Source organism: Pteronotus mesoamericanus, unplaced genomic scaffold, assembly GCF_021234165.1.
Source record: "Pteronotus mesoamericanus isolate MK-2021 breed Mesoamerican mustached bat unplaced genomic scaffold, CSHL_Meso_final contig_263, whole genome shotgun sequence".
Classification (NCBI taxonomy): Eukaryota; Metazoa; Chordata; class Mammalia; order Chiroptera; family Mormoopidae; genus Pteronotus; species Pteronotus mesoamericanus.
The window spans coordinates 508998-576583 of record NW_026555112.1 but is presented as its reverse complement, the minus strand read 5'-3'; the positions used below and the strand labels follow the sequence as shown (position 1 = coordinate 576583).

The 67586-nt window shown below is 57.9% G+C and overlaps 2 protein-coding genes across 5 annotated transcripts; one reads left to right on the top strand and one right to left on the bottom strand.

Annotated features, from left to right (window-relative positions):
- Nucleotides 1-9282: 9282 nt before the first annotated feature.
- Nucleotides 9283-18768, top strand: KCTD17 (potassium channel tetramerization domain containing 17). Of its 3 annotated transcripts, XM_054574426.1 has the most exons (7): nucleotides 9283-9492; nucleotides 10643-10751; nucleotides 13017-13108; nucleotides 14031-14126; nucleotides 15209-15334; nucleotides 16601-16697; nucleotides 16885-18132. In XM_054574426.1, the coding sequence occupies exons 1-7, from the start codon at nucleotides 9283-9285 to the stop codon at nucleotides 17226-17228; spliced, it is 1074 nt and encodes a 357-aa protein (XP_054430401.1). In that variant the 3' UTR covers nucleotides 17229-18132. The 3 variants fall into 3 exon arrangements, with proteins under 3 accessions (XP_054430401.1, XP_054430403.1, XP_054430402.1); XM_054574428.1 differs by lacking the exons at nucleotides 16601-16697; nucleotides 16885-18132 and adding an exon at nucleotides 18239-18768 and having other exon boundaries at nucleotides 9304-9492; XM_054574427.1 differs by lacking the exons at nucleotides 16601-16697; nucleotides 16885-18132 and adding an exon at nucleotides 18230-18768 and having other exon boundaries at nucleotides 9304-9492.
- A 1642-nt stretch (nucleotides 18769-20410) lies between these two features.
- On the bottom strand, nucleotides 20411-57667 carry TMPRSS6 (transmembrane serine protease 6). 2 transcript variants are annotated; one of them, XM_054574514.1, is made up of 18 exons: nucleotides 57491-57667; nucleotides 51837-52039; nucleotides 48044-48177; nucleotides 46758-46825; nucleotides 46009-46193; nucleotides 45723-45764; nucleotides 41858-42062; nucleotides 39036-39172; nucleotides 37508-37620; nucleotides 37138-37247; nucleotides 28460-28605; nucleotides 27995-28093; nucleotides 26986-27099; nucleotides 25555-25671; nucleotides 25061-25229; nucleotides 23536-23807; nucleotides 21717-21853; nucleotides 20901-21204 (listed from the first exon to the last, which is right to left on the bottom strand). In XM_054574514.1, exons 2-18 carry the CDS (start codon nucleotides 52036-52038, stop codon nucleotides 21046-21048), a joined length of 2409 nt encoding a protein of 802 aa, XP_054430489.1. In that variant the 5' UTR covers nucleotide 52039; nucleotides 57491-57667; the 3' UTR covers nucleotides 20901-21045. The 2 variants fall into 2 exon arrangements, with proteins under 2 accessions (XP_054430487.1, XP_054430489.1); XM_054574512.1 differs by lacking the exon at nucleotides 23536-23807 and having other exon boundaries at nucleotides 20411-21204.
- Nucleotides 57668-67586: the final 9919 nt, after the last annotated feature.

The following is a 67586-nucleotide window of genomic DNA, read 5'->3' as shown; positions in this document are numbered from 1 at the left end:
AGGATGTTTAGCAGCATTTCTGCCCTCTACCCACTAGATGTCAGTGGACCCCCTCAGTTGCAACAACCAACACCGTCTGTAGATGTGACTAAATATCCCTGGGTGGGTGGGGGGCAGGGCAAAAATCACTGGCAGCTGAGAACCACTGCTGTAGGACCACAGCAGTCGGGAGCAGCCTAGACGGGGATCTCAGCATGGAGAGAGCCCTTCCCCTGGAGGCTGTGGGAAGCAGCCAAGAACCTTCCTTTTGTGCTGGTTTCAGACAAGCCCCGTTGTCTCTCCCAGGAAGGTCCCTGCCTCTCCAAGGAGCAAGGTTTTTCTGCGAACACATGGGAGCCTCGGATCTGGCTTCTGTCTCCACTGTCCCATGCAAGGCTGCCTGATCTTAGACACATTTCTGGTTTTATTTATTTATTTATTTTAGAGAGAGGGGAAGGGAGGGAGAAAGAGGAAAAGAAACATCTATTGGTTGCCTCTCGCATGCCTCCAGCTGGGGATCTAGCCCACAACCCAGGCATGTGCCTTCACTGGGAATTGAACCAGCGACCTCTCAGTTTGCTGGCCAGCGTTCAATCCATGGAGCCACACCAGCCAGGGCTGTATCTCTGAGCCTTGGTTTCTTCATCTTTAAAATGGGAGTTAAATAGTACCTTCCCTGAGCAATATGGGAACTGAATGGGAGGATCCACAGAAACTTTTTAGCTTCTTGCAGGGCACAGAGTAAACACCAACAGTTTCTGTTACTTTTTAAAAGACTTACTTATTCAGCATGTTGAGTGCCTCCTATACTCTCAGAATTGGGGGAGAGGGAGCAAGGAAATTGAGAAGACGAGCTCAGAGAGGTTGAGTGATTTGCGTAAGGGCACACAGCTAGTTCAAGAGAGGAATTTAACTGGAGTTAAAATCCTCAGGGTAGGAGCTTCTCCAGTGAGCCTTGCCTGCCTGTGGTGGTTTTCCAGATCTCAAGATCAAGGGAAGACGGAAGTGTAACTCAGGGTTGGGAACACATGTGACAAACTCATGTAAGGTGGCCAAGAGTCTCCCCAGCTCCATGAGGAGACACCTTGAGCTGTGGGATATAAGCAAGGGTGCTCTCTGTTACGCTCCCTTTGCTCACCCCAGTCCACCCGCCCAGCCAGGTGCCGAGGCTGGTCTGAGCGAGGGCCGGTCCTCCTCCACAGGTCTGGACGCGTTCAGAGGAGCCCTGCCCAGAGACAGGAGAAAGGAGTGGAGCCGTGCCTTCTAGTATTCTCAGAACTTCCCTTTAGCTTTATGGGTGAGCCCTGAGCTCCTCCCTGCCTCCTAGAAGCCTGATTTCCCAGAATAATTAACCATGCACATCCACTGCGCCAGCGCCGTTGCAGGCGGGAGCTTGCAACAGCGGCCGGGCTGGGATGACGAAATTGTTGTCTACTCGGTAAATACTTGCTGAGCACCCCCTCTGTGTCAGGGACAGTTGGAAGTTCCCCAGCCTGTCTAACCAGGTGTAGTGGAACAAGGCCATTCTCTGGGTCGCTCCCTTAAAGGATCATGGCCCAAAGAAGCCCTGCCCCTCACTGGGATCACTTCTGCGCAAGGCCCCAGAAGGCCTGCCTTCTAGACCCTTCCGGTTGGGGCCTCAGTCGTCACCTCTGAAAAATGGGAGGAAACTCGGCCCTGCCAAGCACCCACACACAGGGTGGGTGTGATGTCAAATAAGGTAAAGCTAAAAACAATAAGATGTCACTCCTGGAATAACCGCAGCTGTGTAAGCAGAACGGCACTTTATTACCCTTCACTCACGGCAAATGAGTCACTCTGGAGGAGATGAAGTTTTCAGGTTAACTGACACTTTAGAATTTTAAGCACCAAACTCTTTAACATGTTGAACTATGAGGGGGTGGAACATCGCGTGCTGAGGCCACCTGAACTCCCAGGGGCTTTGTTTCACCACTTCATCGCACAGCGATACCTTCAGGGACTGTTTGCCTCGGCCCTAAATGGCCCCAACGGCTGTACCTTGCGAGGGCTCCGGTCCTTGCCACTCGCTCTCGCGTCCAGCTCCAGCGTCCCCACCCGCTTCGAAGTGGGCGCGCTCGCTCTGGGGGATGCCTCCCATCGAGTGGCTTAACCCACTGAGTTGAGCTGGTGGGGACTCTCAGATCTGGGCCAGCAGCAGCGGGCCGCACTCAGACCCCCGTGCCCACTGCCTGCTCTTCTGTCCGCATCCGCTGACTCAGAGCGCATGGCCACCACGCAGGGGTCACCCATGCCCAGACCTGGCGGTTCTCTGGCAGATCCCAGGTTAGGGCTGGGATGGGAATCCTGGATGGAATCCTGGAGTGGCATTCAGCTACTGCAAGACAGAACTGGGGAGAGGGTTATAGGAGAGAAGTGGGGGTTCTCTCTGGGTAGGGGGGTTCATAAACCCCCCGCAGAGGTACTCTCACGCACGCGTGCTCACACCTGTGTTCACAGGTGAGGACGAAGGGAACCAGAGGTAAACTGATTTATGGGCTAGATGTGCACTCGGGTCCACTTCCTAGGACTCTTGTGTGAGACATGCACTCCCTCTCTTTAAAGCATGTAGTAGCAATCAGCAGAGAAGAAAAGCACAACTGGCTGCAAGCATGTGCCACACTGCAGAATTGCGGGGCTCGGGATGAGGTAGGGGGCCTCCAGGAATGCCCGGGTGAGCTGGGTACCAGGGAGGCTTCCCCGAGCCGGTGCGGTGGGGAGAGCTGTTAACCCAGGGACAGCAGTTTGTGTATACTTTCTTCTCGCCTGTCTCCTGCCGGCCTTTGCTCCCTCTCACCCCTGCCTCCCATAGCCTTTCCCCATTTCTGAACCACGAAAGGCTTAAGCAATCACTTAGACATCTAGTGAAACAACATACACACTTCCTCATGATCCAGCAATCCCGCTTCCGGGAGTTCGCCTTGAAGACACCTTTCCAACAATATGAAAATACTGATGCATAACTGAGTTGCTTATTACGGCATTGTCTGTAATTGTAAAACATTGGGGAGCACCTCAAGGTAAACATACGGAAGAACGTTTGAATGAGCTATGGTCGGATCACACAACGGAGCCCCACGTGGATGTGACCAGAATGAGGGAGGGCTCTGCGAAATGTGCAGGCTGACTTCTAGGATGTATTGCTAAGTGCAAAAAAAGCAAAGGTCAAGAGGGCGTCCACAGTGTGCTGCCTTTTGTGTACAAAAGAAGGGACAATAAGAAAATAGCCGTGTATCTGCTCATTCCCGCAAAAAGAAACACAGGAAGGATCAACCAGAAACTCATGGGACTGGCTGTCCGTGGGGACGGGTGGGGGCAGGATGAGGCACTTGAGGTGGCACTTGTCTACTTTTCTGAATGTGACTTCTTCCATCCTCTGACTTTTAGAACTGTGCTGGTTCATGTAGCCTAGAAAATAAACTAACAAGGAAGGAGAGAATGAAATGGTAATACCCATAGGAACAAGTGAACCTAATGGTGCTTCAAATAAGTAACAAACAGAACTGGGGAAAACTCACCCCATGACCTCCCCCACCCACCCGAGTGATCCCCGACTGTGGTATTCGGGCTATTTTTATTATATATCCTCAGTAAACAGACAAAACAAAACAACAAACACCCTGGAAATAACTACTGAACTCTTTTTATAGGTTTGTTTTTCACAGAACTATGGGTTACCAATTATGAGACAGACCAGGACTGAGCAGTAGCGCGGGTCCGGGACAGTGGCCCTACCGGAGAGAGGAAAAACAAACCGGGGTGGGATCCGCGGAGCAGGGCTGCAATTGGAGGTACCAGCGTGAAGTCAGGGTTTCTAAGGCAGCTGTAGAAATAGATCGAGTACACACGTGCGTGTGTGCAAAGGCATGTCCCGCAGCTCCAGCTCTGCCTGCTGAGGGGGCCTGGGAGCAATGCCACCCTCGCACAAGGAGCCTCCCTCACCCGCAGATCTTGGTTCTACACACCAGCTCCCATCAAAAGGAGCTGGAGCGGCTGAGGCAAGGCTCACGTACAGAGTGAGCCTGGGTTACTTAGCCAGATAACCCAGGAAGTGCTCTGAGAGTGGCCCGGACGTACATGTCACAAGGGTACAGAGCTGGGGTGGGGCCGGGAGGGGACTGGGGGATGGAGGAAGGAGGAATCGGAAGCTGTTATTTGACGGACACAGATTTCAGTAAATGCAAGATGAAAAGGGGGAATGGCAATGATCTCACAACATTGCGAGTGTACTTAAAGCCACTGACCTTACACACTTTAAAGAGTGAAGACGATGTCGGAGAAACTTGTCCTCTGCCCTCTCAGGTTTACGCTAAGGGGCCTGCGGACTAAACTGACAAGAAGCAGTTTTCATGCGCAGGGAAACTCGCATGCCTATGGGAGTCTGCAAACAAATGTGGCTCAAGGCGGGGAGCCTGGGGCTACACGCCCTGTTAGCATAGCAAAGGGATGGAGCAAGGGCACTTACGGAAAAGCCGATTACTTTTAGGAAAGAGGATTGGTCTTTAGGAGACTAGATGGGATAGACGACAGTTTTCTGACAATACCAGTTTAGGAGTGGTTCGAGCTCGCCCAGTCTCCAACAGTAAGAATCCATCTCCTGGTGGCTCCTGGAAAGGGAACATGTGAAAGCGAAGTTCTTGTGAATTCTTTTGGGTCTGCAACTTTAGGCTGATAAAGGAGTTCGGGGGGAAGAACTTTATTCCCAAATGCCTTCAGCTCAAAATAACTTTTATGTCACAGTGCTGTAGTCTGGACAACTTCAATGGTAAAGTTTATGTTAGATCTGTTTCACTACCATTTAAAAATAGATGAAGTGTTTTATTTAAGGATCTATATATTTTTAAAAGGATATAAGAGCCAGTTTGGAGAGGTTCCCATTGACCAAATCTTGAACAATTTGGGCACATACTAATAGTAACAGATTATAAGCCATAGAACACAATAAAAATCCAATAGTCCATTCTGATATAAATGAATGAATTAATTAATGAATGAGAAGGGAATTATCTCCCTTACAACAGAATGCCACCTAATAAAAGAAGGAATGTTGGAATTAGAAAAATTGCAATTTGGCAATCATTATAGTCACAATTTTTACAGCCCAAATCATCAATGAATACTAAAATTAATGAGGAGATAAATACATTTGATGGAAAACAGGATGTTTTTGCAACTTTTCTCTAAGCCTAAAATTACTTCAAAACACAACGCTATTTTTAAACACAGGTTTCTCTGATTCAGTTTCAGCCAGGGCTGCTAACTACACCCACATTCTAAAACAAGGCACTAGACCATCTAAAGTGGTTCTTTCAGCCAACGTGGTGAAGAACTAGTTTAGATGCCTTAGGAGAACACACACCTGCCTACAGCAGAGACGTGAGAGATGCTGGCGAGAACAGCGGGAAGCCAGAGGAGGCCTTCTCTAGAAGCAGTGTTGGGGCGCTATGGCACTTCGCTTCCCCTGCCCAATGTGGGGAGGTGCCTTCCCCCTCTGCGGGCTGAGGGACAGGGGTTTCAAGGAGGCCGTTTGTGGAGCTTGACCTATGTGTCCTGCATTCTGGGGAGGCTCATAAGCCGGGTGGGACCCAGGCCTGGGGAGGCCGGCCTGGCCGGCGGCTCAGCAGTGGAATGAGGAGACACGGCTGTGCAGGGCGCACCCATCAGCCAGCCAGGAGCACGGGTGGCTTCCAAGGGACCAGCTGAGGACCTGGGCGAAGAGAGATGGCTTGAAGCGGTACAGAAGGGGCTTTCTGCTGCTGGCTATGGGGTGGGGCTGGAGCGAGGAGTGGAGCGTCTCAGGCCCCTAACAGGGAGGAAAGCACGGTGTCCGCTGCTCCCAGCAATGGGGGCTCCAAAGAACTCTCAAAACAATCCTCCAGGAAAAACAAAACAAAACAAAACAAAACGAGCCAGTGTGAATCGCTGCTCTGGCCAGAGTGAAGCCACTCCAGAGGACAGGGCAGGGCATCCAGATACGGAAAAGCTTTCCGTTCTTTTCCCTCCCCCATCCCACGCTGGCCACGGCGCGGCAGAGGCGGTGGGGCATGGAGGAGCAGGAGAAGAATCTGGGGGCCGGGAAAGCCCACTGAACTCCCCAGTGTAAAATGGGGGTTACAGTCCCATCTCCCTGTTGGGTTAGGATTAAAAGAGAAGCGACTCAAGTGCTTGGTGCAGACCCTCTGGCAGCAGGGCGGGGCTTCAAGGGCCCAGGGGGCTGGGTAGCAGAGTCCTGGTTCAGTGTGATTCCTGGTTCAAGCTGTGGAATGGGGGCCTCGGGAGCCAGAGGGACCAGAGGGACCAGAGGGACGTTTGCATGGAGGAGTGAGGTCCCTGGAGGAGGATGGTTAGAGCTATTATTATTATTTCCAATTTAGAAATTGGCAGCTGAGGTTCAGAGAGGTTAAGTAACATTCCCAAGCCACCCAGCTAGCAAGCCACAAAGCCTGGGCTGGCATCCTTGTCTGGGAGCCTTTGTCTCTCAACACCTCTGTCTTGGCTCACTTTCAAGTTGAATTCAGACCCATATTAAAAAGCCCCTGCTCCAAGTGTGGCTCAGTGTGTTCGACTCCCGGTCAGGTGGGTTGCGGGCCAGCTTCCTGGTAGGGAGCATTCGAGAGGCAACTAGTAAATGTTTCTCTCCCCCTCTTTCTCTCTCCCTTCCTTTCTCTAAAAATAAAGAAATAGCCCTGGCTGGTGTGGCTCAGTGGATTGAGACTGGCCTGTGAACTGAAAGGCCCCCAATTGAGGGCATGCAAAGAGGTAACCAGTTGATGTTTCTCTCTCACATCTGTTTCTCTCCCACTCTTCTTGCCTCCCTTCCCTCTCTCTAAAATAAATACAATCTTTAAAAAAGAAAGAAAATCTTAAATTAAAAAAAAAATAATAAAGCACCTGAAGCTGCTCTTTCCAGGAGGGGACAGCAGGGGGCAGTGTAACCAGCAGGCATTTATAGTTTGGCCCTCCTCCAGGGTAACCATCCCCGCAGAAAGGATGCAAGGAATGTTTGGCTTTGTCCTCTAAATGAGGAAGAGAGCAAACAACCATGAAGAGTGCCAGTCTGTGGTTACAAGCAGCCTGACTGGGATTCTAAGTTTTGTCAAATCCTCTTGTACCCACCTTCTCAAACAGAAGCCCCCTCTAGACCAGGGACCACCCCTGACATTTTCTTCATCTCTTTCAATAACTGGCACATAGTTGTCATTCAACAAACAATCATGGCACTGAATGATGGCCTGGGGGGCGGGGATTAGGGGGTTCAGGAGTCTTTTTACAGCAGTGGATACACCCTGTCTCCCACAGCCTCTGCCACCCAAACACGGCTTCCTCCTCACAAAACCCAGCCACAGGCAAGGATGTGGTGGCATCTGTCAGCTGCATTTAAGGGCCTTGGGTCCTGCCACCTGGCTCTTAGCTGTGTCCCTCATCAGTGGGGTTGTTGCTTCAGGTGGAAACATTGCTGAGGGGGCTGGTGTCCAGGGATTGGTGGGGTTCTCTGAGGAAGGAGGGGGTAAGACTGGCTTAAAGTGTTACCATTGGTATTTAGCTAGAAAAGGGGAACAAAGGGATTTTGACATTGAGTTTAGTAAACTGGAAGCAAAGCCTGCTTGCTAGCCAGGAGGCTACAGCTTCACACCCCAGGGGATCACAGCATGGCTCGGACAGGGGATTCACACTCCTCTTTCCCTCTGGTACTGGATTTTTGGGGGTGCAGGGGGAGGGTCTGGACCATAGAGGCCTGTCATCTAACTAGGGGGTGTAAATTCATCCAAAGATTGCAAAAGCTTGGGAAGTTGATTCGTTCTTTTGAAAAGGCACCTGGTCCCTCCCAAGCCCAAACTAATATAATCCCAGGGGAACGAAGAATAGCGTTGAGCTCTCGCATGCGCGCTCTCGCATGCGCTCTCTCTCTCTCTCTCCCTCTCCCCCTCCCTCCTCTCCATCTCCCCGCCTTTCCTCTCTCTCCCTCCGGACTGCACGTGCCCCCTGCACTCAGTCCTCTCTCTCCATAGCCTTGTGGCCTTAGCAGCCATGTGGCGCAGAACAGCGTGGACTCCACACACAGACTCCACAAGGCAGCCTGAATCCCACAGCACAGCACTGCACTGCAGCTGGAAACACGCTAAGCCAGCGGGATACGGGGCTGGAATGGACTTTAACATGGAGCAGGAACCCTGGGCATCGGCCTTCATCCTGGCCCTACTGAAGACAAGATTAGAATTCTTCCACTGACGGAGACGGGACCTAGGGAAGTCAGGAGGAAAACCCCCTTAATTGTACATCATCGATAGACCATACCACAGAATGCCCTCCTTCCAGGTGACAAGGGGGGCTGCCCCTCTTCGCCCATCCTGCAGTGCCCACGATGTCAGCCCCACCTCCTAGTAATCTGGCTCAGATGGGGACCCACACAACCAGTCCCTCCACCCATCCCAAAGTACAGGTGGCAAAGTTGAGGCCTCTGGCCATACCTCATCCCATAGAAGTCGGGATGAAAACGCAGTTCTCCAGACTTCGATCCAGTGCTCTACCCACTTTTCCTTTCCCAAGGGAAATCTTTCCCAAGGAGCGCTGACAAGCCGCAGCCAGGAAGCGGGAGACAGGCCTTGGTGGGGGAAATGCACTTGGGAGTCCCGTGGGCTGGTGCCAGCCTGCCATTCACCAGCCGGCAGTCAGAGAAGTCACCTCACTTGAGTCCTCATCTGTTCAATGGGTACAGGGCTGCTGAGAGCATCGGTGGATCTAACGGATACACGAAGCATCTGGAATGCAGTGGGTGCTTGGTCAACTTTAAGCCCAACTATGTTGCCTGCAAAGAACTGATATGGGTAAAGAACCAGCTCCCATTCCTCCAATCCTTCCCCACACAAAGGGCGGAATGAAAGAATATTAGAAAACAGATACAGGCAAGTGCTATGGAATTCTGGGGAAGAAACGTTTCTTCCCATATTTATCAGCTGTTGGATGAGCGAGCCTGGGCAAGGGGAAATCAGTAATATGGAGAGCAAATGGGAGGATCGCTGATTTGGAGTCTCACTCGCTATTTTCCCAGCGACCTCGAACTCGACCTTCCCCAAATACGCAGTTGTTTAGCCCCCGGGCTTCTTCAAGAGACCCTGGTTTGAGGGCTTCCCAAGAAGGGCAAAGTAGGGCGGGGCGGGGGAGGAAGGTTGCTGGCATCCGGGGACCCTCACCCCGGCCTCCCCTGCTCCGGGCGGCGCGGACTACAGTTCCCGGCATGCCTCGCACGCAGTACCTGCCCGCCTCCAGCTCCCGGGAGCCGGGAGGATGCAGGATCCGGGGCCAGACATGAGGATGGAGGCCGGGGAGGCAGCGCCGCCGGCGGGCGCGGGCGGCCGCGCTGCGGGCGGCTGGGGCAAGTGGGTGCGGCTCAACGTCGGGGGCACGGTGTTCCTGACCACCCGGCAGACCCTGTGCCGGGAGCAGAAGTCCTTCCTCAGCCGCCTGTGCCAGGGGGAAGAGCTGCAGTCGGACCGGGTGAGGCCCTCGGGGTGGGTGGTGCGGGGCCGGGGGTCTCCGGCTCGCTGGAATCGGGGCTGTCGGGCCTGGCACGCCCGCTGGGCTGGGGACGCCGGCAGGTTTTATTTACAAAGAGCCGGAGGCGGGAACAACTGACTGGAGGAGGGGAGAAGGAAGTGGATCCGAGAGTGAGGAATGTGCCTATTGCCTTGGCAACGAGACAACGCCAGGCAACGGCCATTTGGAGCTTAGGAGAGCTGCCCTGGGCTCCCCCGCAGGAGGCTGGTGGATCGGATCCGACTCTCGGCCCTCCTCTGGGACTGTGGGTTCAGACACACACGTAGGGCCTTCAATCCCTCCCAAGTAGGACCTTTCCAAATGGGAGTGGCCGAGGCCGCTTCTCCCTGCCTTGGGGTGTGGGTGGCCTAGGTGTGCAGGGAGTTGGGTGGAGAAGGCCCAGGGTGCCCTCTGAGCTGGGCTTTACTTGGGAGCCGAGCTGGCCTGGCGGGCCCCAGGTCTGGGTGCCATGGGGCCCTGCTGCACATTGCTTGCAGGACCTGCGTTCTGGCATTTCCTGCTCCAGCCTCTACCTCCTGTCTGCAACCAGAGGCGGCTGGGCTGGAGATGACCGCTAAGGCCCCCTCCTCCCCCATTCCCTGCCTGTCTGATGCTGTGACCTTGGGCAAGTCCCCTGACCTCCTGATGCTCTTTCCGCTCTGGAGAGTCGTGCTGCTGCCTGCCCTGCCTCCCCTCAGGCTAAGGGTGTCTGATGAGATAGCGGCTCCTGGGGAAGCCTGCAAACACCCCAGAATGATGGGGGATCTGGTGGAGACAGTGTAGGACTGGCTGCAGGGGACAGTCACTGAGCCCTACTTTGGGTCAGGTGCCCCTGGGCCCCCACTGGATGCTTACAGTGACCCCTAGTTATGGGGAGAGGAGTGAGGCTCAGTGAGGCCAAATCCCTGGCCTAAGGTCACACAGTCAGGAAGAGGCAGGAGCAGGATTTGAACCTTTTTGCTCCATCGTGCTACTTCATTCCAGGGAATGACAGACTCTATGCTCTCGTTCCTTTCCTCCCTCCAACGCTTTGCTGGGCCCGAAGCGAGGGGCGGGCAGGGCGAGGCCTGACTCTTCTCTCACAGCCTCTGCCCCTCGCCTCCCTCCGTAGGACGAGACCGGGGCATACCTCATTGACCGCGACCCCACCTACTTCGGGCCCATCCTGAACTTCCTCCGGCATGGCAAGCTGGTGCTGGACAAGGACATGGCTGAGGAGGGTGAGTCGGTTAAGGGAGCTGGCTGGGTCCACATTGTATCCCTGTCCTCTGCAGCCTGCCAGGCCTTCTGTGGAGGCCCAAAGCCATTTCTTCCAGCCAGAAGGGACACCGGCTCTCCTCTATGTTCCCTGCCTCTTCCCCTCCCTGACAGAGCTGAATCCCAAACCTTCTGCCTGGGCTGAGCCCAGAGGCTCTGCCAAGCCGACCAGCCTGAGCTTTCACTGGGCGCTGTCGGGGAGGTGACAGAAATACACAGGCAGAGCTTAGAGGGAGCCAGCGGGGCTGGCAGCCTGCATTGTGGGCAGGGATGCCCTTTCTCCTGGTCTCCTGGGAAGCCAGGTATGAAGGGGGTGGAGCCGGGCGGGGTGATCAGTATTTCAGATGCCTTGTGAGGGGCTTGAGTCAGCAGGTGGGTGGACCGGGTAACTCTTCCCAAATTCAGCAACCTCGGCAGCACAGTGCTGGCTGTGGGTGGAGGCAGGGAAGGAGGAAGCCTGCTCTCTAGCAAGGGTTTGGACCCTCCCATGCCTGGGGGGCTGAGACCCTGTCGATGCCCACTCCTGGGCCCAGCGGTTGGTAGGGAAGCCGTGCCTGGGGGATGGCTTCTTGACAGAGAGCCCCAGCCAGGGGCAGGGACCACAGCCTGTGCCAAGTCAACTCTTCCTTGGGCCGCAGGATGTGGCTGCGGGTCAGCTGACCCAGCCAGGCCAGCTTGGACATGTCGCTTCTCCTTTTTAAGCCTCCATGCGTGTATTAAGTGTAGGTGGTGATCTACCCTGGGAAGAGCACACTTTGCAGCGACTAATGGTATGAATCCCGGCACGTGGACCCTGTGGGTGTCTAACACAGCCCATCCCTCCTCCCTAGTGGGTCCCCAGGGGGCCAGGACTTCAAAATTGGAACCCGCCATAGGCACCGGCTCAGCAGGGCCCGCAGCTTCCCGGGCGCTGCCCTCTGGAAGCACAGGTACCGTGGGCATGGCCCGGGCCCAGGAGCAGGCCCCTCCGGGAGGGGCGTGAACGCTCAACTGCGTCACAGCCAACACTTGTTTACAGGTTCGGGCTTTCTCCACTTTTGCCACTCCCTGCACCTTCAGACAAAGGCTAGGGCCCCAAGCAGCGGCCCAGGGGATCTGGGAGGAGACTTACCAGCAGTGTGACAACAGGGAAGTCATTTATCCCTTTGTGCCACATCTGGGAAGTGGGGTGACACAGCGGAGCTGCTGTGAGGATAACACCAGCGGGTCACTTCAAGCAGCGCCGGGCACCGAGGACCAGGGTGGCAGTGTTAGTTGTCTGTCGTCTGCAGGGCTCCACGAGGGCTGCTCCTGCAGCACCCCTCACTGACCTCCTACATGTCAGGCTCAGTGTGGGCACCGGGGGCAGCCGCGTAGAGCAGACATGGGCCCTAGGCCCTGGGCCCAGGAAGCTCAGACGCCAGTCATGGGAACAGTCAGACGGGTCCCTGCCCTGAAGGAACTTTGAGGCGTCCAAAGGCCAGGGGCCGTTCCACTTCCCTGGAGAGGCCACTCGCTTAGTCTTATAGGCACAGTTCCCTTAACGGTATGGGGACAATAAAGCCCGCTCCCCCCGTGTCCCCAGGGCTCGCGAAGAGCACAGGCGGGGCTTTGCAAACTGCTGAGTGTGGGAGTCGGCGATATGCACGCGCGCAAAGACCATGCATTTGCAGTGGGCTCTGAGGTCAAGGGAACTTGAGCTTGGATCTCAGCTCTGCCGCTTCGTGTCTGTGGGGTGTCAGACAAGATGTTTCTCTTTCTGGCCCTCAGTGTCCCCATTTCTTCTGTGGGACAATGAAAGCACCTACTTCTAGTTCTGAAAATTAACTGCAAGAAAGAATGGAAAATGCCTAACACAGCGCCTGGTACTTGGCATATTATTCACAAAGGGGAGCATGTACTAGGGGTCCGCCCAGGCCCTTCTCACTGTGGCATTGTAGGGTCCAGTCCCAATGAGCCTGCTGCTTCTTGAGGGCCCCAGAGTAGCCCCCAGATTAGGGGACCGGTAGGCACCCCTTAGTCACCATGCTTGCACAGCAGAGATGCTGGACCGCTGCCTGGCGGTTTTTGGTCCCTTCCACAAAGACCATGGGATCCAAGGAATCAAATGTTCCCTTTTGCTTGACCCCTGAACTCAGAGATGCTTGTCACCCTCATGTACTGGAGTTGGAGGTAGGTTTGGTGAGGACAAGGGAAGACTAGGGCAGAGAGGCAGTGGGAGTGACCCAGGGTGGCTTTGTCTGTGCCAGGGGTCCTGGAGGAAGCCGAGTTCTACAACATTGGCCCGCTGATTCGCATCATCAAAGACCGGATGGAGGAGAAGGACTACACTGTCACGCAGGTCCGGGGGCAGCAGGGCAGCGTCCATAGCCAGAGCGGTTGGTGACCGAGAGGGGGTAGCAGTCAGAAGAGGGGAGGCGACACAGCTGTCCTTGGGGAGTCCCAGCCAGCCTGCAAGGGGCGGGGCAGTTGTCCAGCTCCCAGACCGTCCAGCAGAGCCCCGGAGTGGGAGACAGACACTGGTTCTTTCTGCCTGGGGTCTGTTCGCTCTGCGACCCTCGCTGGACCTTGGTTTCCTCCGGTGGAATGCAGCGGTCCTCAGCACTGCCCACCCTTCCCCTTCTCACAGGCCAAGTGGGGTCAGTAGGAGGCGTACAGGGGGCTCTTTGGGGCACAATGTAGGATTAGCAAATTGTCTATTTTGTGGGATCAGGTGGTTCCCTTCGGGGGCCCAGCAGAGGAGCTGCTGGCGCTGGCGTTTCTGAGCCTGGCCCCCGGCCCTCAGTGACCAGTCCGTAGGAGGAATGGGGAAGGTCCCCAGCCCATCCAGGGAGATCGGGGGTGGGGAACACGTAGCAAGGCACCTTCTGGCCCCGGGTTCCCGGGTTGGAGCAGGGAGGCTCTGTCTCCCGGAGGGCCTGCCTCAGTGAGTGACCCAGCCTGTCTCCCAAGCCCTTCCCTTCCCTCTTGTATCACCTGTGTTTCAGTTCTGCCACCCTTTAGCTGGGTGACCTTGGGCAAGTAGTTGACCCCGTCAGCCTCCACCTAAATCCCGTAACTCATGGAGTGTTTGGGGGGATTGAGATCACGAACGTCGAGTGCCCGGCAGGCAATAGGCCCTCAGAACATGCCCCCATCTTCCCGCCCTGCAGTCCCCTCCTCTCCGTCTAGGGGCATGTGGTTGGGAGGCGAGAAGACACTGGGGGAAGGCAGGCGCTCGTCCCCCTCCCGGGGGGCCCTCCACATCGCCCTTCTGCCTGCAGGTCCCGCCCAAGCACGTGTACCGCGTGCTGCAGTGCCAGGAGGAGGAGCTCACGCAGATGGTCTCCACCATGTCTGATGGCTGGCGCTTTGAGCAGGTGGGCTGGGCTCAGGGGGACCATGCCCAGGGCTTCCCAGTCTCCAGGCGAAGCAGGCCCCTCCCTTCCTGCAGCCCCAGCCTTGGGTTTCCCACTGCTGCCCCCGCCCGGGGGGTCTTCTTACATTCAAGTAAACCGGGATAGTTAGGAAAGGCCACACCCAGGAGCAGATTGACCGAGAGGAGAGCCTAGAAGCCCCACACGTTGCATGGCAACTCCAGGCGTTATCCTCGGTGGGAACGCTCACAGTGACTGGGTAATTGTCTCCATGGCAGTGTGAGCGAGGCTCTGGCCTCCGAGTCCACCTTGCAGGGAGCTGAGATCCACATAGGTGAGCGGAGTCCCCCTGGGTTAGCACCTCCTGGAACAATTCCGTAGGCACAGCCCCCAGGGTCCCTGCAAGGGACATGCCCAGTTACAGGCATTGCCACGTTCAAGGAAGCCCAAAGCCGTGACTTCTCCTGAGGATTTCATAGTGACCTCTACTTCCTCCCAGTCCAGATGCACTTTTCCCATTTTTATCAGAAGCGGTGTTGCACTAGTAATATAGCAGACGTCTCACCTGTCTCTGGTTTCCAGAAGGATGGATTAGAAGGGCCACTGATAAAGTCCCTAGCTTGGGGCAGCACTCTAGAATATTCCCAGAGTGAACAGAATGTTCTGTGGGGCTCCACCATGCCAACCTGGTTCTGGGGCTGCTTCCGCCACCTCTGGCACAGCAGGTGGCAGCCTGCCAGTTACAGGCCTCCCCCTACTTTTAGGAAGTGGCCTGCTGGACCCAGCCAGGCCCTGGGCATTGGGGAGGAGCAGCGATGAGACTGCTGCCGTCCCCCAGCGACCAGGCCCCGCCAGCCAGGTGGGGAGGCTGGTCTGGAAGCACGTGAGGGGTGTAGATCGGGGAGCAGGGAGAACTCTCGGCTTCTAGCCCAGGGGTGTTTTCTGGAAACCCAGAGATGTGCCTGAGCAGGACAGCCAGGTCAGGACACAAGCTGGTATCTTGACAAGTGCCGATGTCCACCTCCTGCCTCCTCACTGCCCCTGGCTGGACCTACCACCTTTCTCCCCGTGCGCCATCCCTCTAGCTGGTGAACATCGGCTCCTCCTACAACTACGGCAGCGAGGACCAGGCGGAATTCCTGTGTGTGGTGTCCAAGGAGCTCCACAGCTCCCCGCACGGGCTGAGCTCCGAGTCCAGCCGCAAAACCAAGGTGAGACCCCAGCCTCGACCCCCCGCTTCCCTCCCCCACCTCCCCTCCACGTGGCCATCCCTGCTGCTTCTTTCTCCCTCCTGCTGCACACGCATAACCCCCGGTCACAGCCAATGCCATCCATCCCATGCCACCCACAGTCCTGTCTGCTCACGCTGGTCACCCAGGCCCAGGCTGGGAGAGCAGTGAGATGGGACGACCCCGAGGGCACGGCAAGTGTGACTTAGATGCCACTCGAATGGTGGCCACGGGGCAACGTAGCATGAGGGGGAGTGCACCAGACTAGGGGTCTCTGGGCATGCGGTGCCTCGCTCTGTGTGACCCTGGAGGAGCCCCGTCCCCTCCACACCTCATCGTATGCTCTGAGAACCAAGGGAGATAGACCACGTCCTGCCTGTGCGCCCTCAAGCGTGGGCCTCCTGGGACCCTGATGGCTGGTTTATTCCCAGGGGCGGGTCCATGTCCCCGCTGGCCTTGGCCCCGAGCGGGGAAGCCCAATCTGTCAGTGCTGCCCCTTTCCCAGGCCCCCCACCCCCTCGGGCGCTCTGTGGGAGGGGAGTCAGGAGCCCTGTGGGTCCGGGCCTTTGAGGCAGCCTCCGCTGGCGGTGAGGGGCAGAGGTCCTGCCGCCCTGGACCCCCAGCTGGTCGGAAGCCTCGAGGGCCTGCCACAGGCTGGGAGGGAAGGCAACGGTTCCTTCTGGGGCCTGTCCCCTGTGGAGACTTAAGAGCTCTGGCTTCTTGTCTGTCTGCCTGCCTTCCCTGTCCTGTGTCTCCCCTTGCCCACCCCGGCCCCACCCCAGTCAGGGCCAGCGGCAGGCCCTGCAGCCTTGCAGGGCTGCAGAGAGCCTTCTGCTTCTGCCTTTGGCCCAAAGCCTTGGGACCTGGGCTGCCAGCAACTGTTGCTGGCAGCCCAGGTCTGGGTGGCTGTCTGCCCTGGGCCCTCCCTGGCCTCATTTCACCTCTGGGGCAGCCCTACCAAAATGAGGCCTTCCCAGGTGCCCAGCTACACACTCCCACTCGAGCCACATGCCCATCCCAGTCCCCTTCCTCCTCGACCCAGCCTGCTCCACAGGCTGACCTGTGACAGCTTCCCAGGGGACTGGACAAGAAGCTCCAGCTTCTTTGGCTGTAGCCACCCCCTCCTGGAGGCCCCCCTTCACCTAGCCCGCCCGCCCGCCCTGAGCTGGGGCCCATGGGGACAGCGCCCACAGGCCCCCTCGTTAGTTCTCCGCTCTTTCTTCCCTGGGTCCGCCGGCTGGTGCACAGAGCACGGAGGAGCAGCTGGAGGAGGAGCGGCAGCAGGAGGAGGAGGAGGAGGTGGAGGTGGAACAGGTGCAGGTGGAGGCAGATACACAGGAGAAAGGTGCAGCCAACCCCCGAGGAGAATGATTGCTAATCCAAGCCGGAGCCTCCCGCCCGCTCCCTGCCGGAGTCAGCCGCAGAACCTGGGGGGCCGGGGGCTGCTGGGGGGCGGGCCACCAGGGTTAGCTCAGCCGCCTGCCTGGCGCCTCACCTGCATAACCATCCCTTCTCTCACTTTCTCTTTGCAGCCCAGTCATCTCAGGATCCCGCTAACCTTTTCTCCCTCCCACCACCGCCTCCTCCTCCTCCGCTTCCCGCTGGAGGTCCTGCCTCATCTTCATCCACCTCTTCTTCCTCCTGGATCTCATCTGCACCCTGCCTCTTCCCTCTCTGCCCCTGTCCGGGTTTTCTCTCTGCCTGCTCACGCCTCCATCCCGGGGCCACCCTGGTCCCAGGCGCCCCGGCCTTGCATCTCAGGGCACCCTGCCTGCCGCCTCCTGCACCCCTCCTGGCAGCTCCTGCCTCCTGGCCTGGGGCGCAGGCATGCAGCTGCACCACCTCTGCGCCTGCCCCGCCCACCGGGCACCTCTGAGGCTGGGCCGCCTGCCCCAGCGCCTCGCCTCCTCGCCTCCTCGCCTCCTCGCCTCCTGCTCACGTTTCCTCCTTGCAGGTTCCCGTCTGCACCCCTCAGACCTGAGGCTGCGCTGGCAGTGAGGGCCTTGCCCGCCCCCAGAGCTGCCGCCCCTGGTTTGTAGCTTGGCGGAGCTGCAGGGAGGGGCGGAGGCCAGGAGGGTGCTCATCTCTTGTTCCTTGGACTCAGGCTGAACTTTTGGCTGATTTTCTCCCCTCACCAAAGTTTCTCGGCCTGTCTTGGCCCTGGGTATGAGGCTCTGAGAGGAGGAGAGAGTTAGGGGTGGGCACAGTGCTGTCTGCCCTTTGGCGCCAGAGGAGTCCGGGACGGAGGGAGGGGAGACAAGCTGGGTGCCCCGGCCTCCGCCTGCACACGGGAGCTCCTGCTGTGCAGTGCGAGGCACCGGGCTCCCTGCCTCCGCGGGGGTGGGAAGGACAGGAGTCAGCCGGAGCCGGCTATGGAGGCTGTGGATCGGGGTGTGGCAGAAAGAAGTCCTGCTTAGGTGCCCAGAAGCCCAGAGGGGGAAGTCACTGTCCCTCTACAATGTTAGTTGCCTCTAAAGTGGGGACAGCAGCTGCCCTCTGTGACCTGTCTCTTGGCCTTGACCCCCTGGCCGAGAGTCTTGGCAGAATCTGGCCTCCCAGGCAGCCACCACCAGCCCAGGATGGGGACTGGGGATCCCAGACAGGCGAGCTTGGTCCCTTTCCTGCTCACCCTCCTTCTGGGCTCTGAATCCACCTTCTCTGGGCCTCAGCCCCCCTCTCTCCTCCCACAAGGGACCTGTGACTCACCTACCTCTTTCTCTCTCCCTCTCTCCCCCCCCCCCTCCCTCCATTTCAACCTCCTCTCTGTCCTGGCCCCTCATCACCCCTCCTCCCCCACCGGCCCCACCCCTCACCCCCTTCCCGGTGTTTGGACCACCCCCCACCTGCCCCCCTGCCCCTTTCCCTCTTATTTTCTAGCTGTTACAGGCCAGAGGCACTCGGATGTGAGGTCCCAGATCACCTCCAGGGACTTGGGGTTCCGATCTGAAGTCCTTTATTTTTGTACCGTGGGGTGGGCCCCCAGCTCCAGGTGGAGGAAGCGTTCTTCCTGCCGCCACCTCTGTCTGCACCTGCGGGGCTGTGACCTACCCCTGCCCCCCTGGTGGGCCCTGGCCTGCCGGTGGCCAAAGTGTGGCCCTATCCAGCTGTGTCTCCCAGGCCCCTATGTCCCGTCCCCTGAAGTCCCCAGCTGCATGGCGGATACAGCCCCTGCTGGCCCAGTCACATCGCCTCCTTGAGGCTTAGTCTCCCTGTCAGATGGGCTCGCTCTTCCCCCGCCTACCTCACAGGGCTGTTGTGAGGTCACACCCAAGGGGAGCAGGGTCCCCGGAAGCCCTCCCCCAGGGAGTACGTCCTCCCCAGCGCGGGCCTTCTTCACCCAGCCTCCAGGGGAAGGGCCAGTTTAGCCCCAGATGATGTTCGGGTATTCATGGGGGGTGAAGGGGGCGGGTTGGCCCGGTCTGCGGGGTGGGGTGACGCAGCCTGGACTGCTCCCACCCCCACTCTCGTCTGTACTGCCGGGAACAGAGGGCCCTGGCCAGGAGCGAACGGACCGAGGCTCAGCAGGGGCCGTGGGGCCACTCAGGAACTGGTGATAAGGGAGTGGGGACACTCCCTCTTCCGTTCAGGGGCCCTCCTGCGTTGATGACTTCCGAGCTGGGCACCTCTCCACTGTGTCCGGCCCCCCCATGTAATAAAAGCTGAAGAAACAGCTGGCCTGGCTGCCTCCCTCTCTCTGGCTCCCTCTTGGGGACGGGTTAAATGGAAAGTTGGGTAGATGACCCAAAGGTAAAGGGGCTTTTTCCCAAGGCCCAGGGACCCTGCCCTGCCGTCACTCTGCTGTGTGTGCAGGCGTGGGGGCTCAAGGCTGAGTCCCCTGCTCAGACACCGAGAGCTGGCACCCATTGGGGGCTGCCCTCTCTGGGCCTCAAGTTTCCTCATCTATAAATCAAAACGTTGGACTGGATGATTTCCCAGGCCCAGTCCCTAGAGTCCTGAGGGTCTCCCTGCCTCCAGGCAGCCCTGGGCCAGCCGGGGTTCCCGCAGGGGCGGCGGGGGGAGCAGGCTCCAGGACACCAGGTCCTCCCAAGCCTGGTGCCCTGTCCCCCCACTTCCCAGCCTCACCCCACTGTCCAGAAGGCCCTCTGCTGCCTTCAGTCTGGGCTGCCTGAGGCCACCTCTGCTGGTCCTAACACCCAAGACACCCCCGCTTCCTGCTGGGACAGCTCTGGGTCACCACCCCTCCCTATGTTTCTACCCTCTGCCCCAAGTCCCAGGAAACAAACAACCAGGCACTGGCCCCACCTTGTCTTAGAGCCCCCCCAGACCCTGACTGCTCCTTCCTGCCCTGCCAGGACCCCGCCCACCCACCCTGGCCGGTGCTGCCTCCTCCCCGGCCCTGCAGAGTCTGCCATGCTCAGCTCAGCCCTGCAAAGCGGCGCCCCCAGGCGGAGGCCCTCCTCCAGCCAGGTCCTGTCCACAGCCTGGGGCCCACGCCACTTCCCCTCAGGGCGCTCTGCTTGTCGAAGCTGGCCTCCCTTTTTATGTCCAGCTTTGCTGCAAAACAGTCACCAGGAGCTTGTTAAAAACAGAGTGCCCACCTGCACCCCTCCTCCAATTCTTACTAAGACTGAGGTAGGCCCAAGGTTGGCATTTTAGCAAAGCACCCAACAGTGTTTGCCCTGTGAGCTTGGAGCGGGCGGTGGGGGGGTGGGGGGGCGGCATCTGAGAAACAGGCGACAGGGCTTTTGCACCCAACCCCTGGCGTGATCACGAGGGCATCTCTGCCCCTCTCTGAGCCTCAGTGTACCCCCAAGGATTCAGGAATCCATCGCTTGTCCTATCCCTCACTCTGACCTCAGGGTCACCAACCACTGCTTTCCTGGGGCTGCTCCTGGGACCTGGGAAGCCGTCCTGGAGGCCACCCCCGCCTCCGCTGACCCCACCTCGGCCTCTGGACAGCAGGCAAACTGGCTGAGCAGGAAGCAGAGTCTGCTCAGTCAAGGGTGTGAGGTTGGCGCTAGGGCCCCATTCAATCTCCAAAAACGGCCTCGGATCAGATGGCTTTATTCCGGGGCACCTGAGCTCACCTCCGGGTGAGTGGGCCACGGAGGCCCAGGGGCAGGTGGGGGTGTGGCGAGAACCCTGGGCCCAGGGCTCCCCATCCCTTTGGCTCACAGGGGCAGCTGGCCCACTTGGCTGTCTCCAGGGCTCTGAGGGCCACTCCTGGGGGGCCCCCTCCACCCCACCCCTCCTTCCACCCCTGCCTCTCAAGTGAGGCCAGGGGCTTCAAAGGCTGGAACGCGCCCTCTGGAGCGGGTGCTGCCCAAGCAGCCTCTGCATTGGGGGCGGGGCGGGGGTGGGGGCTTCAGACATTCCTACTGGGATCTGGAAGCCACATCCTCGCTGCTGAACCTCGCTGATTCCCCCAAAGTCAGCAGGGGAGGATGGGACCGGAAGAGAGAATCGGGAGGCGACAGGCTGGATGTGACCCCACCAGCCAGGCCTGGTGACCATCCCGGCCACTCCAGGGAAGTCTTGACCACCAGCTGAGGGCCCTCCTCCTTCCTCGTGCCCTCTGTGGGTTGGTGTTGGGGGGCAGGCTTGAGGACAGGATGCCGCTGGCTGCTCCCACAGGGCCCTGCCGCCCCCGGAATACTTGTTTCCCAGCTCAGGGGGCGCCATGGGCTCTCTGAGTCCGGGAGGCAGGCCCCAGCTCTGCAGGGGGCAGCTCCTCATGTCAGCACCTGCTGGATCCAGCCAATCACACCTGTGATGCGGGTGTAGACGCCAAAGTAGTTGGGCCGGCCGCAGCCCAGGCCCCAGCTGACCAGCCCGGCCAGGAACCAGCGGCCACTGGGCTCCCTGCACACCAGCGGGCCACCCGAGTCGCCCTGAAAGGGGGAGAGGAGGGGCAGGGCTGCATCAGGGTAAGGGCGCCCCTACTTCCGGGGGAGGGTCCTGAGTGCTGGGGGCGTCTGAGAGACAGCAGGTACGGAGGCACAGTGCCTCTCGCAGCCTCGGCTTCCCTCATCCCTTGGCCTGGCCTCCAGCATGTCCTGACTGTCCTGGGACTGGGGGGGGGGGTGTCCACACGCCCCGCCCCCTCTGCCTCCCCCTGTGGGCTCCTACTCCTCCTCTCCTGCGGCACCTCGGGCAAACAGCCTCACGGTGGGCGAGGAACAGAATTGGTTCTGAGCCTCAGACCTCCCTGCCCACCACCGGTCTCTCCTGTGGCCTGCAACCTGGGGCAAGTCCCCCAACGTCCTGTAAAGCAGGGACAGCCATGCCCTGCCTGCTGGGAGCCCACGAAGCTTCAGCGAGCTGATGTGGGCAAGATGGCCAGGCCCGGGTTGAGGTGAGCGTCACCCTCTCCCCGCTCTGGCCCAGCCCCGGGGGGAGTCACCTGGCAGGCGTCCTTCTTGCCCTTGTGGTAGCCGGCACACAGCATGCGGGGTGTCACCTGGTAGTGATAGGCCTCGCTGCACAGGTCCTGCGGGATCAGCTGCACATCCACCTTCTGGAGACCGTTGCTGGTAGGACCTGTCCGGTGGGGTCGGGGCCAGAGGGCAGAGGTGAGAAGATCCAGGAGTCCCTGCCCCCTCCCCCACTGTTTCCTTTGCATCCCAGGAGCCCCCACTGGCCCCGCCCACTCCTCCCCCCTGGCCACTCTGCTCTGGCTCCTGCTCTGAGTGGCACATGGGCACAGAGCCCCCACCCAAAGCCTGTCTGCGCGAGTGTCTTCTCCAGCTTTTCCTCCCCTTCCTCCTCCTGCTTGAGGCCCCTGGCCACCTCTCCTCTGCTCTGTGACAGCCCCAGGGGATGTTTCCAGAGCACACGCCTGACCCTCTCACCCCTAAAATGCCTCAGCACCCCCCCGCCCGCCACAGTCCAGCCCAGTGCTCCTCCACGAGGGCCGCGTGCAGAACCCCAGGGGCTCCGCTATGCCCTGAGCCTGTCTCACCCAGAGACGTGCTCGCCTGGGTGCACCAGCCTCAGCGTTCTTCCCGGCGGCCCCAGGGCCTTCTCTAAAGCACAGGTCAAGGGCGCCCCACACATCGGCCCCCAGCTCCACCTGCCCCGCTTCCCTCTGGCGCTGGCTGTCCTCAGAGCTCCCTGGGTGCCATCTGTCCCTTGCTGGGATGCCTTCCCCCTCCGCCAGGACACTGCCAACTCGTCTGCCAAGCCTCAGCGTAGCCCACCCGCCCCCTGGAAGCCTCCCTGCCCCTGCCCGTGTAGGTCAGCTCTTAGCACTGTCTGTATCCCGCGCGAATGCTCTCTTTTCCTCTGTATGTCCCGTTAACCCTCCTCAGGGTCTCCCATGGAGTGTGTGCTCATCAGCGTGTCGCAGAGCGACCCATGGCTTTACCGCTGCCCCCCGTCAACCACTTGGACAAGTCGCCTTCCAGCTGGGCCTCTTCCCTCATCTATAAGTGATTTCTACAGTCCTGCCTCCACACTGTAAATCCCTGGACACATTTTTAAAGCCACCACCATGACGGGCACGGGGCATGGCTGTAGGCAGCCAGCCCAGGCCGGCATTCAGAGCACTGCGAGGTGGCCTCTGGGGACAGCGGGCTCCTGTCAGTTTAGGCAGGACGGGGAGAAACCCCTGCTTCTGAAGGGCCGTGGCAGGAGCAGCAGGGGCTCTGGGCTCAGGCAGCCCTGAGCTCCAGTCTCTGCTCCAACCCGCTCTGGCTGTGCATCTTTGAGCAACTGCTAAATGTCTCGGAGCCTCGGTTTCCCCATCCATAAAATGGGGTCATAAAACCCACCCTAGGGTTACTGGGTGGATTATATGAAATCACGATCCCCTAAAATCCAACCTTAGCTGAGAGCCTCTCCCGCCGCTGGCCCGACACACACACACATTACCTTCCACGCCCCCCTGTCTGAGTAGCAGAGGGTGGAGGCTTGCCTGTGGGGCGGTGGGGTCCCTGGCCTGCCCCTTTACCCCATGCGTATCCCCCAAGATAATCTCCCGTGACGTCCGTTCTCCCTAAAGGCCCTTCCGGGAGGAAGGGTGGGGCCAGGAGGGTAGGGGCCCACAGTCAGTAAAAGAGTGTTTATTTTTTCTGTGAAATCCAACCCTTAATCCCAGGATCTGCAAGCCTGGGGGTGGAGCCCTGGCCCCCTGGCCCCACTCTCTCCAGGCCAAACATTGGGGGAGGCCCACCGCACCCCCACCCCCACCTCCCCACCCTCCGTCCTGTAGGCCTGCTCACCACCCTCCCGCAGGGCGCCCCAGCCCGTGATCCAGCAGTGCAGGCCCGGCTCGAAGAAGTGGGAGCGCGCAGGCAGGCAGACGGGGCGCACGGCGGCCGAGCGCACCACGGGGTGGTCCAGCTGCAGCAGGGCCACGTCGTAGTCGTGGCTGTCCTCCTCGTGGTACGGGTGCAGGAACAGGCGGCTCACCTTGAAGGATACCTCGCCTGGCCAGCGCGAGCTCTGCCACACCTTGCCCAGGAACACCGTCCACAGCAAGGGGGAGGCCATGCTGGGGGCGGGGATGCGCCCAGCTCAGCGGCTGCCCTGCCCACCCCAGACCCTCAGGACAGATGGCTTCCCCAGCTGGGACGCATCCCTGCACCCATCCCCGCCTGCTCTGCTCTGGAAGGCTGGGCGGCTGGCGCAGTGTTCACTGTCCTCCCCAGGGCCCACCCGCCTGGGTTCCGGCCCCAGCTCCGTCCTATTCCTAGGTATGCGTGTGCCTCGGTAAGACTCAGCCTCCTCATCTGTAAAATGGGAATAGCATCTTCTACTCGTGTTACTGGGGGCAATACAGTAAGAGTGTATGTAAAAAATTAGCACGGTGCCAGGCACGTGACAAGTATCCCTCCCTTTTTATCTGTGTGCTTCATAGGCGGGGCTGCTGTGAACTCGCGGAGACCTGTCTGTCCGTCCTCACTGGGACGGGGCAGCGGAGTGCGGGGGAATCGGCAGATTGTCTGGGCAGGTCAGCGTCTAGGTCACCCTTGACCCTGAGGGCAGAGGGGAGCCAGGGATGGAGTGAAAGGGACTGAGGCGGTCAGACCGCACTCAGAAAGAGTCCCCGGCACCCAGCCGCTGGGGTGACCGGGGCGATGGTGCCAGTGTGGACGGGCAGCGGCTGAGGGTTCGTCCGGAGCACCGAGAAGGCTTGCTGTCTGGCTCTGGATGTCAGGAGGAGGGGGCACCCCGGTGGTGCCAAGCCTTTGACAGGGGACCGTGCAGACCCAGGACGGAAGAGGAGGTGCGGGGAGAGGAGTCCAGCGCTGGCTGTGCTGGGGGCTAGGCCTGACGGCCCAGAAGGTAGTGCTGGGCTGGGAAGGGGCCCTGTAAGCCCACCACCATGCAGGCAGTGATGATGTCTGTGAGGTGTCCCCGCCGGGAGGAGGGGGGCCATGGCCCGTGACCAGATCAGGCTGTTCTGGTCTGTGCTGCGCCCCGAGTGCTAGGCTCAGCCCTTGGCACATAGCGGGAGCCCCGCCAGTGTTGCTGCGCGGATGCAGGCATGAATGAACACGTGAGTTACTGACCCAGCCCCAACCAGGTGCCGAAAGGAGAGCCCAGAGAGGCGGCGCAACCCGTCCAGGGCCACGGAGCATGCTGTGGTGGAGCCAGGACTGAGCCCAAGTGCGGGGCCAGCCATTTTCGGGGTGGGGGTCCTCAGCAGCCTTCCCTCTGTCTGCTCAGAGCTTAGGGCCCTCCCTGCCACGGCCTTCCCTACCCCAGTGCTTATGGTCTCGGTCCCCACGCCCTCCCCCTCACCTGTCCTCCTGGAAGCAGTGGGCAGCGGTTATCACCCAGCGGTCGGCGATGAGGGCCCCCCCACAGATGTGTCGACCCCGAACCTGGAGGCTGGCCTGCCAGGGCCACTCACCCTCCGAGGACACGGCCCCGCCCACAATGCGGCCGGAGGGGCCCTGGAGGCCACAGTCTGGGTGGGGGAGAGGGCAGGGAGAGGCAGATGTGGAGGGGCAGGAGGGAAGCCAGCGAGACAGAAAGAGACAGAGAACGGGGAGAAGGAGAGAAGGAGAGCGAAGGAAGACATGGAGGGAAAGAAAGAAGGGAGGACAGAAGGAGGGGCAGAGGCAGGACCAAGGGACACAGAGACAGATGGACATGTGGTGAGCTTCCCCTCCAGATTCCCGGTGTGGGCACCTCCCTCTCTCCCTCCCACACTCCGGGCGCCCTTTGCGGGGCAGGACAGCGGGTCTCCTGCCCCGCCCACCCCGTCGAGCCTGTGGGGGTGGCGGCCTCACCGCAGTGCTGCTCGTCGGAGCCGTCTCTGCAGTCGAGCTGCCCGTCACACCGCGGGTTGGGCTTCTTCACGCAGCTCCGATCCTCACACTGGAAGGTGAAGGTCCCGCAGGGCACCCCTGGGAGAGAGGGGGTGGGGGCAGGGCAGAGGGTGGGTCCCTGAGCTTAAGGAAGCTTCCAAATCAAGGCCCAGGGAAGGCGAAGCCTGGAAGAGGCCAGGAGGTGACTGGTGGAGGGTCTCCGGATCACAACGAAGGTTCCCTGAGGCTCCTTCAGTGTCTCCTAAGCTATGTCCCTTCTCCCTCAACCCTGAGTGTTCTGTTGAGAGCAAGGCTATGTCTTGCCTCTCAGCCAGGGCCCCTGAGCATAGGGTCATGCCTCTTCCTTTGGTGCAGTACCCGAAGGCAGAAATGTGCCTCCATTTTCAGACTAGGCACAAAAGAGCAAGGCTGTGCCTCTCCCGTCAGACTAAGGCTCCACACTTAGCCTGGCAGTCCTCCAGGCCCCGGCCCCGGCTCGCTGCCCAACCGCCGCTCACTGCCTTCTCCACGAAGGACTTTCTGCTCTACCGTCTGGTTTTCACCGGGTCTCCCTTCCCCCCGCCTATTCGAATATTACCTCTCTTCAAGGTCCAGTGCAAAGCCCACCCCCTCTAGGAAGCTCCCCTGTCTGATCTCTCCCCACCCTCCAATCTCCCCAGGCTACTGGACCTCACATCCAGAAGGCTTTGGGCAGCGAGAGTTGCCCACCATGTGTTCCTCCTAACTGATAATCCCCAGAGAGCAGGGGTCACATGTCTGGTATCTTTTACTCCCATTCTGCCCCTTGCTTCTCCTATCACTGGGTAGTCTGCAAGAGTTGGTTGGTTGGTCAGTTGGCTGGCTGGCTGGCTGGCTGGCTGGATGGATGAATAAACCAATGGACACACATTGGAACTTGGGCAGACCAACAAATGGGTGGATCGATGGTCCAGTAGGGAGACTGACAAGCAGTTAGAAGGGTGGATAACTGAGCAGATGTAAAAACCCATAGACAGACAGGTAGTTGGAGAGATCAGTGGATGCATGCACACATATTCGTGGATGCATGGATGGAGGATGGAACAACGGACGCACAGACAGGTAGTGGGGCAAACCAATAAATGCTTAGGTTAATGGTTCAGTGAATAGTTGGTTGGAGAGGCCAATGGATGGATAAATGAGTGGGTATACATTCAAGCTCTGGTTGGAGAGACTAGAAGATGGGTGGATGGGTGGATGGATGGATGGATGGATGGACAGATGGATATGTAGGCATACACACAGAAGGGTTGGTAAGTATCTGGACACAAGCGCAGAGACCTTTGCCACAGAAGCATGCAGAAGGGCTGGGCTCGTCTGGCCGAGACCCATTTGTTGCTGGCCCTCTAGACACCGGGCCATACCCCGCCCTACCTTCCTGGCACTGCTCCTCATCACTTGCGTTGACACAGTCAGGCTGCCCATCACAGACCCTGGACAGTGAGATACACGTGCTGTCCTCTTGGCACTGGAACATGGCTCTGCAAACTGTGGGGATACAGAGAAGGGAGGAGGGAGCCTTCATGACGCCTGTAGAACATGCACGTCGCCTCACAGGTCTCTTTTCAGCTGCTTTGCCCTCGAGTTTCCCAGCAGCCTGGGGAGGTGCCCTAGTTCCTTGAGGGAAACAGAAATGAAGTGGCTTGTCCAAGGTCGCCTGGCTCAGTGGGAACTTGAAGCCAGGTGTGCTGGGGCACCCTCCGCAGCACCCGGGCAGAATCGTCCCAGAGGAAGGCGTGTCTCCCTTCCCCCCAGCTTCTCTCCGCACACACTGAAGACTTTGATGGGATAGGGGAGGCGGTAGGTCTGGGGACATAACACCCGATCAGGCCGCCCTGGCGGTGACTCTGGGAATCAGAAGCCAGGATTCAGCAGAACAGACATTGTTCCAAGAAAGCTCAGGCTTGGAGACCACCAGGCCCTGGAGCCTCTTTGCAGGGCTGGGCAGCAATGAGCCCAACTCCAGTAAGAGCTGGCAACTCCAGTCTGAGCCCCAGAAGTGGAGGAGTGAGGACCCCTTCAAGGGACGGAGATGGTGGCTTCCCTCCTTGGATGCCCAGGGCCGGCCTTCCCCTGCTTAACAGCCTCTCCTTCCTGGTCCTGCCCTCGGCCGCTCTTTTCCTCCTTGGATGGATGCCAGGGACAGAGGCTGGGGCGGTGGCCTTGTGGGGAGTAGCCCTGAGAGGGGAGTCAGGAGACCTGGTCCCAGCTCGTCCCTATCACTGCTCCATGGGACGGTCTTGGGATTCCCACCTGGTGCCTCCATCTTGCAATCTGAGCACAGAGAGAGATCCCCACTTCCTGGGTGCTGCTAGTAGGGTCTCTGCTCACAAGGGTGGGCTCAGCTGAGGGCAGAGAAGGTGAGGGGAGGGGGACTGCTCACCGCAATTTCGCTCATCCAGGCCATTGGGGCAGTCCTTGACCCCGTCACAGGCGGGCACACAGAGTCCATTCACAGAGCAGAGGAACTCCCCGGGGCAAGCTGGGGTGGCGGGAGGGTACCATTAGGACATGTCATCATGAAAACACACGTAGATGCAGCATCTGTGTGCTACCCATGCACCCACATGTACACATGCTATGCACACAGTCCCTGTGCACATCCACGCCCAGGCACATGCACACAGCACACATGGGTATGCATGAGTGTGTATCCCGGGCAAACACAAGTGACTGCTCTGCACACACACAAAGCTGCATGTTTGTGTGCACACGCATATGTGTTCACACGTGCACACACTCACTCCCTTCGTCTAGCCTCTTGGTGTCTCCAGGGATGGCAAAGGGGCTGGAAGAAGCTGCGGGGCCGTGGGGGCGCCTTCCTTGTCCCCCGCCAGCTCGTACTCACGGTCCGACTGGTTGTACAGGCTGTAGTGCACCTGCACGCCGGGCCCCGTGAGGGAGATCTGGGAGGTGAAGTTGATGGTGATGCCGGCGCTGGCCACCACGGGGATCCTCTCGACATAGGGCTGCAGGGTGCGCAGGCCACACAGCCTGGGGTTGACAAGAGAGAGACTCAGGGCCACTTGCATCTGTGCAAGGGAAGGGACAGCCTGGGCCCTGGTGCAGTCAGGGCCAGGATGGGGCAGCCGGCGGCGGGGAGCTGCACCTCCGCCCCCGCTGCCTCTGCCCTGCTTTTTCCCGTGGGTGACCGCGCACCCCCACAGTTGTCTCTCCTCTGGAAAGCAGCCTGGCTATATCACTCCTCTGCTCAAAACCCTTCAATGGCCACCCCCCCTTGCTTGCAGGATAAACTTCAAAGTCTGGATTCATGTCCCCATTACCTACCAAGTCAAGGTCCTTCTCTGAGCCTCCCTTCCCTCCCTGATAAAAGAAGGGATATTTGGTCTCTGTTGGCCTGAAATCTGGCAAAAAGGCTTCAATGTGAGCGCAGAGGCAGAAGTCCTGGCTGCTGTGTTCTCTGTGGACAGGACAGGGTGTCCCCTCGTGCTCCGTGTGGGGTCAGGAGGCAGCGTGCTCCTGCTCAGGCACTGGCCCTCCCACAGAGACACCCCCATAGCCTGGTGGCCTCCCTGGGACCCTCTGGGCCTGAGGGAGGCACTGGCCCTGCTCAGGGACGGCCATCACAGTGCTGATGGAAGCGCCTTCTCTGAGTGTGGCCACGCCTGGCGGGACCATCCCCCAGCCGTGGGAGCACCCCCTATCCCTGCTGTGTCCCCTCCCTCCCAAGAACATGCCCTTATTTCCCAGAGCAGGTAGGAGACCTCTACAGAGAGGGCGAGTTCTCCCCAGAGAGCAGGTAGGAGTCCTTCCACCTCCACGGTAGGGCCACAGCGAGCTCATCCCGCCCGGAATCCAGGTGGACCCCACCTCACCATGCAAGTGGGTGTCCCTTCATGGAGTGGTGAAACCAGACCCCCAGAGCAGCGGGACCACCCCAGGGAGCAGTGTGGAGTTTCCTGCCTTCCCAGGCGGACCCCCTCCCGGAACAGATGGGATGCTCCTAGGAATGCCCCCCTCGCCCAGCAAACAGGAACGCCTCCACTGAGCAGGGAAGCAGCCCCTGAACTCTGGTGCAAAGATCTCGAGAGAGAGGTAAAAAGGCCGGAGCCGGTAAGTCGACGGAAGTGAAGGGAGCAAGTGGGAATGCCCATCGCATGCTGCGAACACCCGCTCCTACACACACACGCGCGCGCACGCGTCAGCCATGGGCCAGGTACCTCCTTAGAACTTCTAGAACGCGCTAAGCACTTCAGCGAATTAACCGGTGAGTTAATCAACGAACCGCTGAGGATGAGCTTTGGGGCTCTGTTAGCCTCTCAAGGCGTGGGGTGGAGCCTGGGCACAGCGGGACCTCCCCTGCTCCTCCCCCTCGCCTGCAGCTTGCAAGGCCTCCTTGTTCAGGCATTTCGAGGTTCTTCAAGCACCTTCGCCCTGTGAGGGAGGACTTGTTCCCAAGGCCAGAGCCCAGCCTCCTCAGGACCCAGGAGGACCCACACAGCCTGCTCATGGGGAGGTGGGCCCCCGGCGCTCACTGCAGCGTGAGCTTTGGGGGCTGAGCCCATACGTTCCCATACCCCCCACAGACCTGGCCCAAGGTGTAGCTTCCCTACACTGTCTGCCCACAGTGACCATATTCTTGCCCTCATACCAACAGCTCTCCGAGTGAGGTCTGGGGACCACCGGCATCCACAGTAAAAATTATTATCATAATAAGGCTCAGCTATCTCATGCCTTTTGAACTCTCTCTCACAAGAATACAGGCAAATTTTCCAGAGACTGCGTGATGTATGATATGGTGAACCGATTAAATGCAGAAGCAAATGTGGGGATCCAGCTGTGGTCGAGTAATCCAGTTATTAAAGAAAGTTGTGAAAGTGGAAATGATGTTGTTTTTCTCACCAAATGTTATTGGCTTTGGAAAACACCATTAAAAAATGTGAAAATGTAATGGTTTTGTTATTATTTTAAATGAATTGATAAATATTTTAAATGTTTCTCAGTTTTAACTTATAATACTGTAAATATAGATTATGTAACGTGTGTAAAAACTCCTTGGGGTGCTCAACAATTTAAGAAAGTGTCAAGGGGTTCTGAGGAGGGAACTTCTGAGAACCACTGCTAGGATTCCCACAGCCCACAGACGGCCAGGCTGGGAGGAGGCGCCACTAGGGGGCGCCCCCGAGCAAGCCTGGCCCCTCATGGTTTTACAACTAAGGAAACGGGGGGGGGGGGGGGATTTGGTCGTTTGTTTTTAAAATGGATGAACACGTTACCATCGATTGTTATCCCCAGAGAACCGCCCTGCAGAGCAGACAGGGGAGCCAGGGGCTGGGAAATACTGGGCAGAGGGACATGAGGGATGAAGTGCATCCCTAAACATCTTAAGGGTCAAGGACACGGGGCGCTGTCTCCCCACGGTCTCTGGGGATTGTCAGACAGGGAGGAGTCAGAGCTGGGCTGGAGGGGAGTGGAAACGTTCCGGTCTGGAAGAATTTGAGCGTTGCACGCTTGCTCCAAGCCTTGGCCACGTGCCCCAAAGTACCAGCATTTGCGGGCAGGACGTGGTGGCAACTGGAGTCTGAGAGAGAATTCCAGAATCAGCTGGTGGCTCAGCCGGGTACCCCAGAAACCTGCCCAGCCTGAGAAGCATTTGGCTCTCACCCTGGAGGCCTCAGGCAGGGGCGGGAAGGCAGAATCCCTGGGGCAAGACTCTTGGTTAGCAGGTAGCCAGACAAGACTTCAAGGGAGAGCCTGCGATCTAGTTACTCAGGCTGAGTTCTCAACTCAGAGATGATCTGTTTAGCCTACGCAGTGTTATTTATTTATTTTTTCCAATTTAGTTGCTAGCTAATTTCACATAATAATCTAGATTCTTGTTTCTCATGAAAAATAAGCCCAGGAACACTGGCTGGTGCTTGGAAACCACCTGATTGAGTCAGTGCACATGTGGCCCTGCTAACAGAGTCCCTACCTGTCCCGCTATTTCCAAGCAGCCTGCCTCCTGAAATTACATATGCCCTGTCCCCACATCTGCATTTCTGGTTCCTGCTGCAGAGCCTTCTGGGGGAGGGTACACATCCTCCAGCTCTCCGATTCCTCCCCACCCACCACATGCCGCCTCCTCCCCAGCAAGCCCTCTCCAAGAAGCTCAGAAGCCTGAAGGCTGTGGAGCGCTCCTCTCATCTCAGCCACAGTGTCCTGAAGGGTGCATTTTTTTTTGCACTGTGGCCTGCCTGGCTTTCTCATCTCTCTGGATTTGGGGATTTTTCCTTCTTGTCTCAAATGGTAAGCAGGGACCATGCCTACCAACTTGCATATCAATAACTCCGCACAGGGAGGACTTCAAGAAAGGTTGGATGGTGGGTTGAGAGAAGGGTGGGTGGATGGATGAAGGGTCGATGGATGAAGGGTGGATGGATGAAGAGTGGATGGATGGATGGATGGATGGATGGAGGGGGAAGGGTGGGTGAAGAGAAGGAAAAAAGAAGGGGTGGACAGATGGTGGATGAGTGGATGGATGGTTAGATAGATGGATGAATGAATGGGTGGGTAGAGGAGTGAGTGAGCAGGTGGAAGAAAGGAAGGGTGGGTAGATGGATGGATGGGTAGATGGAAGGATGGTGGGAGGAAGGAAGGAAATAAGGAAGATGGGTGGATGCATTCCTTTCCCCAAAGAGGGTCAGAGGATGCAAACAGTAAAGGAAGGAGGACAGCAGCGTCTCACACGGTGGCCAGAGTCCTGGACCTAGAGCTACAGAACTGAGTTGCAGGCCCAGCTTTGCCCCAAGAAGCAGTTGTGTTACCCCAGGCACAGGGCTCAACCTCAGCAAGTTTCAGTTGTCACACCTGTAAAAAATCTCCCTTGTAGGAGGTTTTGAGGAATGTGTGAGAAAACGACGTCTTTGAAAGCCAGCTGCTGACGTGGTCAGGCTGAGTTCATCTAGGGCAGCCGCTGGAGCTCTGCCTGCCTCACCGCCAGCGCCCAGCGCAGGTCTGACACTGGGCAGTTTCCGGGCGGCCTTGGTGGCTGCAGGCCGTGCTGGCGCCCAGGGGCTCAGCAGAGCGGAAGGGCCGCCCCACAGCCAGGCCAGGCCAGCAGGGCTCCGGGCAGGTCTGAGGAGCCTGCCTGCGCCCATCAGTAGGAAAGAGGTAGAAATGGTTGGACAGATCACAGGAACAGTGACATCACAGGAGAGGAAGCTGGCAAGAGGCAGGTTCCGGGAAAGGGGGAAGCCTCGCTGCGGTGACGCCCAGCCAGAGTGGGTTCTGCGAAACCAAGCAGCTGGTGGCTGGATCTCTGGAGGCCAGTCCCTCCCCTGCCTCCAGGCCACTCAAAGGGCATCAAGCCTCAGCCAGAGTGAGGTGGGCACGGGGAGAAGCTGGAGAGAAAGTGGGGAGGTGGTGGGAGGGGAGAGAAAGGGCTCAGCGCAGTGCAGAGACATGCCCAAGGATGCCTGGACAGTGAAGGCAGCCCAGGCCAGCGTTTCCTGCTCACTACGCTGGCACCTGAGGAGTAAGGCACCCTCTCCTTGACCCAACCTCTATTGTTCCTCCTCAGTGGTCACTCTGGACCCAAGGACTATGTCTCCCTCTGCCTACAAACCCTGTGCCTGGAAGTCTACACCCTTCCCCAGATGTCTCATGTCTTTACCACCCACACAAGCAGATTTTCCAACAAATGCTCACTCAAAGAATTTCCCAGCACCTACATAGGATGATCACTATCAAAGAAGATCATAACTAGAGGAAGCAGCCTGTCCGGGGCACACAGTGCAGAGGTACGCCTCTGCCTTCCCTTCTGTGCTGGCACACGGGCAGAAGCCTGCAGGCAGGGGGACGGCAGTCCCCTCTCGGGGACCCTGACCCTTAATGGAGGTCTGAAAAGATAGAGACAGGACCTTGCGGGCTGCTCTTGGAACTGCCGAGAGCCACAGAAACTGTTAGTCTTCTCACTAGGGGTCCCAAGGGTTGGTCAGACTGCAGGCGCCGGGAGCGCCCACAGCGGGTATGGCTGTATGGAGGTTCTGCGCGAAGAATGGGCACCAGCGTGCGCACCAACGTGCGCATGCGTACGTGGGCGGACTGAAGGAGGTGCGCAGACACCGGCCCGCGTTTGCACACCCATACACGGGGGCTGGGTCAGACCACTGTGCCCAACCCTGGTTTCCCCCCGACAAGCTGGGTGCGTTTGTGGAAGTGCCTTGGCCTCTCTGTGCCTCAGATTCCACAATGGTCCAGGGACCTGCACCAGGACCTGCTTCCTTACCGGGTTGTGGAGGATGAAGAAAAAGGCACCTAAACCTCTTAGCTTGGGGCCTGTCCGCACGGGGTCGGCAGCCAGTTACGAATTTATGGTTGATGCCTCTTTCCCAGGCTGGCAGGAGCCAGCGTCCTGCAACAGCCATTGTCTCATTTAGTTTTAGTCCTGTGTGGGGATCTGTTTCCCACCCATTTTCCAGAGGAGTTACCCGAGGCTGGGAGACATGAGTCCTGGCCAAGTGGGAAGGAGAGGAGTCAGGATTGAGCCCTGTTCTGTCGTGTTTCCACAAAGTAAGCTCCTTCCGCAATGACACTTCACTAGGAACTAACAGAACACACTGGGTGCACCTATCTGATGGGTGAATAATAAGTTGGGGCCGTGGCCAGGGGGCTCAGTTGGTTAGAGCGTCATCTCAATATGCCAAGGCTGTGAGTCCGATCCTTGGTGAGGGCACAGGCACGAATCAACCAATGAATGTGAACGCACAAGTTAGTGGGACAACAAATCGATGTTTCTCTCTCTCTCTCTCTCTCTCTCTCTGTCTCTTCCTTCCCCTCTCTCTCTCTCATATCAACAAATGCAAATTTTAAAAAATAAAAATGAACAGTTGAGGCCCTGGGCCGGCCTAACTCCCTTGTTTTACGGATGAGGCTGGGAGTGTTCCCAGAGGTCTGTGCAGAAGCCAAGTGGCCTCCATGAAGCAGGGAGAGGAGTGGGAATGGAGGAAAGGGGTGGGGGCGCTGGGCCCCCATAGTCCCCATCTGACCACTACCTGGCTACACCCTGAGGTCCCTCCCTACCACTCAAAGGCAAAAAGATAAGGACTAGCAGCCAAGTCTTTAGTGTTGTCCAAGTCTTTAGTGTTGTCTAGCCTCAGTTTGTCCACCTATATGTACAATGGATGAGGGTTGAGATCAATGGCCCATTCCGCTCACACGTTCTATAGCTCAGTGGTTCTTTGAGACACTGGGAGGGGGAGGCCCCCTCAGAACCCGTTAGAAACTGTCACAGCCCCTGAAATTCACCCTCAGGGCATCATTCCTTTGATTAAGGCTGTCTCCATCTGTGGTCCACATTTGAAACCCACAGGGAGCTCCTGGTGTCCACAGCCCCCGGGGCCTATCCCCTTGCTGACCCCTCGGGGCTGCCTCAGGGAGGGGGAGGAAAGCACTCTGTAGGGAGCACGGTGGGGGCCGTCTCGTGTCCTGCTGCTCCTGGCAGTGGGCATGGGAGAGGCCCTGACTACGGACGCATCTGGGCACTGCCTAATCCCCCTGAGCTTCGAGTCCCTTCTCAGAGGAACAGAGCGATGTTTCCATGGACATCGCAGGCCACTGGGCCAATGACCTGAAGCCCGTGCCTAGCGCCAGGCTCGGTGCTGCCGAGGGCCGGGGCCCGGGGCTGAGCTCCTGGTCAATGGAATGGCCATGGCGTAGGGGGAAGGGCAGGCGCGTCAGACCCAGGGCCCTTCCCCCTCCTTCTTAGCCCCTCTCTGAGACGCCAGATTCAGCTCTGGGGTAGAGGGGGCAGCAGGGAAACCCACTATCATCACTCAGAGGCTGTGAATCCTGGACCACTGTCAGGGTCTCTGTGAGCCCCTGAACCCCAGGGGCGCCCAGCTGCCCTCAGCCGGGCAGACCCTAGGCAGGTGGACAGGGATCCCCAAGGAAGCTCCATGAAGGACCAAGGCAGTCATGCCCAGAAATGCCGCCCACATGCTGGGAGCGGTGGGACAAGGTGCCTTCTGCTCCCCGAAAGGCGCAGTCACACCGTCTGGGGTCCCCCCCTGACAGCGCGGGCCTGAGTGCACACCGTCTGTCACCCCCAAAACAGCACGGGCCTGAAGTCACACCGTCCGCATTTCTTCTTTGTCCTTTAATCACTGCCCCTGATAAATTTCAAAAGCCCTGGAAAGTCTGATGACGAGTCAACGAACATTGTCAACCCCTGTCCCCTTTGGCTGATGCCTTGGAATAGGGACAACCTATAAGCAAAGTATAAGCGTTGGTGAATGTGGACACCAACCCCAGCATCCAAGCATTCCAGGGTTCTAGAACCTTCCCATTGTGGTTTATTGGAATCTTGGATACTCAAAATCTGTGAAGCCAAGAAGTCAGACTTTGCATTAGAATTCTAGCCTCTTACACACACGCCTCCACCTAGAACCCCAGGATTGGAAGGGAAGGTGCAGGGCCAACCTGCTAGTAGAGGTACAATCTTCTACTCAGCGTTCTTAGACCCCAGGTGGGGAGGGGTCTCCCAGCTCTACAAAGCTGCTTCAAGATGCTTCTTCTGTCCCCAAGCCTCTCTCCACCCCCCAGCAGTAGAGTCTGGCAGGGCCCCCTCCTGCTTCCCCTCCACGCGACCACTCCCTTCCCAGTGCTGCCTCCCAGATTATCCCCTGCCCCTGAACCTTTGTCACCCCCTGTCTCTCTACCGGAGTCCCCGCACAGCACTTAGACCTGGAGCCCTCCACTGTAAATACCCCCTCCCTTCAATGTCTCCTTGTCTCCTCCTCTCCCATGGCCCCACCGCCCTGCCCACCCGGCCCCTTTGCAGCTGTCAGGACCACCAGCAGCCCCAGGTGCCCGCCAGTGGGCACTGACCAGTCCTCATCCTACGGATCAAACTGCAGCCATGTCTGACCTGAGGACGGCCCCTCGAGCGACCTGCTCCCACTGTGTCCTGCCCACCTCCTCGAGGGGCTCACTTCTTCTTCCAAAACTTTGTCACCAGGGGAGCCAAGGGCAGGACAGGTAGCAGGGTGGGTGCCCTGGACAGGGTGTAGGTGACAAAGGGTGACCCTGGCTACCGAGCACCCCTGCGAAGTGGTCGGGTTAGCCAAAGCACTGGAGCTGGCCGTGCAGCCTCCCAGCCAGGAAGCCCCGGATTTACACCAAGAGCAAGGGGCGCGATAAGGGAAGGAGGCCTCCGATTGCACTGGGGTGCTTCAGGGAGGGTGCTCTGGCACTGTGGGGTCCTGAGGCTCCCGCATCACTTCTTTGAAGGATTTGGGTACCAGCCAGTGGGGTGACAGCCCCCAAGGAAATAAACCATTCCACTCGAACTAGGATCAGCATCCAAGCTGCCCAGTGACACGTGTGTGTCTGAGACCTTTGGGAAGTAGGAGGCGGGGCTGGGGCCAGGGTGGGGGTGCGACAGGGACGGGGTCACAGGGTGTGGGGCCACAGGCCTCAGCGGCCCCACCTCTACTGTCTTCCTGGGCTGCTCCTCTGAGGTCCGGGACTTGGGCTCCCAAGGGGGTACCTGCGGGGAGAGGCAGGGGTCACAGGGGGCGGTACCTCCGGTTCTGGATCGTCCACTGGCCCTGGGTACACGGCAGGTCGTATTTTTGCCTCCGCAGTGCATAGGCATCAAACCAGAGGGCCAAGCCATAGTCTAGGGAGGGCACCTGTGACAGAGGAGCTGCTCACCAGGCGGCCCGTGGGCTGCGGCTGGTCCAGCGACCACACCTTCTAGGCATGGCTGTGGCCAACAGAGCCGGACCTCGGCCACCCCCGCCACCCCCGATCCCAGAGCGACGTGGACCCAGGTCCAGCCTGTGGGGGCGTCATCAGAGGCAGGGCAGTGGACTCCACCCAGCCAGGGTCCCTGGAGGGCCTAGGAGGGCCCTGGACAGACAGCAGGGGGGCACGCGGGGGCGGGGCTCACCTTGAGGTGCCAGGAGCAGTGGGTGCTGGGTGCGTAGTAGCTGGGGAAGTACGGCGTGCTGAGGATGCCCTGTGTCTCCAGCTGGCCCTCCAGGGTCAGGTTGGCCTCGCAGGCTGATTCAGAGAACAAGGGTCACACAGGGCCCCTCTGCTGCGCCCCACTGCACCTCCCAGCGGGGGCGGGGGGCAGCTGAGACCCCACCGCCCCTCCGCCCCTTAACAGTAGCCTCGCAGTTGAGTGTGACTGTGTGACCTTGAGCCTCAGTTACCTCGTCTGTAAAATGAGGACAGTAAGAGTACCTACCTCAGAGGGTAGTTTAGAGAATTAGACAGAAGACACTCAGGCCGCCTGGCATGTAGTAAGGGCTCAGTAAGTGCGAGCTATTGGCATGAACCGTGCAGGGCGGGACTGGCCACCCAGTGGATTCGTGACTGCAAGAGCCTCAGCCGCAGGCCTTGTGGGGGAGGGGAAGAAGCGGGGTCCTTTGCAAAGATGAGGCTCGGAGGAAAGAGGAGCAGCTTAGCTGAAGTCCCACAGTGAGAGGATGAGGGTTTGGGAGCGTGAGCGTCCCCTGCCGTCCTGCGTCCTCTCCATAGAGTCAAGGTCTCTAGAGCAATTGTTCCCTTCTCGCTAAAGTTTTGCCCAACTCTCCCATGAGAATGAGACAGCTCTGGCCCCTCCTTAGTCCCAGGGACCCCTGGAGGGCAGCCAGGGCCCCAGCAGAGTCACCTGGGTACCTGGGGCACTGTCCGAAGGCCTTGGGGGTCAGCGCCAGGAGAGGGAGAGGAAGCTGAGCGAGGAGGGGGAAGCAGCAGCTGTGTGTAGTCTCCTGTTTACAACCCTTCCCACCAGAGCCCTGGAAACTGCTGGGTTCCCTTTGCATGCCCAGAGGCATGGCTACTGCATTCCCACAGACAGCCCACGGGGGGCAGCGGGGGAGGGTATGTGTGCTTTTCCTGGGAGGGGGCAGTACAGAGGGGTCCAGAACAGGAGAGTGGCAGCTGAGGAGGAGCCAGGGGACAGTGTGGGGAGGGCCCCCCCCAGCCCCTTGGAGATTTCCAGGGACACAGTGGGTCCTCAGGCCTGTAGACCACAGAGCAACCCCCTCCAGGCTCAGCCTTGGTGGGTGCAAAGGGAGGAGGGACAGCAAGAGGAGGAGGAGAGGAGACGTAGAAAAAGGGCCAGGAGAGCAGGAGAGGGGGGAGGCCAGACGAGAACTCAGGAGAGAGAACGGGAAGGCAGGAGGAGCGTGAGGGAGGTGAGGGAGATGAGGGAGCGAGCCAGCACCTCAAGTGAGCTCGGAGGAGAAGGCGAGGGACGCAGACTGAGCATCAGGGAGTGGGGGCGGCGTTGGGGCTGCGGGAAGGCGGGGTGGACAGCAGAGGCCCTTCCAGAAACTTCCCTCCCCTCTTCCCACACCACCTGGATACAAGGAGGTGAAGGGCATGCCCAGGGCTGAGCCCTCAGTCTCTGCCCCCTCACTTGCGCCCTACCCACCTCATCCCCTCCCCAGCACCTGAGCCCTCACCCTGGAAGGCCACGGGCTGCACCGAGAGCACAAAGGGGTCGTAGTAGCTGTGTAGGCCCTTCTTCCAGACCACCGCCATGACAGCGCCCGAAGCCAGCACCTCCACCACGGGCTCCTGGCGGCTGCAGCCATAGACCCTGGGTGGACAGAAGGGGGCGTGGGTAAGCCAGGAAGGTGCCTGGGAGGAGCCGAGGAGGGTCAGCTGGGAATCTGTGCATCTGGGTGTGCAGTCGGCCTGCCATGTGGGTTCACTGACAACGTGCTGACTCTTCTCTGGTGCAGGGGACCGAGGGGGGTTCCTTAAGGATCGGGCCAGCATCTCAGCTGAGAAAGGCCAGGGGATCGCTCAGCCTTCAAGAGCTTATCTGCAACGGTGTCAGCTGACTCCAGCCCCACAGAACCTGTTATACCCCCTCAGAGTCCCCATGACCTCTGAGTATCCAGCCGGTGCCCGAAGGAAGAGCAGCCAGGTGCCTGTGGGGACCACATTTCCCAGCTGGCCACACCCTAACCCCTGGTCTTGTTCTGGGCTGGGGCGGAGAGGAAGCAAGGGTACAGGCTGGTGAACCCCCTGGAGCACCCCAGGATCCTACACAGAGCTTTGTGCCCAGAATACACAGAATAAATAATGGTACTCCAAGAATTCTGGATTCTTCCAGGTCTGGAATGTCAGCCTTGCCAAGGCTGTTAGGAGATTGTCAAAGTCAACTGCTTGGTTTCTAGGTGGGGAAACGGAGGCTCAGGAGCATGCTAAGGCCCCACTGTGAGTTCACAGCAGAGAGAGAGGTGCACTGGGCACTGTCTGTGACAGCACCCAGCGTCCCCTGCCGGTAGGTGTCCCCTGGTTTGCCATCTCAAGCAGGGGTGCTCCCAGCTTCCCCTCCCCTCCTACCAACCTCCATCAAATGACCCCTTCTCTCCAACAGAGTCCTCCGAGCCATCGTTAATTCTTAGACCAGGTCCCAGGAAGCCAATAACCCAGCTTCCCAGAGTGGTCATGTCACCATCCAGCGCAAGGTGCCACCTGCCTCCGGTGTGCTGGCCATGAACTTGACCGGAGAGGATGGGCGTGGATGGGGGCACCACGGCAACCCCGCGGTGCGTTTGTGAGATCCAGTCGCAGCCTCAAACGTCAGAGTGGTGTGATCCCAAGGCAGCTCCCAGGAGGGTCCTGGGGCTGGTGGGTCCTGGGGAGGGGCTCTGGCCCCGGCCTCTGCTACCCTAGTTCCTCATTCCTCCTGCTTTTACCCCCCGCGTTCGTTCTCACTGCTGGGCGCCCCCACCCTCCCACATGCCACGCCCTCCTCGCCTTCACGTGCTCCTCTCTCCCGGAAAGGGAGAGATAAGAAGGTAGGGTTAAGAGGAACCTGGAGGCCACATTTAAAGGGGGCTTCCGCTTTTAATGTTGGGGGGTTTCTTTCATTTTCTTTTATTTACTTAGCAGCAGAGCCTTACTGTAGCCAAACTGTCCCCAGTCTCCCAGGGTGTGAACGGGTGAAAACAAACCAGAAGGTTAAAAGTGGATGAGCACCTGCTCTGCTCTCCCATCACCACTGAAGTTCCCTCTCTCGCTCTGGGGTACACTTTGAGGACTCCCCCAAACTTGTCTGTCATTTTAGACCTTCTCCTTGGGTCTGAGGTGGAGTCACCAGCCTGGGTGCCACAGTGCGCAGGGACAGAGCCACACCCAGCAGCCAGGCCCCACCAACAGCAGGGGGTTGGGGGACATTCAGAGAAGCCCCAGGGGAAGTTTGTCAGTGTCTCTGCCTCCCGAAAAACCAGATACCATCTGGCTTCTCTGTATTTCCCAGAGCCCTCCAAGAACCGGCCCACACACACCTAGACTAAGGTCACGGCGTGGCAGGGCAGCCGGCTGTGTCAGCAAGTCCGTGACGCCTCGGAGCCTAGAGACTCAGGGAGGCTCTGGTGGGGGGAGCTGGGAAAAAGCTTCACAGGTTCCCCCCAACCCTGCAAGGTCTGGCCCTGATCTGAGCACGCAGGACCCACCCCACCCCTGCCTGGAAGCTGGCCCAGCCCCAGCATGACAGGGAAGCCAGCAGCCTGGGGCCCTCTGTGTCTTTCCCCACCTCTACCCTGCGGGGAGATGACCAGGCTCCTCGTGACCAAAGCCGTTTCTAGCCCTTTTATGGTCTCCCCCTCGCCCAGCCTGCCCTCTGACCCGGTCACTTCTGCACGCCGTATCATATCCTGTGTCCTAAAGCCCGGCTCCCCCGCTCAGGAGCGCACCGGCAGTGCCCGCTTCCCAGGAGTTAAAGTTTACATTGCTCCTGGCACCCGTGCTCTTAGCGACTTTGCTGCAGCTGGACAGCACGACTGCGGGTGAGGGTCTTGGCATGGATGGGTTGCTTTAAACCCTCACAATGACCCTGCAAGGTAAGCATGGTTGTGCACCCATTTTACAGGCGAGGAGACTGAGGCTCAGAGAGGCAAAGCGGCTTGCTGTAGGGCACACAGCCAGAAAGCCACAGAGTGGGAGGGGGATGTCGGGGCTGCCAGGTTCCGAAGCGTTCTTCTGACGAGCCGTGTGGCCTCCCAGAGCTGACGTTGGGGGTCATCTAGCACAGCTGTTGTGTTACAAATGGGGAAAATGGAAGGGGAAGGGGACCGCCCACAGTCCACAGCCATTTCCAGCTGCCCCTCCCCCTCTGGGTGAGCCTCAGTGCCTCCCAGATAGTGGACCTGAGGTCACACAGCTCCTGGTCTCAGAAGCCTCCGTGTGACCTTTGACCTCACACCACCACTTCCTCCCCAAACCCCCCACCTCCACCCGCACCCTACCCCCCACCTTCCCAGAGACTCACGAGGTGATGAGCCTTCTTTCCAGGGGCCCTGCCACATCATACATGGCCAGGCGGTCCCGGCAGTCGGCCAGCGTCCACTCAAGCCGGAGTTTGAGCATCAGATCCTCTGGGCCCTGCAGGTGCCACAGGCAGCTGGAGACCAGGTAGTCGGGCCCCTTCAGCTGGAGGACCTGGCCCCGGCCCACATAGCTGTAGCGGTAGCAGCCTGGAGTGGGGAAAGGGACAGGCTCCCTGACCCCTACGAGCCAAGAGGAGAGGCCCGGGGAGCCTCCCGGGGCAGGGCTGGGGCGGGGAGAGCAGCTGGACGGGGGGCAGCGCCGAGGCGCCATGTCCCACCGTTCCGTGCCCCTGGGCTTTCACCTCCAGTCTCCACGCAGGCCCTCCTCATTCAGTCATCAGCTCATGCATTCACTCACTCCACTCGCTGGGCTCTCCAGGCTGGGCGAGCGCCAGACAAAGGTCCAGTCGCTGCCGGGAGTGCCAAGAACGGCAGGGACAGACACAAAACACAGTGGCAATAGCTTAGGAGGCGAGGGCTCCAGGCTGGGAAGTCCCAGGGGGCGGCGGGGGGGGCGGTCACAGTGCAAGCAAAGCGCTGGAGGCCATGGCGGGCGGGGCAGAGGCGGCCATGGGTCAGACTGGCTGCTGGGTGCAACACTGAGGAGGCTGGAGACTGGCAGGCGGCTGTGCCATTCGGGGACCCGGGTGAGAGGTTTGTTTCAGGTAGAGAGAAGGGAGTGGATTCCAGTGGGGCTGGGACCGCCCTCGGGAGAGAAAGTGAGCGCTAGCTAACGGCAATGAAACAAGGAGAATGAAGCCATCTGCAAGCCCAAGCGTTTGGCGCATGCTGGAGCGGAGCTGAAGGCCACACCCTCACCCTCTCCTGTAAGGCCTCTGTGAAATATTTCTATTGTTGTTCCTGTTTTTACGAACCTGCGACAGACAGACCTGGGTTCACCTAATCTCCACCCAGTCCCTTCTGGGCCTTGATTTCCCGAATGAGGACAACGACGTCATCCTTGCCGGGTTGTCACAAACCCTAGGCATGTTGCACGTTTGAGTGCTTGGCACAATCCCTTGCACACAGTAGGTGCTCAATATATGTAGTGGCTGTTCCTTCGGTGGGAGAGGGAGTAGGGAAAGCTGCAGTGAAAGCCCTGTGACTTGTCACCCTTAGCAGGCCCCACTTGAGGCTCAGATGCACCGGCTGCCCTCACTTCACACCGCCCGCATCACACGGACTCGCCCACCCCCCCAGACTGGGCCCCCCCGGCTGAGCCCCCTCCTCTCTGATGTGTCCTCGGTGAGCTTTGCATGTGGTGCTAGAACTCGCACAGCAGAACTAACTATACCGTTCAGTCATTCGACACAGTGATTGGGAACCTGCTCTGTGTTCGATTTAGGCGCCAGGCACCAGCGGGGAACACACGAATCTCTCCCGCGGAGCATGAGTACCTCACTTGAACCTTGCCATATGCAGCGAGGCCGTGTGGTCCGCCAGGAAGTAGAAGGGGTGGGGGGCTGAGGCCCAGATGTGGGGGCAGCCTGCTGTGCGGGGAGCCCACACTCTGTACTACAGCACCACCTCTCACTGGCCGTGGGACTCAGGGCCAGTCGCTTGGCCACTCAGTTCTGTTGGTGGACACAGTGCTATTCCTTGTCCAACCTCCTTCTCTGAGGACCAGGAAGGGAGTGGCCGTGAGCACGCTGTGCTCTGGTGCTGCCGCCTGCTGCTCGGCTCCCTCTTCCTGGCCCCTGGCTGTCCTGGCCCCAGCAGGGAGCTGGCCTTCCCCATGGAAAGACTCCTGACACCTGCCAGGGGAAGGGCTGGGGCCTATGACACCTGCCTGGGCCAACAGCCGGGGAAAGGGGCCTGGCTGCTCAGAGGTGTTTGCAGTCTTTAAATCTTGCTCCAAGCTGATGCTTTGCTTCTGCCATTTTAATAATTACGGTTTTTTTTGAGGCCAATTAAATGGAGAGGTAAGCACTGGTCTCTGTTGATAATCAGAACCCCCTGGTGCCTCTGGTTGCTGGAAAAAAGTGAATGAATCTGCCTCACCCAGCCTTTGATCGCGCTGTTCCCTCTGCCAGAATGTCCTTTCCCCTTCTTGACCTGACAGATTCCTACCTATCCCCCATGCCTGAGTCTGCCGCCTCCTCCTCCAGGAAGGCTTCCAGGACCCCCTCAGTCAGGAGCAACTCCTTCTTTTTTTCTAGAGGCACGTCCCTTCCTCTACTTTGGATTGGAGCCCTGTCCCCACTGCCCTGGGGCCTCTGGTCGAGCAGCGGCTCCTATGATGTGGTGACAGTCTCGTTATGAGTCTGTTTCCCTCATGGGGCTCTGAGCTCCTCTGAGGGCAGGGGTAAGGACGCGGTCATCTGGTGTCCCCAGCCCAGGCATGGGGCCTGGCATGGAAGAAGTGCTCAAAAGTCCTGTTTGAAGGACTTTGTTATTCCTGCCCCGTTAGACACTGTGTTCCCAGAGGGCAGGGACTCCAGATGTTCATGGAACCAAATAAGCGTAACTGCAAAGAAACTTGGGGACACAGGGACAGCTGGCACAGGCGAGGGCAACAGGAAGGCCCATCCCAGACCCAAGGTCAGGGCTATGAGTGTACCGATGCTGTGTAAGATAGATGGATGGATGCAGGGAGAGAGAGAGAGGATAGACAGATGGTAGATAATAGACAGATTATAGACAAATGATAGATAGATGATGGAGACATAGAGAGATGAGAGATGACATACAGATAATATTATAGACAGATGATAGCTAGGCTAGCCCAATGATAGATATTAGATTATAGATGGATAGATGATAGACAGATAATAGATAGGTGATAAATAGATAGATGATTGATAGATAGATAGATAGATCAGTTTTTTGTCTACTCCTCTGAACCAGCTCTACTACCCTACTGGTTCCCTCATGATACAGAGTGAACTAACCCTCTGCCACGTGCTCCCTATATCTGTGTATGAGAAGCACAATTTGAACTATCTGAAAGTCGTACTTGTGCCCCATCACCTCCATCCAGCAAGGAAGTAAGCACTGGATCAGCCGGATGGGAGGAGAGAAGGTCAGCGAAGGTACAATGGAGCCCCCCCCAACATGGAGGAGAGCAAGGCCGCAGCCGACCTCAGCTCTGGGCGGAAACTCGAGGAGTACAGGAAGGACCCGAGAATTTAGGGGCTTGGGCTCAGGGCTTGGGCACAATGGCCCAGGCCGTGCCCTGAGCAGCTCAGGAGTCGCCAGTCACACAGACTACAACGTGGCACGCCCCTGGCCTTGAGCAGCGCAGTGGCCCTGCTGGTGCTGAGCTTCCCGGGGCTCGGCAGGGAGGCTGTGGAGCCTCTTGGGGGAAAAGCAAGGTGATGCCAGCACCATGGCACAGGGGTGGGTGAGGGCGGAGGGCGGAGGGCAGAGGCCCGGCTGGCTGAGAAAGGGAGGGAAAATGTGGAGGGAGCATCCTTGAATGGGAAATATCCCCAGAAGACCAAGTTTGAAACCCAAAGTGACTGAGACACCTTGAATTAGCAAGATTATTTTTGACCATCTGTGCAAACCATGGCTTGTGGGCCCATTCAACTCAATGACAGAAACATAGAGTCACTCTCTGACGACCCACACAGGCAACACACACGTGCTTGTGTACATGACACACATGTGTTCACATGTATATCATGTGTCCTTTGGTCCCCCCACAGCCTTGCTTGGGACCCTCACCGGGTCCATGATGGCATCCCCCAGGTGACTCCGGGCTAGTGCTCCCTGCAACCCACCAAAAAAGCCACGTGATCCCCTGAGACTTGACCAAGCCAAGAGAAACACCAACTCAAAAGTGGAAAAACAAAAGGAGCGTACCCAGTGTGGAATTCAGTGCAACTATGTCTTTTATGCTGGTTTCTGTTAAAAGGAAATGAACAAACAAATAAAGACAAATAATAAATAAATAAAATGGAAACAAAAATAGGAGAGGCCATCGGAGCCAGCCTGCCTGCAGTTTCCCCCGAATGCGCACCCTCCCTTGGCCGCCACCCCAGTCTTGGCTCCTGAGACCCTGGGGGTCCACCCTGATGGCATCCCAGCCCTAGCGGGCAGCTCTCCGCCCCTCATCAGACCATCCTGCATCCCCCCCTCAAGTACTGACCCAGGATCACCAGGCCCTCGGGGTCGGGCTCATACTCCGCCCTGTAGGGAGCAGGGGCCGAGCCGTTGGCCGTGGACAGCAGCTCCTCCACCAGCACCGCCCGCACCACCTCGGGGCTCAGCATCGGCTGGTGGTGCTCGGGGATTTGGAGGATGAACCAGAAGAAGCAGGTGAGCGGTCCGTCCCTGAGGCGGACAGAAGCGAGAGGGGCTGGGGCAGGGGCCTGCGTCTCCCTGCCCGGCCCCTGCTCCTGCGGGGAGAGCACCAGCTGTGGCTCAGGCGTGCTGAGCGCTTACTACCTCCCAGGCATGGCTCTCCACCTCTGCAGGGAGCCTCCTCGCCACCTCTAGGCAGGGGCTCGCCTCATCCCCGTTTTGCAGGTGAGGAAACTGAGGCGCAAGAGGTCAGGTTGTATGCCGCAGACCACGTCGCCAGTGGCAGAACCAGACGTGAGCGGGAGAGCTGGGCTCACGTCCCCACTGGGGCCTCCTCTATGAGGGGCCAGGCCTTTGACAGGCCTGGTGTGGCCACTGTCCAGGTGGTCCCTGCCACCCGCCTGTGCCCACTCTGGAGAGGAGGAAACCAAGTGCATGAAGGAAGGTCACACGCAGGAAGCCAAACTGCCTGTCCATGCCTCAGTTTACCCATTTTTAAAAAATGAGGGCATGGTATCAGAAGTCAACTCTCCTCCCTTCTTTGGGTTCAAGGTACTAGCCAGGGTGGGCGTAGGGGTGGGGGCAGGGACTCACCCAAAGGAGTAGACGGAGCTGGAGTTGTAGTAAGCACCCAGGCTGGTGCTGGCGATGAGGGCCTTGAGCTAAAAGGAAGGGAAACAATAGCCCCCTCGTGACCCTCTGCAGAAGTCCCTCCAACCTCAAGATGCCCTTTTCCCCTCCAGGCAGCCCTGCCTGACAGGATAGGGGGTCCCGCCCATGGTCACATAGCGGGTGGTGGCCACACTCGGCAACCTCACACTCATCCAGTTCTCCGCCCCCTACAGTCAGGCACTGCCCCTACCCCCCTCCATCAGCTCTGGCCTCCATCAGACCACCATGGCCTCTGTCCCCTCGTCAAATGTCACCCAGCTCTGAGAAGCCCCCTGTGGCTCCTGAGTCCCCTCCTCACCCGTAGCCACCAGCAGGGAGCGCAGCTGGCTGGATTTCCGCCCCCATGTAGCTACAGTGCTGTCAGCAGGAGGGACTGGCCGGTTGGGTGGTTGGGTGGCGTAAAGCACTTGGAACAGCATATGGACCCCACCGCGACCCCACGCGACCCTACAGACAGGCTCTGTCATTAGCGCTGCACTTCTCAGAGGAGGAGAGAGAGCCCTGGGTGGGTCCCCCAGGAGCAGGTCAAGTCAAGGGCGTGAGGCAAGTGGTTTATATGGAAGTGTTCTGGGGAACACCAGTGGGCGGTGGGGAAGAGAGAATGGGAGTGAGCGGGGCACAGCCACCGCAGCGCGGGGAGGGCTGTGGGCCCCTGAGGCACAGCCGCAGGGAACTCTGGGAGACGCGGTGTGGAGAACTGCCCCTGCCAAGTGCCAGGGTCGCTGGGGTGTTTGTCTGCCTGTTCTGTTTCCCATGGCTGAGGGATGCCCCTGGGAATAACTCTTCAGCAGCCCCCCCCACCTCATTGGGCAGGTGTGGCCCTGTGACCTGCAACCTAAGACCTGCAACCAGAGAGTGGAGGTGCTGGCAGCAAGGAGGTGCCCCGCAGTGTCAGTGCAGGGAGCCTTTGCTGAGAGGGGAGGGGATGTAGCTGGGCCCTGACAGCTTCCTTGCACTGCCCTAAAATCCCCAAGGTCATGCTCTTTGCTAGTGGCACAATCAGGATTTAATCCAAGTGCATTTGATGCCAGAGTCCATTAACTCTCCCATCACCCTATACCAGGTCCCCTTCCCTCATGCCTGGAACAGGCCTCTTCTCCCAGCAGTTCTCCAGATGGACTGACCAACTGGCCTGACCCGATGAGGCCCCTCCCTCTCCCTTCTCGCCCCCACGTTCCTTCCCTCCCACCCACCAAGTCCTTCCCTACCATCTCCTGGGCTTTGGCGGTTTCACTGCGGAAGGCACTGGAGTCCCGGTGGGCAAGGTCCTGGGAGAAGTGGCGATTGAGCACGCGGAGGCTGCCTGAGTACACCTGGCTGACAGTCCCCTCTGCCTTGTACCCTGCCCAGGGAGAAACCGGCAGGTTAACCAAGGCACAGCGGGGAGGGCTCCTGTCTCTGCCATGCCTCCTGTCTCCCTCCCCCGATCCCTGAGCTCAGCCTCCAACATCGCGGGCCTCCAAGGCCCCATCATCATCCTTCATCTTTGTCATTGTCAGTATCACCATCCAAAGTCCATTTAGTGACAAACTGGCCCCAAGGTGCCAGGGAGGAGCGAGGCCCACAGATGGATGATGTCCCAAGGGCTCCCAGTCAGAAGCTGATGCAGTGATCAGTCCAGCACTTGGATGACATAAAGGCCAGGAAACCCCGTGGGCCCAGGTCAAGTTCATGGGTTACAACCTCTATTCATCCTTCCACTCACCACGTTGTCTGGGTTGCACCCACTGTGTGGAGGACACTAGTAAACCAAGACCAATGTGCCTCCCCGTGAGGAGCTGACAGTGGTGGGTAAGACAGCTGTTTAGAGCCTTCAAGAGTCTCGAAGTGCTACTGAGGGGACATGACAGAGAAACCAGGCCTAGGCAGGGTGACCCTCTGGCTGATATGGGAAGACTGGAGTGTAAATCGGGAAGAAGAGAGGGAGGGAAGTGCTTTCTGGGCAAAAGGAATAGCATGTGCAAAGGCCCTGAGGCAGAGGGGCCGTGGTAAGAAGAGGGCTAAACCTGCTGGGCTGCAACCATCAGATGGGGCAACGAGAGGCCGCGATATCGGCAGGGAAGGCTTTTGGTCTTTATCAGATGAGTGAAGGATGCCATGAAAGGTTCAAAATCAGGACGCTATCATCAGATTTTTATTTTGAGAAGACTGTTTTGATTGACTTGAAGAGAATAGACCCATAGCCCTGGGTTTATACCTCTATTCATTTATTCATTCACTCAACTAATATTTATGGAGAATCTACTATGTACAAGGACTGGCCCAGAGCATCCGGGAATATCCCAGTATAATAATAAACAAGACAATAAAGAAAATAAACCCCTGCCCTAAAGAGCTTGTAATCTAGCAACAAACATACTACACGACATGTTAGAGGTGTGAGAGGAAACCAGGGCTGGGGGCGGGCTGCAACATGGAGACCAGAGAAGAAGGGGATGGTGTCCTCCACCTGGATGTTAATCTGTAGACAGAGCCATCCAGGCACCAGGACCCACACGTGCAAAGGCCCTGAGGCAGGAGCTTGTCCGCTGTGTCTGAGGAACAGCAAAGAGTGAGTGAGGGGGGAGCAGGAGGAGATGAGGTGGGCGAGGACTTTGGCCTCACCGAGTGAGATGCAAGCCATGGGGATTTTGAAGCAGAGACGTTAGATGATCTAATTTGCTACTGTGTTGAGAACGGGCTGTAAGGAGGCGAGGGCAGAAGCAGGGCAGCCTGCAGGAAGTGGTCCAGGGAAGGGAGATCCAGGCAAGAACAGCCTGGGTAGGAGGCGATGGAGCCTGGGCTAGGCTGTGCGGTGGGCAGGGTGAGAAGTGGTCGGGGCCGAGCTGTATTTTGCAGCTGGAGGTGACCGGGTGTGCTGGCAAACTGAGAAGGGGCACTGCTGGACCCGGCCACTGCGGCGGGGCCTGGAGGGCTGGCTTTAGGATTGGCAGCCACGGTTCACCCTGGGGGCGGGCGGGAGGGCAGAGCATGTGGGTGCAGCTGAGAGGGGCTTCTAGGGGCTTTTCTTCTGACTGGCTCCATTTGCTCATTGAAACAGGTGGCAAAGTGGGTGGGGTGCAGGGGGCTCGAGAAGAAAGCAGGAAACTGTGGCCCAGGAGGGCAGGAGAGGGAAACCAGGGAAGCACAGCTGGGCAGCTTGAGGGGCCAGGGCCCAACCGCCTGGGGAAGCCCATCTCTGCCCCCACTCTCCCGGGCGCCGTTGTGGGTCAGGATGCCACTCTCTTCGGGCTTCTCCTACTGCAGATCAGGAGGTGCATCCCTGACTCGTCCCCTCGCCCAGTGCCCACTTCCTGCAGCACAGCCAGGTGGGGCGGGAAGAATGGCTCAAACACCCCCTGCAGGGCCTCCTCTCCCCTAACCCCTTGGCAGGGCGGAGCTGGCTTCCCCCCGCTGAGGCCTGGAGGCGCTCAGCTCCTGGGTCCTCAGCCCCACAGAGCACGCGCTCTTGGGGGCAGTTTGCAGCTGGAGCAGAACCAGGAGAAGTTCGACTCATCTGCAAAGACAGGCAATTGGCAGGTGAGTTCCTGGCCCTGCAGCCTGGTGCTCTGCGGTTTACCCTGAGGACTAATTATCCCGCAGCCCAGGGTGGCCTCCTGGGCAGCCGCATGCTATTTGGGGCGCTGATGAAATGCACACAGCTTTCCCTCCCTGCCGATGTTTGGCTCTGAGCATAGCTACCATCCACTCTGGGCCATGGCAGGCGGGTTCACGTCCCACCTGCGCTTCCTAACAGTGTCTGCCCGGAGGCTGGTTCCAACTGCCCCCACCTTGACCGCTCTGGAGCTGGGCCTACCCTGGTCTCTGCATGACTGCTCCACAGTGGGTCCCAGTCCCCTTTCTCAGACCTGAAGCTCCACCATGAGACCTAGCCAGAAAGAATACTGTCTAACTTTTGCAGAATGTGTAATGGGACGTCTCTGATCGTTTGTCCCTGCCATGCTCCCCAGCGCCCTCGGCTTCCTCTGTCCTGGCACATTCCACGCTCTATGGGGAGGCGGGTCTATCCTCAGAGCCTGGCACAGAGCTGGTATATAAGAGGTGGTCAGGAATGAATGAATGAATGGATGAATGAGTGAGAGAGTGAGTGAGTGAGTGAGTCTTCTACAGTGTACATGGAGTATTTTCACCAGCACCATCTAACTTGGTTCATCCATTTTTTTCCATTGTCAAGAGTGGGGGAAATGAGATACAGCCTCCATTAGATTTAGAGAAAGATATAGTAGGTGCTGAAGAGTGTTTATTGAATGAATGAAGGAAGGAAGGAATGAAGGGAAAAGTGGACAAATGGACCCAGAACATGGGCCAGTTGCTTCCAGGGGGCTGATTAAAGGCTGTGATACCACAAAGGGAGGCCAAAATTCAGGACCTGGGAGAGGCTCGGGGCCACCTGCTCTGGACACCCCAGACCCCCTTTCACTGTGTGTTGAATTCCTTGTGTGCCGGAGCTGGGGTCTGAAAGCCCTCTGCATGTGTAGACAACTCCCTGGATGCCTGAGTCCTGTGTCCCTCCTCCCCTCATCCCCATTCATGCTTGGCCCTGGGGACTCAGAGGTGATAGAGCTGTGGTCCCCACTTTAGAGGAGCTCCCAAGGGGTGCGCATGTGAACAGAAGCACTAATTGGTGCCAGGGGCCATGGACACCGCTGGGCCTCCTCCTGCAGAGCCAGCTGGCTCAGAGTCCCAGGGGCAGCCCTGGAGGGCTGCAGGCAAGGGGAGGTGATGTTTATACCCCTCTGGCATGTTGGTTCCCTAGAACTGGGTGCTGGGAGAACACGCCTTCCCTAGCTGGTGAGAGGTGGAGGCACTTGGCCTGAGTCCCAGGGCCTGGAACGTAGGTGCAGCAACACCCCGGTCTCACAGGACAAGGAGGGAGACTCAGAGAGAGGAAGTCCTTGCCCACGGTGAGTTGCTAGGCACTGCTGACTCGGAATCCTGGTCTGCTCTGCTGTGCCCCCAAAACCACCCCCAAGTTCTTCCTGGGCAGGCCCACACATTTACCTAGGAAGTACCAGAGCAGGAAGCCCCCTGAAGCCAGCACGACCAGGGCCAGCCACAGAGGCGCCAGGCGGAGGTAGTCCCGGACTTTTCTCTTGGAGTCTTGAGAGACCTTGAACATCCCCTCGGGCTCCGCGTCCTCGCCATCGCCTCCGTCGCCCTGCCCGCCAGCCTCCTGGGGGGCCTCGGCCATGGCCACGGGCATCCTGGCAGGAAACAGACCGCGGCTGAGAATGGCCTGGCATTTGCAAGGGAGCCTTTGCCGAAAGCCAGCAATGCCCAGAAGTAAGACAGCTTGCCTTCTGGGGTAGCAGGATCCTGTACCAGGGAGGGAGCTGTGATTGCCAGCGGGCGCTGGGCCGGCCCGTGGAGCCGAAAGCAAGGCCCAGAGCAGCTCCCAGCCTGGCCATGAGCCCACATCGACCTCTCTGTGCTCAGAAGACAGAGGGAGGTTTCTGGGCCTGAACCCTGCCCCCCAGAGGCCGGACGCGCATAGGGAACTGACACCATGGCGTCCAAACACTTGCCTGCTTCCCTTCGTTCAGGAGGGTGATCTACATTCCTCCTTGTTCTGCAGAGCAGCGCTTCCCAAAATACCAAAGCCCACTTAGTGTTCCCCCAGAAGCCCCCAAGCCAGCGCTGTGCTGGGCCAGGGACCTGCCCGTCAAACAGTGCTGTCCCCTTCGTATCTCCACCAGCCCTGAATTCTTTCAGGGCAGAAGAAGGAGACAAACACTAATATTCATTTAGTGGCTACAAAAGACATTTCACAGGTGTCACCGCATTGAATCCTCTGGTCACCCAGGGACGTGGGGACCAGTGTCCCCATGCATTCTTCTTTCTCAGGTCCACGCTGTGTGGTTTAAGCAGGATAATACATGTACATGTATTACATGCATGTAATAACTCTGTATGTATTATCCTGCTTAAACTGCCAACCACCTTTCAAGGTTCTGCACCCATCGAACAGACGAGGAAACTGAGACCCACAGTGTTTTAGCAATAACTTAGTCCAGGGTTTCCCTGGCCCGGCCTCAATTTCCCAGTGTGACTTGAATATCTAGCACTCACTACCAGTCCCGTTTTACAGATGAAAAAACTGAGGCCCTAAGAGGCTAAAGCCACTCGCCCAAGGTTACACAGCAGGCAAATGGGGAGAGGGAGGAAGGGGACATTGAGGTGTCTGACGCCCTGCTCCCTCGCTACTCATGGATGCTTCCAGTCAATGAGCCTGTTAATTAGCAAATCGTGATTAAGTAATAACTGACTGCTCTCCCTCTCCGGGCCCTGGGTCTGCAGCTCTATCGCCCGACCCTCCCTGCTCCCAAGCCAACCTCTGAGTGTTGTCTGGCTTCTCGGGCAGGCTTTCCCGCAGCACCTACCAGTCCTTCCTCCCGATCCGCCCAGCCACCCGCCCAGCCACCCACAGAGCAAGGGATCTGGACCCCTTTGAAGTTAGTCTCCCACTCTCAAGTCTATAAGTGCCGCTGTGGCTTTGAAATGCATCCCCCATGTGTGGGGGTAGGGCTTCCTTTGGTCTGTGTCTTGGGTTTTCCCAAAATGAGACTCTTCAGTGACGCTCAAAGTCCTCCCCGCCCTTCTCCTGCGTCTCCACTTCCTGCCACTCCTCTCGGCAGTTTCCCAGTCAAGGGTTTCCGGCATCCAGCCCTGAGGACCCTCCTGAGTGGCCCCCACCCAATGCAAGGAAGAGGGGGATTCTCAAGTGGGCATGGGACTCCCTTCACCCCTAACCAGGGGACATCCAGACATAGGGAGCAGGCCCTCTGGCTTTTATGGGGCTTGGCCAAGGATGGGAAATATGCCAAAATGGGCGGAACAGCCCCTGGTGAGAAACCGGCTGCCCCTCGGAGAGCTGAGCGGGGTGTCCAGATCAGGCGGAGCCCCGTGATGCCCCAGGTCCTCATCCTCTCTCAGTCCCAGGCACCTTTCCTCCGCCAGGGGTGGCCACACCTGTTTTACTCTTGACTCTGAATCACCAAGGGCACATTTCGAGATGACCCGCAGCACTATGGGGACTCAGGTGCGCTAGAAATGACAATAGTTGACATTTATTTCAACTGTTTGCAGGGCTTTATACACACTGTCTCAGGTAAGCCTTACACGGATGCTGTGGGGGGTAAGTCCTCTTATTATCTCTGTTTTACATGAGATGAGAAAGTCGAGGCACAGAGAGGCTGAGCAGCTTGGCCAAGGCCACACAGGTGGTTAGCAGCAGAGTCAGGCTGCAAACCCAAACGGCTTGTCTGCAGAATAACCCCCTGACCCTTACGCTTTTCTGCCTCACATGTCACCTGGGTACTGAGGGGGAAACTGAGGCTCAGAGGCAGGTCCAGGTTCGTTAGAAGAGGCAGCAAGAAACGCAGCCCAGGGCAGGGCGCTCAGGAGGCCTCCCCTGTCTCCCCCTTCCCCAGGCCGGTCTGCTCTCTGCGGATTTTGCCTCCCTCATAAATAAACGCCCTTCCTCATCTGCCTGAGAGGACTCTGAACATCACAGAAAAACCCACTTTCAGAAAAGCTGCTATGTAAAAACCCAAGATTAGATACAGCCCCAAGGTGGCGTGAGGGGTGCTGTCCACATGGGCCCCCGCTCACCTCCCGCCTGGACCCCTGGGGCAGCCTTCTGCCCGGGCTCTCCACCTCCATCTCTCCTCTGGCACATCCTCCCCGCTCGCTCTCACCAGGGTGCTGCCCCGCCCACCTCCAGCCAATCACCGCTCAGAACCCTCCGAACCAGCACCACGGCCTGTCCTGGCTGAGCCGCTGTCCGCCCCTCTGCAGCCCCAATTTCCATCACACATATCACTCTGCAGGCCCAGGAGATGCCACCTCTGTGTAGCTACACCCTCTGCCTAAAGGACTGCAGGGACCCTTAAAGGCGACGCCAAGGCCAGCTGCCTGGCCATGGGACCCTGGCCCTGGTAGTAAGCTGCCTCCTGCCCTGGGCAGCCCTCAGTCAGGTTGACAATATGCCTGTCTCTTGGCTCTGTCTCTCTCCCTCACAAGGAAGCAGGCCTGTGTCTCCTTCGGCCCTGGTGCCCTGCAGGACCCAGCACGTGGCCTGCCAGGCGAAAGGATGAGAGCGCAGATCCCCAGGTCTCCAGGCTCCTGGCGCAGGGCTCGCTCCTACGTCTGGCTGCCTCCAGGACGCAGGACTCAGATTATGGCATTGGCCGTGGAGTCCTGCATGCAGTGACTGAGCCAGCCCATTTTTGTCCAGCATGCCTGCTTGCTGCCAGGCTCCATGCCGGAAAGAAGGCGCTCATTGTTGACTATGAGGCCCCATTCTCATGGTCTTGGGCTAACAGCCCAGCAGGAGATGGACCACTATGACAACTGACAGCTGTGACGACGACCACACCGCTCCTGTCTTTAACTGTTACACAGTGGCTCCGCCATTGTTTCAGGGGCCCAGCCTATCAGCAAAATCTGTGACTCTACCTTCTACATTTTCCCAGAACCCAGGTCTCTCTTGGTACCTCCATGGCTCCAGCCATCATCTACGTCAACATCGTCCGTCACCTTGACTCTTGCAATACTAGCCAGTTGCCTGACCACCCTCATGGCAAATCGCTGCACAACTGCCTGGGTGGTCTTTTCACCATGTGCCGCGCTCACAAGCCTTGCATGGCTCCAATTCGCCTAGAATGGAGCCCAAAGCCCTTATCACAGCCACGAGGGCCCACTGTGATTTGGCCCTTGCTCTCTTTCCGTCCTCTCCCCGCATCTGCTGCAGCCCCACCCAGCTCCTTGCCAAACCTTCAACAGATCACACACATGCCCCTTCAGGGCCTTTGCACTTGATGTTCCCACCGCCAGAAGCGCTTTTCCTTTACTCTGTCCCCGGCCTGCTCCTTCACCTCCTTCAAGTCTGGGCTCAAACGTTACCTCTTCCTGCGGCCTTCCCTGACCACACCCCTCTCTCTGTTGCATTTTTCTTCAGAGCACTTCCCAAGACCTAAATTGCAGGAGGTGCTTATGCGTCCTTTGCCTGTCTCCTCCCAGTGTGTTAGCTGCAAGGGAGCCGGGGCTTGATTCTGTTCATTGCCATGCGCCCTGCTCCAACAGCAGAGCTTGGCACTCCATAACTTTGGTTGAATGAATGAATGCTAAGACCCAAGTTTCTTCCCACATCGCTCCAAGGGGCTGTGTGCACATGTGGCCGGACCGACTTTTCCTGCCTCCTCTCCCTACCCTCCATGTCTTCTTTTTCCCATTGTACCTCAGTGACACTGGACTTCGCAGTTATCGATTCTCATCATGAATATGGTAGAGCATAGTGTGCGCGGATTGGTTCTTGAACAGTGAAGGTTCTTGTCACTGCCCAGCTTTTCCACACACCCTTCATTCTGCCTGGGCTGCCCACCTCCTGACCTGGCCAGCTCTTAGATGGCCCCCTCACACCTCAACTCAGCTCTCACCTCCTCCTGGAAGCCCTCCAAGAGTGCCTCAGGAGTAAAAGCAGGGTGCTCAGCCTCTCTGAAGTGTCCTGGGCCATCCCCATCAATGAACAGTTCACCTTGGGGGACAGTCTCTCTGTCCCACTTGCAGTGAGCCCCTGGAAGAAAGGACTGGATATACTCCAATTGCCACAGGGGCCTGAGGTTTGTCCCTGGATCCAAGTACCTGGACCCCACCCTCAAATCTGCTCCTGTTTCTCTCCTGCCCTTCTGACCAATGGAGGGCCCTCGGTCTGCCCACTGGAGGCTGAGTCACCGGAGCTGGGCCGCATCCCCTCCTGCGTGCCAGCCCTGTACTAGAACACCACAAATCTCAGCCTCTGGCAGCCTGGGAGGTTGGCCTTGCTGTTCCTATTCAATGGTTGGGGAAACTGAGGTACAGAGAGATGAAATTACTCACTCAAAATCACCTAGCCAGAGCAGGGCAGAGCAGAAGTGGAGCTCTGATCTGCGACCTTCCAGGGAGGCCATTTGGGCCTAGAGTAGTTCAATGCTCTGAGCTGCTGTGGCTGTGTGTCCCAAAAGATGGGGCGTGGGTGAATGTCCCTTCCATATGCACACAGGTGTACACAGATTCACAGAGCACAAAGAGGTACGCACACACCCATCTACGGCACAGATTCACAGATACATGCTCCTACTGCGTAAACACTTGCAAACACGCCGCATACACACAAGCACACACACACGAACACACACCGGCTCCATTCAACTCCGCGACTGCGAGTTAAGGATCCCCTATTTAATGCAGCGTGGGACTCGGGGCCTGTCTTCCACACCGGACAGCCCAGGCAGGGTCCCCGGGGACGGAGAAGGCAGCACGTCCAGTTCCACAGAGTAAAGGTGGGTGCTCGGCCGGCAAATCTGGCCTCTCCTCTGCCGGTCGCTGCCCCAGAGCCACCAGCCCCTCCTGAACCCAGGCCTCCGGCACCTGGGACTGCTGCCCCCGTGCTGTCCGCGCTCTTGCCCCAGCCCTGCCCTGTCCTGCCCCAGCCCCAGCTCTGGGGGCCCCTCGTCTTCCACTCGCCTGGTCACTTTCTGGCCGATGCGGCCTTGAGACCTGGCCTCAAAGCAGGGTAGACGGCTCAAATTCCAGGGAGCCAGGCCAAGCTCTCAGGGTGGACACTGCCACTGGGTCATTCATAGGCCCCGGTCCCCTATCCTGGACGCCCCGCTTACCTTTGGGAGTGGCAAGTGGGTGCCAGGCCTGCACACAGACCTCACAGCCTCTGTTTTTCCAGGCCAAGGTCTCCCTGCCCCCACCTGGCCAGCTGGGGCTGGATCAATGGCCCAGAGCCATGGCCGGAGTGCCTGGCCCTTGTCCTCTGTGGCCTGTGGCCCCAGGCTCCATGGGCCCACTGCTAGGTTCAGGACCTGCACTGTGACTGCGCTCAGGTAAACAGTCCAGGGGCAGGAGGTAGGCGGTGCCGGCTGGCTGCCCCGCCCCGCCCCGCCCCTCGGGCACCCCAGAGCCTGGCGGGCAGGTGCTGGAGATCTGAGCTGTCCCCCGAGGCCCGTTGCCCAGCGACATTCCTGCCTGGTTACAGCCCCCGTCCCCTAGAGCATGAGGTGGGGGTGGCAAGGATTGGGGGCGATGCTGGGGGGCTTGAACGGTGCGTGCAGGGGCTCACACGGGTCTTCCAACCTGGACAGGTGAGACCAGAGGAGCCAGTGGCCCAAGAAAGAAAAGGAGGCGGGGTCCACGTGGTCCCGGGAAAGGAGAGAAGAGAGTGGAGTAGGGGTGGGGTTTGATGCTATTTTCTGTTTAGCTGGCCATTTTTTAAATCTCATCCTGATTCTATAGAGCTGTGCTGCCATTTGTGGGAGCCACTGGCCCCACGTGGCTCTCGATCACCTGGGACGCAGCCAGTCGGAACTGAGACGTGCTGCACGGTTGAGATGCACACCAGGTTCAAAGATATAGTACCAAGGAAGAATGTGAAGTACTTCAGTAAGGACTACATTGACTACATGTTGCAATGGTAACATATTGGCTCTATTGAGTTAAATAAAACATTATTAAAATTCATCCCACCTGCTTCATTTCATATTCTTCCATTGACTACTAGAACACTGAATTTGAAAGAGTGGCAACAAGTAGAACCTTGAAATTCACAAATATGAATCACATGCTAGTGGGCAAAGCTGGGGTAGAAGGTAGAGGCGGTGGGTGTGGCCCCACATGCTCCAAAGCACATAATTTGGGCACTAGGGTTTTCTGGGTGTGTACAGGCTGCTCAGTGTTTGTCCCAATGAGGAAGCTGCATACCTGCGACCCTGTGTGCTGTGACATGTGGATCCCAGCATGTGTGTGTGCACGTGTGTGAGGTGTGTGCGTGTGTGAGGTGTATGTATGTGCCTGGTATGTCTGGGCTGCATCAGTGTGTGCACAGAGTTTCAGGTAAAGGTAAGGAAGGCGGCCTGTGCAATATCTCACATGCATTGCACACACACATGTGCATGCTCCTGCATGTGCTCTGTAAGGAGCCTTCTGTGTGCAAATGTCAGGGGTACATGGGGTCCACCTGTGTCCCGAGGTGTGTCCGTCTGGGCTGAGCGTTGCATATAAAGGTGTCTGGGCCTGAGCTCTGTGTAGCTGGGCAGTCTGAAAAGCAGATCTTGCACAATCAATGTCCTCTGTACTTGTCACCTGCCCAGTCATCGATCTATCGGCCACAGCCTGGGGGAGGGGCTGGCTTGGGGCGGCAGCAAAAGGGGGAGGGACAGGTGCCATCTCCCCAGGAGCTCAGAGAGCCCAGGGCAGGAGGCGGCCGAACCAGAGAGGGCACTTCCCTCTGTCCTCAGGGTGGCTGTGCGGCCTGGATACCCTTGTCGCCACAGCAGAGGGACATATTCCCACCCAGGTGAGGGATGAGGACCTCACTGTTCTCTAGGAACCTGCATTCCACACTAACGCAGGTCCCCCTTGGTCTCCGGGAAAGCCCCTGCAGGCTTGGCCAGTGAGGCTGGGATGCCAAACCTAGTGCGCCCACCACACGCAGGCGACGAGGATCCAGTGAGGGGCAGGAGAGTGAGAGGATGTGGTCAGAATCTTGGTCCCTCCACCTGTTGGTGACCTGGCAAGACCTGTCACCTCCCTAACCTGCCATCTTGTCGCTGTGGATGGGGATGATAAAACTGGGTTGTTGAAGACCCAGTACGCAGGAGGTCTTTACAAACGGCTCGCTGCCTTTCTTTCATTTAAGGTGCGGATGCAGTTGGGAGTGGGAGGGGGCAGCTGTCCTCCCCACGCTCCACAGCAGCCCCGTGAGGATGGGTGCCCGGTCCCGGCTGACGTTGCGAAGACCACTTACTATGGGCCAGGTGCTGTGCCCAGCGCTTCACGGGTGATTTCATTTATTTCTCACAACAGCCCTTTCATCTAGGCCATTTTTAGCCCTAACGTGCCCAAACCCAGGCCCTGGGAGGATGTGAACTCACAACTCCTGGTTTCTTAATCACACAAACCTGAATTAAGTGCCTACAATGGCCCGTTGAACGGGCCTGGCCATTCAACGTCCCGCTTCCTAACACATCCTAAGACGAACAGACACTCAGAGGGAGGCCTGAGCTCAGCCCTGGGGCCTCCCTCGGGACAGGGGAGGCCTGCCTTCCTGGAAGCACAGAAAAGATGCTTGTAATGTGTTAGACTGTGTTCCCCAAATTCTTAGGTGGAAGTCCTAACCCCCAGTCCCTTTGGAGGTGACCTTATTTGGAAAAGGGGTTGCTGCAGATGTAATGGGTTAAAATGAGGCCATCCTGGAGCGTGGGCCCCTGAACCGGTGACTGATGTCCTTAGAAAAGGGAAATGTGGAGACTGACAGGCGCATAGGGAGGAGGCCACGAGAAGACGAGGGCAGCGAGCAGGCGAGGCTCCTACCCCCCGAGGAACCCCAAAGGTGGCCGGCAAACCACCAGCGAGCAGGAAGAGGCACGGAACAGGCTCTCCCTCACAACGCTCAGGAGGGGCCAGCCCTGCCAACACCTTGATCTTGGACGTCTTGCCTCCAGAACCGTGAGACCATGAACTTCTGCGGCTGAAGCCTCTCAGCTTGTGGTACTTTGTTGTCCAGCAAACTAACACAATGCTGACTAGACCTTCGGGTAAAGGTCATGTCAAGGCCCGTCTGCGTGCTCCACTTCCTCCCAGGGCCTTGCACACGGCAGGCACTCACGACTGTCTGCCAAAGAGGCTGAGGCACAAGACCCCGGCCCCACAGTCCATTGCAGGTGGAGCAGGGACTCCATTCTGTTCTCCTTGCTGGGAGGCTGCGGTAACAAATCGCCGCATCTGGGTGGCTTCAGTGAATGTATTCTCTCACCATTGTGGTGGCCAAAATCAAATGTCAGCAGATCCGTTCTGGGCTCTAGAAAAGCACCCTTCCCAGCCTCTCGCGGCGGCTGGGGTTGCTGGTGGTCCTCCTGCTTCTTGGCCTGCAGAAGTATCACTTCACCTCCGCCTCCACCTCCCAGGCCTGCCCGGGTCTCTGTGCCCAACCTCCCTCTTCTTATACGGACAGGAGTCACCTTGGATCTAGGGCCCTCCCTACCCACCATGACCTCATCTTAATTTGCTTATGTCTGCTGAGACCCCATAAGGTCACAGTCACAGGTTCCAGGTTTGGGGGATACTATTCAACCCAGTATGGGGTGGGGGGTACTATTCCGGGAGACCAGGGTGAGACATCACAGGAGAGCTGCCCCTCCTAGTCAGCCTGTCCTGTGGGTCCGCCAAGCCTCAGAGCTCCAGGAAGCCATTGCTGGGGCCACGGGGGTCAAGGGCAGCCCAGCCCGAAGAAGGGTCATTGCGGGCCACGCCTCTCTCTGAAACCCCCTGGGGAAGTGCAGGGCTCGCAGGCTCAGGAGCTGAGGTGAGGGGCTTAGGGGGCGGGCTCCATGTGCCCCAGTCAGACGCTGTCTAGGCAGGTAGAGTCTGGGAAGACTGGGCCCCTCCAGGCTCCAAGGCCGTGCATTAGTTTCCTAGGACTGTCTTAACAAAGTGCTACCAACAAGGTGGATTACAGGTGTATTGCCCCGGAGTTCCGGAGGCCAGAAGTCCAAGATCAAGGTGTCAGCAGGACTGTGGTCTCTCTAAGGCTGCCAGGGAAGGGTCCTTCCTGCTCCCTCTTCACTGTGGCGTTGGTGGCAATCTTGGGGTTCCTTGGGTTGTGGCAGCTTAGCTTCAGTCCATCCCGGCCTCCACGGTCACCTGGCCAGCACCCTGCGTCTTTCCCAGTGTCTCTTCCTCTCTTCTCCCAGAGACAGTGTCTCACAGAGACCCTGGTCATAGGTCATATTGGATTAGGTTCTGCCCTAGTGACCTCATCTTATCTGCATCTGCAAAGACCCCTATTTCCAAATAAGGCCACATTCATAGGTGGGGTGGGGGCAGTTAGGCCTGGAACATGTCTTTGGGGGGATGCAGTTGATCCCATTACAAGTGGGACAAGGGGTGTGGAGGCGGGCTGGTTATTGCCAATGCCATGGACCGTGACTGCTCTTCCAAAGGGCCATGCGACTGGCCCTGGGTCCTCAAGTCACTTCTGAAGTATGTCACACCTCCTGGAAACCCCTCAGCAAAGATTCAGCCCTTTGACGGTTCAGGTACACTAGGGAGAGTCATGCCTTAAACCTGTAAGCCCTGAGGTTTGGGAAAGACAGACAGTGATGACGAGGAGCAAGGGGTCAGAAAGGGCAAGGAGGTCGGCCCCACCCAAACAGCCTCGCCAAGTCAGCAGGGAGTATCAGAGAGACAAGCCAGCGAGCCAGCGGCTTCCACACCTGCAGCCGAGGCCGCAGCCCTCACCCTGCCCGTCCCACCTCTTTCGAGTACTTTACATACGCTCACATCTTTTATCCTCACAACTGTCTTGGTACTTTCCCTGTCCTGCAGATAAGAAACGTGGGGCACAGAGAGGTGTAGACAGTTGCCCAGGGTCACTGCTGGGAGTCGGCAGAAGCCGGATTTAACCCAGGCCGCTCAGGTCCAGAGTTAGTGCTTCGACCACCACGCCGGCTGCCCTACAGAGACCGCAGGGCCTCAGGGCGGGGCCGGGGGGTTTGTCCACCACAGGGCCCCCAGCACCCAGCCCTGGGGCCTGCACTCACTAGGCCCTCGGTAAATGCCTGTTGAGGGAATGAAGGAATGAATCTCTAAGAAGAACCCCTTCCTCTCCCGAGAGCCAGCCTCAACCAGCTATGTCCTGAACCGTGGAACTGGGCTGAGCCCCTCTGGCTCGAGTCCCGTGTTCCACTCTCCCTTCCAAAGTTAGGAGGCTTCTTCAGAGCCTTCCCAAGCCGGGCACTTCCAATAAAGGCTCTGAGCGATTTTCTTCCGAGAGGCAGGGAGTGGCCGTCAGTTTTCTAGTCCGTGTCCTCCGTGGTCACTCCCTCCCCCACAGAGCTGAGGACCCTGCCGACCTGGGGGCTGTCGGACACCTCTCCGCGGCCAGTCCCCGGCCCGCGGCCAGCTGCACAGAGGAATGGAAGATGGTACGGGTCCCGCCAGCTCCTCCCTCCTCTCTGTACCCAGGCTTCCTGGAATTGTACCCCGGGCACCCCCCCGCGACCCTGCCCGCATCTCTCTCCCCACTCAGCACTTCCTGCCCTGCCTTCCCACAGCCCCGAGCACACCACTGCTCCCCGGTGCTGTGATGGGAGCAGAGTGTGTCATACCTGTGGTGGTGGAAAATGTCTCTAAGCACGCCAGCAAGGGGATGTCCCCAGGCTGTCACAGGGGCCAGGCTGGGGCTGCCCGTGCTAAGCTCAAGTTTAATCAACAACCCAACACCCACCCCTCATCCCCCGTGACCGTGGCTGTGAGACAGTATGATGTAGGGGTGAGTGTCCAGGGTTCCAGTCCTCCCTTCTGGCCCCATTTTATGGCCTGGGCCACGGCGCCATCGTCTCAAGGCCTCCGGTCTCCTTCAGTGACGTGGGACTCAGAACCTCTGTCATTCTTGTCTTGCTAGGTCCCTAAGAGATTTCATGAGACTCTACACATGCGCACCCTTCAAAAGCTAGGAAGAGCTTGCCCGTGTGAATGCTAAATACTCTCTGGGTTCAAATCCTTGCTCCACTGCGTTCTGAGTTGCCTTGCGCAGGTCAGTGACCGTTCTTTCCCTCAGCCTTCTCATCCCCAAAACGGAGTGAGAACAGCCCTTCCCTTCCCTTCTGGCATTGTTGGAAAGACGGAGTGAGTTAATAGCACTGCCTAGCACAGAGCCCGAGGCACACAACTATGTGCTCTGTAAATGCAGCTCTTGAAGAAACCCTGAAGGACTGCAGACTTTCCACAGTGGCCTTCATGGCCTTCACAGGTCCTTGTCCCCACAGCTGTCCCTCCCCCACTGCTTACTGATAAAATCCAAATTGCCAAACAGTGACTGTTCATCTTCAAGAACCATTCCTTCCTCTTCGAAGAACCATCCTCAACTGACTATTTCCAAAACTACTGAATTCTGACGAGACCCTTTTACTAAAGCCCCAAACCCCACGTTGGGGGCTCTTCACAGTCTTCTCGTGTCTGGGGTTTCTGAAGGAGGTTTGTGCTAATGCGCTCTGGTTGATTTTTCTGCCACAACTCTTGTTGTCTGCCCTATATCCCTAGAACCTAGCCCAGGCGCTGGTCCATAGCAGGGCAGATGGCTTTAACGAGGGAATTCAGAGGGAACAGTAGGAGGCAGTATCAACCCCACCTGGGACCAATCAAAGGGCCTCCCAGAAATGGCGATGCTTGAGAGGGGTCCTGCGGGATGTGTAGGAGTCTGGGAGTGGCTTGTCTGTGTGTTAGGACTACTTCAAACCCAAGGACCACCAGATGCCAAACTAAACGAGACAACTGTGGTCCTTACCCTCGTCTCTCGCCTCCCACTCTTGAAGTGAAAATACACATAGTCCCGGCCACAAGCCACATTTCGTGTGGCACCTGAAACCACAGAATATCAGGGCTAAGAAAACGCTTAGAAATCATCTACTCTGACTACCCCATTCACAGATGGGAAGACTGAGGCATGAGAGTAGATGTGACCTGCCTGAGGTCCCTCCATCACAGACAATCACATTAAGGAGTCCAGCCATTGTCCTGAAGACTGAAGACAACAGGGAGTCACCGCAGTGTTAAGCAAGGGTGCGGCATGGCCAGGGCAAGACCAGTCTGGCAGGGCTCAGAGGTGGGAGGATTGGAGGGGGCGTGTGGACCAAGGAGGAGGCTGAGCAGGGACCCGATCTAGAGGTGACGCTGCCAGGCCACAGGCGTGGGGATGGTTTCAGCCACAATCACAGTCATGGAATATGAGCTGCTTTTTACCTCTTTAATCAGTAGCCAGTAAGTTTAAAATGGAATTTTGCTTATTTTTTTCATTAATGTAATTGTCTCCCATGCAGCCTTATATATACAAAGAGCCAAAAGTTCTGGAACCACACGTACCTGAGCTTGAATGTTGGCTGTACCAACCATTAGCTGCATGTCTTAACCTCCCTGGGCCTCAGTTTCCTAATCTGCAACACGTGCAACATGGCACCTGCCTCCAGGGTCCCTTTCCGGGCACGAGGGGTGATGCCTGGGACGTGACCGACGCAGTGTCTGAAACATGAGTATTAGCGTTCTCATTCCTTTCGAATGTGCTTCTCGACTGTTTTCAGAATCTTCTGGAAGGTCGATAACTAGGAGGACAGTGGTGGGTTATTCATCCTAGGCATAGTCTCTTTCCAACCTTCTTGGTCACTGTGGCCGCTGGAAGTGGCTAGGAGTGGGGGCCGGAGGTGCGGCAATGGGACGTGGAGACCAGAGATGATGCAGGATTGGGCTGTTGAGGGAATAATTACTGTTCAAAACACTGGAGACCTGAGAGGCTGAAAGGCCCCCCTCACCGCCCTTCCCTTGGCTCTTATCCCCCAATCTGCCCCGGCTGCCTCCTGCTTCCCGCTCTGCACCTGCGGTCTGGGCCTCAGGCCGCCTGGTCCGCAGCTGGTGCTGCTGCTCTCCCCTGCAATCTGACCCTGCGCGCCTGTCTCTCCTTTACTCCCCCCACCTCTCCCGCCTTGTTCCACTCCCAAGGCCCACACTCTAACGTGCTCTGGACCATCAGACCACCTCCGCCCGGTGTGAGGTGGCCCCTTAACCCAGCCAGCTCGGGTCTCTCGTCAGAAATGGTGGGACCAGCTGGGTTCCCTGGGCCTGCCTGTCAGAGTCCCCTCTCAGCTTTCCAGCCTCCAACATTTCGCTTCCCACCTGGAAACTCTGAGTCTTTGTTGTGGAAGGAGCGCGAGGGATTATCTGGTCCAGTGGTGTCACCGGGTGCCAGCTGTGATCATTCAGGACCTGCCTACAGAATCCAAAGCTGCACCTAAGCTGCAGAGGAAGGTGGGCTGTGATCAATCAGCAAGGTCTGCCACGCGTGGGTGCAATCGATTAGCAATGTCTGCGATGAGTGCACTTTTCTGAATGCCAGATACTGCCATCCCTGAGCTGTCCAACTTTTCAGAGTCAAGCGTTCTGAAAAAATAAAAATAAATAAAAATTGTACATATACTTCCCAAGCATCACCCCTCATGCCCTGAAAGGGAACCTGTGAGGCAGGTGCCATGTTGCACACGTAGCAGATTCAGAAACTGAGGCCCAAGGAGGTTAAGGCATGCAGCTGATGGTTGGTGCAGCCAAGGGTCACAGAAGTCGAGTGCAATATTTTCCAAGGAGACCATGTCAGATGACGCCTGAATACAAGATAAGGTAAATCTGACTCCTATTAGTGAAAAAGATATTTCCTTCACAATCCTTTTACTTTTCCTCAAGGTAAGGAGGTCTCTGTTTAGTTCTGGTGTGTCTTCAACAGCTTCGCAACACTTGGTAATCTGTCCTTTAAACTAAGAGATAGAGCAGATTTCCAGCAGGCAATTAATTAAAACATGTTTTTGCATTTACTTTTTCTTAAAAAAAAGATTTTATTTATTTTTAGAGGGGGAAGGGAGGGAGAAAGAGAGGAAGGGAAACATTACTGTCTGGTTGCCTCTCACATACCCCCTACCAGGGTCCTGGCCTGCAACCCAGGCATACGCCCTAAGTGGGAATCAAACCAGCGACCCTTTGGTTCACAGGCCGGCACTCAATCCACTGAGCCACACCAGCCAGGGCTGTTGTATTTACTTTTTACGGTTACCTTTTACTTACAGTGAACATCAGCTTTCCATTTATAAAAGCAATATAAAGACTTTTCATTAAATAAAAGTATTTTATTTATTTTCATTAAATAAAAGTAATTCAAAAATATGAATTGATGTAAAGAAAAATATTAAGTAAACAAAAACGAAGATGTTGCACACAGATCATTAAAAATATATGACACAAATGACCAAAGCTTGAGAAATGTACCCTCCCAAGAACTCTGGCATGTGACTCGCAGAGAGGTTTCCCAGTTTACCCCAGGACACACAGCAAAGGTCTGGGCAAGGAGCTGGGGCATGATGCTTGGGCCAGGACAGAGGCGTCCAGCAGCCCGGGTTACAGAGCATCCGACGGCAGAAAATGGGAAGTGGCACTGCAGGGTAATTAAGCTACTCCATGGTGAGAATTCAAGACTCAGGCAACCTCAGGAAAGGGTTATTTTGCCATAAGGGAAACAGAAATCCTGACTGGAGGGCCAGTAGCCCCTCAGCAGCAGGAGTCTTTGTATCAGGAGCTGGGGCTCGACTCCGCTCTAGCCCTTTCCCGAGTCTTTTCTACACGTGCCTGCTTCCAGGGGCCTCCCTCCTTCCTTGAGGTCAAAGGCCCCAGACTGAGAGAAATCTCATTTGCCAGCGCAGGCCTGGCCTTCCTGATTGGACAGAGCTTCTGTTCTAAACCACCTCATAGGTTGCTGGCCTGTTTCAAGTGCCCAATCATCTGCGAGCAGGGCCTGTAAATACAGGCACTTTACTCTCCCAGCTGAGTTATAAGGGAGGCTGGTACCTTCCCAAGACTCCTAGTCAAGGAAGGAGATTGCGACAGACGTCACTGGTGTAATCAGTGCCAGGGGCAGAGGGAAAGAAATGGAGGAGTGGCAGGGAGCCCTGAGAAGGAAGTGGGAGGAAGAGGACTCCCATGTAAGAGGATGGGCCTCTTGCTGGAGCAGGCATGCTGCAACTAGTGGGCATGGGACCTCATGAAAGGGCAAGGTGCCCAGGGTGCTCTCAAGAGGTGGATGGTGCCCCTTGTGAGAAGGCAGCTGGGTGCGGGAAGCCCAGGCAAGGTGGTACCAGACAACCATTAATTCATCAGGGGAACATGATGGGGTGCCAA

Coding starts and splice junctions, on each gene's coding strand:
- KCTD17 (XM_054574426.1), top strand. CDS start 9,283: ATGCAGGATCCGGGGCCAGACATGAGGATGGAGGCCGGGGAGGCAGCG. Junction 14,127..15,208: donor ATGGCTGGCGCTTTGAGCAG/GTGGGCTGGGCT, acceptor CCATCCCTCTAG/CTGGTGAACATCGGCTCCTC. Junction 16,698..16,884: donor GGCAGATACACAGGAGAAAG/GTGCAGCCAACC, acceptor TTCTCTTTGCAG/CCCAGTCATCTCAGGATCCC.
- TMPRSS6 (XM_054574512.1), bottom strand. CDS start 52,038: ATGCCCGTGGCCATGGCCGAGGCCCCCCAGGAGGCTGGCGGGCAGGGC. Junction 28,606..37,137: donor TGGACGATCCAGAACCGGAG/GTACCGCCCCCT, acceptor TGTCAACCCCAG/GCTGTGTGGCCTGCGCACCC. Junction 21,205..21,716: donor GCAAGAAGGACGCCTGCCAG/GTGACTCCCCCC, acceptor TCCCCCTTTCAG/GGCGACTCGGGTGGCCCGCT.